General features: G+C 34.8%; 2 protein-coding genes across 4 annotated transcripts; both read right to left on the bottom strand.

Moving 5' to 3' along the window:
- Positions 1 to 13,587: 13,587 nt before the first annotated feature.
- On the bottom strand, positions 13,588 to 14,262 carry LOC145674117 (GTPase NRas-like). The gene has a single exon (XM_081743942.1). The coding sequence runs from the start codon at positions 14,260 to 14,262 to the stop codon at positions 13,588 to 13,590; it is 675 nt and encodes a 224-aa protein (XP_081600068.1).
- A 13,756-nt stretch (positions 14,263 to 28,018) lies between these two features.
- LOC145674631 (uncharacterized) lies at positions 28,019 to 71,331 on the bottom strand. Of its 3 annotated transcripts, none has more exons than XM_081744846.1 (6): positions 71,148 to 71,331; positions 61,441 to 61,575; positions 48,347 to 48,447; positions 37,210 to 37,324; positions 36,624 to 36,706; positions 28,019 to 28,518 (listed from the first exon to the last, which is right to left on the bottom strand). In XM_081744846.1, the coding sequence occupies exons 1-6, from the start codon at positions 71,268 to 71,270 to the stop codon at positions 28,377 to 28,379; spliced, it is 699 nt and encodes a 232-aa protein (XP_081600972.1). In that variant the 5' UTR covers positions 71,271 to 71,331; the 3' UTR covers positions 28,019 to 28,376. The 3 variants fall into 3 exon arrangements, with proteins under 3 accessions (XP_081600972.1, XP_081600974.1, XP_081600973.1); XM_081744848.1 differs by lacking the exon at positions 71,148 to 71,331 and adding an exon at positions 70,813 to 71,025; XM_081744847.1 differs by lacking the exon at positions 71,148 to 71,331 and adding an exon at positions 70,607 to 70,799.
- Between the last annotated feature and the right edge of the window lie 758 nt (positions 71,332 to 72,089).

Raw genomic sequence — 72,089 nt, 5'->3', positions numbered from 1 at the left:
GTGTATCTTTTCATAAAGTGTGTGACGGTTTTCTTCATAATTTCTGTCAAGTAATTCCTTTCCCATCTCTCCTTCAGAATTTCTTTATTCAAACTGTAAAGTATTTTGAGTAAATTATTTCGACAATAAAATTTATGGCACCTAAGTGATGATATGAAATGTCGATGTTATTTGAAAGTTGATGTATATTATAATTATATGTTAACGTATAAGTATGTAAAATATGTATGTACAGTCACAAACATTAATAAATGGAGGCTGAAGCCATTATTTCTTATGGCTCCAACATCCATTTTTTAATGTTCCTGACTGTACCAAGCTCTCCCAAGTGATCTTTCTGTTAAGAAAACTGAAAGATACAATTCCCCATGAATATATAAGAAATTCATATTTTGCATTTTTTCATAGTATAATTGGATATGGTATTTCTTTGGGGGTAACAGTAGTCAAGGACATGATGTCCTAGTTTTGCAAAAGAAAGCTATCAGGATTCTTGTTGGAACACAGGATAAAGAACTCTGTAAATCACTATTTAACAGGCTTAAGATAATGACTGTAGTTAATCTTTCTATTTACCAAGTGTTACTTTATATTGAGCAAAACCTTGTTAATATGACAATTATTGACGAAGTACATACATATAATATTAGATGATGTAAGAAAATTGATGTACTCTTTACTAGATTATCGAAAAAAATCTTAGAATCTTTGTTTTACGTCCCACGCTTATGCCGATTAGGCTAAAGGAGACGGTGATTATGAGAAATGAATGAAATGGTGGAATGAAGAAAGTGGGAGGAAACGGGACAACCCCGAGAAAACCCACGAGTACGGTGTTTGTCTACCACAAAGTCCACACGGCGCGAGGTGGGATCGAACCAGGGACCCCAAGCACCGGAGGTGAACGCTCTACCGCTGAGCCACTGCGATCCCCCACAGAGATTATCGAAGATCAAAAATAACTATTTAGTTTTAGGACCAAAGCTGTGTAATAAACTAACAACCTCTATACAACAGATGCCGTTAAAGATTTATAAAAGAAAGCTTAGAAGAAAATTGGTTAATAGCAAATCCATTTTATTCGATTGAACAGTTCAGTGAATGTGAAGAAACTTCGTCGTAATTTCCAGAGTTATTCAATTTCAAATATTATTATACTATTAACCAGCAACTTATTGTATATTATGAATACTTTTTCTTATCTTTTGTTTTATACAGACCTATATATCTATATGCATATCTCATTTGGACGTTGTCTATTGTTCTTAAAGCTTAATGACAATAAAATATTCTATTCTATTCTATCTTTCTTCTGACCTGATTTACTGGAGAAGAGCGGAGCAGAAACATCTTGACATATGTCGTTGCTTCTATTCCTATTTCCATGTTCCTTCCCCAACGATCTGGGCAGTTATTTACAATTAAATGCTCGGCATTTTGCTGCTTCTATTCTCGCTGAACCACACCGAGAGAACAAGACAGCATTCATAAAAGATAGTGGTGACAGGCCAACAACAAGTAGTAGATTGTATCACACATAAACTAATCGTACACTATGAACACATGTTTAATTTCATTTCCCTACCTCGTACCCTCTTCTCATTTGTTAAGGGGGCACGGGAGCTTAGTGGTAGAGCGCTTGCGTTTGGTGCGTGGGGTCCCTGGTTCGATCCGAGCAATTAAATTTGTGGTGGATGACAACGTGTCCGTGAATTTTCTCGGGATCCACCTGTTTCCTCCCACTTTCTCATTCCAACAATACTTCCAGCATCGTTCCCTTCCCGTAATCATCGTCTCTCGAACAGGCATAATCGTCGGACGTTAAACTGAAAGATTTAGTTTTCACCTAATTTTACTTTCATTAATCTGTTTTCTCCATCGTGTGTCTGATCGTAAAAGAGAGACTCCACATCAAGCATCGAGTAGTTGGAAATGACTTCTCTAAAGTGTAAAAAATTTGGAAAAAATAAGCTTATTTAGGAATCAAAATTTAAATATTAAACTAATATTCATTTGTATTCTCTTTTAACGACTGAAGAGTTAAAATTTTCTTCAAAATGGAAATAAATGGAGCTCTATTGTAGTGTTAAGGTTATGCCCAATGGCATTTGATTACCGTAGCTACAATGTTACACAATTTATTGTTAAGAAGGTTTAAAGACAGTTCTTTTTTTATTAGTTACTTTTAGCCTGTTTTCACTGATTTACTCATACCCTCCCCCTGCCCCACACATTTCAGCTGCTGCGTTATATATATATATATATAGATATAGATATAGATATAGATAGATAGATAGATATGGAGAATTTTCTCATCGCCATTATAGAAGATTTTACCCTGGAAAATAATTTTCTCACACTGAGTTGAAGAGGAGAGCGTGCGAAAAATTATTTTATATGGTTCGTAACTTTAATCAGGGTGGTTGAGACGGAAAGGGCGAAAGTTTTTTTTTTTTTTTTAATACTACTTCTATACTTTAAAGGTAGAATGATATTATTGCATATAATTCGTAATGAAAGTAGGGAGTATAGAATAGTTTTATAAGTGTCAACTAGAAACAGGCCCAACTTCCGTTTCATTTCCGGGTGGGGGTGGAACCCGGAAGGAGGCGCGTCACGAAGATTGCAACGACACATTATCCAAAACTTTCACTAGGCAGCTAGCTAGAAAAAAAAATCAATGACCATTGTCCAGATATCGGAAATTGGGGATCGAGAAAGGAGGGGCTGGGTCGCGTGACCAACCACGACGAGTAAAATATATAAATTAGTCTCTAACGAAATGCTTGTTCAAAGGCTGTGGAAAAAAAAGTTTTATTTTTTTTTTTAAACAAAGATTCTGAGTGTGTTCGCCATTTATTGCAGATAATGTATAGTAATATTGGATTGTCTCATGTTAAACAACATGGCTGTCTTCAACCCCGGCTACAGAAGGGTGGGGATAAATAGGTATTAAGAAGCACTGTAGTCCACATTTTTAGTTAGCGGACCAAATATGGAGAAATGTCTCAATTTTATCAGACCTGCTTCCCCCTTCAAAAAATCCTGGATCCGCCCCTGTATCGGCTGTTGCCAATTAACTGCTAATAGTCATAGTGTACTTTTTGAAATGTCTTCAAACGTTCTTTCGGTAAGGAACAGTTTTCCATAGTCTTTTTTTTTTTTTTTTGGCTCTTGTGTCCTTTTGCTGTGTGCCCTGGAGCAACTGTTTGAGTCCCACAGTTAGTAGATAGGCCACTGCTGTGGATACCAAATTAAAGATATCAGTGCTCAAAATTTAAATGTGCACGAACCGGAAAGCTTGATTTATTCTTTGATATGATACTATATATTTGTACAGTATGTGATTACTACAGTGACGAGATTCACAACCCCGAACTATATTTCGATTTGTTCCTGTAAATTTCGAGTTCGGAATGAAATCTTTTGTTAATGTTCCATGTTACACTATGCCTTGAAAAAATTGATGATGTTAATAGAATAAAAGTGAAAGAGTTAGTGGAATGATATAATAGAAGGACACGGAATAGCCACAAAAACGTCCACGAAGATGTGACGAAACAGAGGAGGAATTGGGCGCCTTCCGAAGGGGAACTTCAGAAAACTAAATTTATATTATAGGGAGTCCTAATCGCAAAATTTGCCCCGTGCGAAAAAAAAAAAAAAAAAGAAATGTCTCGTTTAGTCGCTGCCACGAAAGTCCACCATTGTAGGCTAAGTTGTTTGAGTGAGATCAAGAACTGTATAGTCGCCTTTGCATGCTTCTCTTTGTTTTTATTATCACGCGTAGCTAGTAGTTACCTACGATAAAAATTCTATGATGGGTATTTTCTACTGGAATTTAACTTTCAATAAGATATTTTTTCAAGCTTAAATAAGATACTATGATTTTTATACTATATAGTATTATAGCCTAAATGAAATATTGACTTTAATTTTATGAAGGCTTTTCCACGCCTGACAACAGAGAATTACAAAGTGTCAAAGGAGGCAAAAACTACAAGTAGGAAATTCTTTAGTTTCTCCAATACAAATAAATCATGGCATTTGTAATTTATTGTCTCAATGACGGAAATGACTTGTGAGTAGCCAGACCTTTCTCACCTTTGATATTGCTGTTTCTGGGTTCCGGATAGAGTTCAACACCCATATTACCATAACCGTAACATTAAAACTGAAACACATTTTGCAATAATATATATATATATATATTAGAAAATGTGTTTCAGTTTTAATTTTACTTCTGTAAGCCAGTGGTTGAAATCGCAGGCAGCAGGTTTCTATCGCGAAAGTATTGAAACATTTGTGCCATGGTATGATAAGTACATTAATTTGCATGTCTATTATGAGGAAAATTAGCTTAATAGTGTGGCTTTCAATAGTATAAATTACAATTTGTTTATTCTGTTACTTCATATTTTATTTCAAAACGTCTAGTACTTTCTGAACAGCCATCGTAGAACTTTGGAGTTGACGTTGTAACTTCTCATCTGCGTGACTGACTTTGGAGTAAATGCTCACTATATGCATTGAAGTTTAGCAAAAGGAAATGAGTTTCTTGCAGTAATTTCTTCTGACAGATGTTTCTAATTTTCAGGAATATATGGATCAGCCAGTAGTCAAAACGTCTCAGAGTTTAACATTGTAACGTAGCTGTAGGGGCGTGGTGACTCTGTAATATGGTATTTACATGTGCTGCGAGGGGTTCCTAGTTTGATCAATGACCACGCAAGTTTGTTTTGGAGTATCTTCAATGCTTTTTTCGAAGCTCTCCCATATTTTTGTTGTACAAAATCATTCCGTGATCACTGACTTTCATTAATATTAGTGTTCTTTAGCTCAAAGGACATAGCCGAGAAAGCAAAAATGGAAATTTCATATGACTTCATTTGTAACTCAGCTAACCCGACAGACATATGTAACAAAGGTTTTTATTTTTCGTAGTTCTACTAGGTGAATTGAAAGGTTAATATTGTGCCTTTAAATATAGCCAATGGCCGAGTTTCTTTCAAAATTTTCTTTCTAACTGCTATTGTTAACATTAATAATACAAAGTGCCAGGATTGGCTTTTTAAAACCAATGTTCAACGAACTTAACAAGTTCGTTACTGAATCGTATGCGTCTCTGTGCGTATTTGTGTGTGTGTGTAGGTATGTTATTTTCGATATTTTTTTTTTTTTTAATTTTGAATCATCCATTCGATAGAACATCAAAAAATATCTTAGAAAGTGGCGGAATTTTTCGCGTCAGTCTTAACGTTCCCGAGATATTGGCCACAAAAAAGGCCGATTTCGGAATATTTAAGGAACCATATGTCGGGAGCGATAACGGATAGAGAGATTATATTGGTGTTGATCAATACCTAAGACAGTGGTGAACATTTTGGTACCAAATAGTAATCGGTGGCCAGTGGTTACCAGTTAATATTGGTAGCAAAATGTCTACCATCCTCTTAGGTATTGATTAACACCAACATCATCTCTCTATGACTTACCGTTCCTGATATATTAGTCAAAAAATAGTTCCAATTTCGGGAGATTTAAGGAACCGTAAGTCATAGAGAGATGATATTTTGCGAATGTTTGCGAGAAACAGAACAAGGTGGGGATAAACATTTTACTTTTACATCTAGGAACAATCACTCCCGCTCGATTTCTACATTCTTCCTAAGTTTCTTCTGGCAATGTTGTAGGAGCATTTTCAACTGGTCTCTAAATGAAATTAATAATTAGTTTAAACAAAAATAAATAAATTGAAGAGCAAGAATACGATAAACCGTGTGATTTAATGAAATTTCTGTATATCTCAAATTATCTAGAGGAGTGTTTGACAGTACTTTGTCCGAGGACCCGGAGAAAATTTTGTCGTGAGAGATTGAGAGAGGGTATCTTTTTCGTAACATTTTGTTATCATAATTCTCACAGCTGGGATATTTGTAATGTGCATCAGCTAAGCTTAAATCAATAGATTGTGTTCAATGTTATTGAAGAATTCTGCGAATTGAGACTATTTGTTAAGTACCCCATATAATATTATAGTAATTAAAGTGGGCTAGTTACTTGGAAACTAGGAAATGTGTCAATTAATATTGTTTCTCCGGACGACTGTTGCTGCTGTCGGGATTATGTTTCATCGGAGGAGAAAATTTTGCACAAACTATGAAAAATGATTCACAGTCCTCTGTCGGTAAAACCATGAACTGTAAATAGGAAGTATCAACTGCCACCGTAAGGTAGAACATCGAACTGTATTTTGGCTGTAATCTTGACGGTTAATATGTTCTAATTACCCGGAGAGTTTGTTGTTGTAGAGATATGGAAAGCAGTGACTGTAAAGCCGACAAAATTTGAAAGATATCACCTACAAAAATGTCCGTTAAATTTAAATCTGTTTCGTAGAATAGTACTCAGTATAATGGGACTTTGATCCTATAGTTGAAATTGAAGTGTGAAACATTTTAAAGTCATAAAAAATTAAAAAGGGGAGAAGGCGGTTTCAGCCTCTAATCCAGGTTACTTTGCACTGGTCCAAAGTAACCACCTAGACAGACAATTCCTATTCCTGTCACTTCATGTATTTTAATTTTGGGTAAATTTCCTATTTAGGTAGATGTTGGAATGCATTTCTTGTTGGAAAATAAATTAAGAACAGTAGGGGATCCAGAAAAGTAGTTTGAGAGGAACTTGACTCAGAAAGCATAGTTATTTTCTTCAGAAATCACTAGACTTCGGGTTGGGGGGACTTGAAGCTTATACCCATAAGAAAGACTAACATTATATTAAAAAAAAAAAAAAAAAATCGAAATCCCTCTATTTGGGTGGGCTTCTGCCTGAAAGCCCCAAAAGCCATTAAATATTCCACTGATTACGTTGGGAATGATATTCTTGGACATAAAGAGCAACCAAGGAAAATCAGTTCAAGGTGATTTTTTTCCTGTTCCTAAGTTGGTATTATTGTGGAGCATATGCAAAACTATCAGAATGTGGTTCCTGTGCCGCTACCTGAAAATACATAATGTTCTTTAAAAGTATCGATAATTCAAACTAAGTACTGATACCAGTACTATCATTCTAACATCGATATTTGTAGACTGTATGTAGTTTTGTGTAGGAAGGGAAATGAAATTGAAAGGGAAACATTGCACATAAACATTATATTCATATGGTGAACATACTTTTTTGTATGTGGTGCAAGAATCCTCCCCTATGGGGTTATTTTACACCAAAGTTTATATTTCAATAACTATGGTCATACTGAATGTTTGCTAATGCACTTGCACGTTTTCCTTATACATCTAGCTATTATATGTTTACAATACAGTGTTATAAACCGTTACGTTTGTAAGTTACATGCGATTTCTTTAAAATTCCTTTAATCTGGTGCAAGGAATATGATGCGATCATTTAAACACCAACATAGTGGTTATGTAACTGGGAATACACTAATATTGATTTATATATATACCAGTTAACTTAGTGTTCAGGATTCTAAAACCATTATTGTGATTTCTGTAAACATGGATGGCTGCTCAAAGCTGTACGGTGTTGGCAAGTCAGCAAAACGCAGGGAAGTAAGGAATGACTATAATAGTAAGTGAAATCTAACCAATGCTTCTAAACTATCTTCTGTTCTCCAGTTGGGGAAAAAGATTACTACTCGAAAGATCAATATATTTTGATATTCACAAGAACTGTAAAAAATCACAAAATATATTTGAAACTTACAATTTAACCAAAATTGAGTTCTTTTTTTCTGTATGTGTTAAATATTAGAATTCTTTCTGTGTCATTCTGAAAGTTGAGAAATATTTCTCATATTGAAGCTGTAAATATTGATAATATAACACTAAAAAATATTATTATGCTGAGGAAGAAACATGACTCTTTGAAATGTCATATCAATCCTCCAGTAATGTTATGTTTTACTGATCTATTCCTCTATGTAACTACGATTCATTGATATAGTTTCTTTAATAAGTAGGAGTTTACACGTAATTTAACAAAGTTATTAGAGTATCGTTGTGTATTTCTTAACACTTAATTAACTTAAGAGTTTTTGTTGTTGTTCACTATTAATAATGGTCACATATATGTACATGTACTTAGAAAAATATACTTGTAATATTGTTTATAAGATTTAGGACTTTCGCCCAACATAGGATTGCAGTCTGAAGTCATTACCTGAAAAAAGGTATTCTTAAAAAAAAAAAACTCATTTTAAAGTTTCAACAATAAACGAAAAGAATAAGATAGGAAATTATAAAACAAAATTGCCAACATAGGCTGAAAGATCCATCACATTAGGTGAATATTGAATTTATAACATTAGACCTAATTGGTGTAGCTTTTTTTTTTTTTTTTTTTTTGCACATCTGAATTTATGAAAATACTACATTGTCATAAAAACGCATTTAGTGTTGTGAAGTTGTAATTTTTGGTTTTATTTTAATGATAATTGAAAGATATTTATTAAAATCATGTTTGATTTCACGGAGGGCTGCGAAGAATAAACCATCGCTAGAAGAGGTCCGCAACATCAGTAAGATAGGTAATATCTGATCTAGATCCTTTCTGATATGTTACAAACTGGGGATCCAACAATGTAAGTGCTTTTCTAAAAAAGAAAATTCTTTTCTGTATGAGTGGTTGGGAAAAGAGTGAAGGCAAAGGAATCGTAAATTTATTCCCTTATTTTATTGATATGCAAATTCATTTAAATCTCTGTATTTCCGACTCATTGAACTAATTTGAAGTAAATTAAATCTACTGTACTCTTTAGTCTCCAGAAATCATCTATTTATTATAATGACACTGTGCAGTGACTTCATTTATGCAGTTATGTATCTTTTGTACTTCTGAGAAAACTTAAAATATTCATAAGTATGCTACATCAGTAGGACGTATTTATATCAGGTATTCTAGGTGGGTAAGACGGTAGACACATCGCCTTCGTAATCAAGGTATCCCGTGCTGGAGTCCAGATGGAAAAAAGAAACTTCTCTCCGTTGCGAGTCTAGTAATGGTTCGGAGCTAAATGTAATTAGGGTTGCCAAATTCGTCACATAGAAGAACGAAGAACTTACGATTTCAGCAAAAAAAAAAAAAAGTTCTATAGTTTTAAAAACACATATGGTTCACATAGCAACGCGTAACGCAAAATAATATTGCAATGTACCACATGTTTCTTTGTACAAAGAATGTCATATGCTCCTATTTGTAAACATCACCACGTGTACTTACATCGGAGTACTACACACCACGTAGGATTTTTACAAGAAGCAGATGACTGACCACCAGCATATCCTGCAAGACATAACGATAGAACAGCAGCAGCGCCACCGCCGCTCTGGGACGCCTATATATTGGACACCAACCAGCGGAGAGGCACCAGTTTTTTTGTTTCCTCGTCTTGTTTGCTTGGGCACTAGAAATAACCTACCCTCAGAGCCTTTAGACTCCTTCGGTGCTCTGTGGTTTCTAACTCTCTCTTTTTGCTTCGGAACATTGGGCTTTCGTACGCCATTCCGTTTAACCTGCTTTGGGGTTCTGTGGACATCCTGTCCACGACTGCACGATCTTCGGTTACCTAGTTTCTACCTTACAATTAGAGAAAAGTGAGCCATAGTATTCCTTTAAATAATGTTGTTATTTGGAGGATGATGTAAAGTAAACCGGTAGTGGAAGTTGATTTCGGATTCTGATTTTATTAAAACCTAGCAGAAATTTTACAATATTGAATGGAAATGGGCAGTTTCAATAAAGAATTAACTGCTACACATAAAACATAATAAAAAGTACACTAAAATCCCAGCGGGAGATTGTGTAACTCGGATTCTACGTGAAGTCACACATCCTAGTCCCTTATAACCTCGCTGCCGAAAGAAGCACCAAAATCAAAACCAACGAACCTAGTATATTCCATAAATTTTTGTTGCATTTTAACTGTATTTTAATGAACAGTATATATAACAGTCCCATTTTTTTTTTCAGAACATATTTACAGAATTCGCAAGACTTGAAGTTTTACTTTTATTAGTTCACAGTAGCTTCTGGTCATCACATCAGTATACCACGATTGATAGAAACTACAATATGTTCGGGACAATGTCGATAGATCATCAAATGAAATTATTCTTAATTATTAGGGTGGGATACGACTAAATAAGAGGCAAAAACGCTTGCTTCGTTAAAAGTGTGTAAAAAGTCAGGTCCTCTAATTTACGATGGGCGTCCAATAAGTTATCTACCTGGACAGGAAGGGAGGGGAAAAGCATAATGACTCCTGACACGCACGCCAAGACCAATGTGGGGAAGCTCACTGATCAATTTGAGGTCAGTGGGAGCAACGCAGGGCCGTGAGCAGAGTGTGTTATGAATGCAGCTGTCCCAAGATTTGTTCGACTTATTTAACGACCAGGAAAATTCCCGGCTCAACTTGTGACGGAGCACGAAAGCTGGATCCACCATTAGTATCCTGAGAGCAAGCACGAATCCATGCAGTAGAAACACCACGATTCCCCACCCCCAAAACAAATTCTGCACGCAGCCTTCTGCAGGGAAGATCATGGCGACCATCTTCTGGGATTCTGAGGGATTTTTGCTGGTGTAGTACATGGCTCACAAGACGACAAAGACGGATAGTGTCTATGCAGCCTCTTGTATCGCTTAAGAGATGCCATTGCAGAAAATTGGTCAACGGGATCTTGTTGCTCCACGACCTCCCGCTAGTGCACACGGCCGGGAAGGTTCAGGCTGCCATCGCTGACTGTGGTTTCCAAGGGTTAAATCATCCTCCCTATTGTTCAAAAATGATCCCTGGTGGCTATTTCCTCTTCCGAGACCTAAAGAAACACCTGAGGGGACAACGCTTTTTGTTGGACAACGAGGCCCAACAGGCTGTTTCCCACTGGTTTGCAAACCATTACAAAGATTATTTGTTCTCTGGAATTTCTTCGCTGCTCATAAAGTGGCGCCAGTGCATAGACCTTCATGGAGACTACATAAAAGCAGTGATGACCAGGTGAGCCTATCTCTATTAATCCCTGTCTAGATAGATAAATTATTGGACGCCCTTCGTAAGAAAATGTAATCACAAAATTATATAAAATACATTTTAAAATGTCCAATACAATGATTCTTTGTTTAGCCAAAAGAAAGCAAGAAATCGTTTTACGGGAATAATGAAAACGTATAACGTGCCAGAATAACGTAAAACTTACAGGATAAACGTAAAATCTTGCAGTCCTATTTAAGCTGTAGTCTCGGTCCTCGTAACCTTGTTGTTACAAAGGACGATAAGCCAAATTAGTTATTTCTGTCCATTCATGATTTAAACAGAAAAGAAATTTATTTGAACAAAAATAAGCTAGGATAAAACAAGATAGAAACAGTTTTCTTTTTTTTAAAGAGAGGTCATTGTCAACAGTGCAAAATGGCCTAATGACTATATATAACTTTTTTAAATAAATAAATGAAGGACAACGCTAAATGCGATATTTTTTAGAAAAACTTTGAAATATATAAAAATATAAGTGGACGAAAGTTGACAATTTGTTACTCTTTAAGTTCCTAGCTAAGCAATTTGTTTTTATTTTAATGAATAAAGCAACAAGCATTAAGAGACAATCTGGCAGGTAGTATTGACCAAGTATCACTAAATGCAATAATATCTACTTCGATATTTCATGTTATAGGCCAAATATTTGGGTAAAGTTTATCACAATTGTCGGGCTTTTATATCTTTGCATTACATAAAAAGCATACAAAACAACAATTAATTTATCAGTACATATAACTGCCCTTTCTCCAAAATCATTATGCTTTTTCTCATGGTTGAAGTGTTTATATGGTGCAGGTATAGTTTTGAAGCAACACATTTTGGATGATTTAAGGTAAAATTGAATATTTTCACGAAAAGACATGATTATAAGAAACAAATTTCTGCAGGCGACAGAATTAAATACAAAGTAATGCAGGTGTATTTTAGGTTTACAAGCATAGGATTACTTGTGTAAAATCATTACAATTGATTTACGAAGGATAAAATAAGGGAATATGAAAGATTACTATTGAATGTTATTTTCCACTGCCGGCATATTTCTGCATAATATACAGCACCTGTATTATATGTTTACAAATGAAGCGTTACTAGTATGAAACCATGACAAGTGCTATTGAAACTTCTATCATTGCCAAAACCTATTTCTTTTTCACTATGCTAGCTCACGCGCATACCCACCACCGCTAACGCGCCTGCCCCTTACAGACGCACTCTCGATCGGCCCTCCAGTTTTGCCCTTCTCTGACTCGGTTAGGTAGCATTCCTGTTTTTTAGTATTCACTTACCACAGGTTTCGTGTTTTCTCCAATGTAGATTTTATGGTACACATCCGGAAGCCGTATTTATACGCAAATCCTAAAAGAATTGTAATATTTTAACAATTACTTCTGGTGGCCCCCTTGAATTTAATTTATGCAAAGTGAAATATTTTCATGTTACTCAGTGGAAACCTTTAGGGAGCAATAAGAAGGATATTTGTGAAAGATTTATAATTTTTCAACAAGTGTTCTAGTGGTGCACCTAAAGCAAACCTGTGCGATTTATATAAAATAAGTAAAAGTCAGTAAGCTTGGTGAAGAGCTCTTAAGGTTTAGAATAAATGTAATTATTTATTTTCTAGATTCACAACAAAATTTTATTTCACCTGCGCTTTGATGAAACGAGCGATACTGAATAATCAACGCAACTTACTACATTTTTGATCTTTTAATACATAAAGAAAGAAAGAACATTTGTAATTTTATCGTGACATAAACATGGACCATTTTTCCTTTATTATATTTCAGTATAACCAGAATTCAAAAGCAAGAGCAGGTTTCACATATGCTCGAGGAACAATCTGTCACAGACAGGAATAATAACATACAACATTCTAATATGTGTGGAACCTTAACCTACTTTGACACTTTAATAGTGTTTTTAAACCAGTTTTACAAATATAAAATTAATTTGATAAAAGTCTACATTTAAAGATGCAAGACTGTCTTGGACGTGTACTTCTTTGTGGAACTCAGTGAAGTCAAGGCCACAAGCATAATTTCGTTGTATTCTTTTTATTCGTCCAATCGTATCAATAATAGTCCAAATTAAATTGTCTGTAATTCCTTCCCAAAGATTTATAAGACTTGAAACAACAATAATAGAACAGATTATAAGGAATATCACTAATAAACAAATAAGTTTCTCGTTTGCCTTCAAGGAAATAATGACTTTCAACTAGTATTTTAAGTGTTATTCTAATTTCAGCTAAAATTTTGAAACTACATTGAACAAACTTATTTACTAGAATACTATCGATTGATACTTAAACATATTTGCTCTCACAGTTATAAATACAATACGGAAAGAAAAAAGGTAGTCACCAACACACTATTAGTAATTAGGTTGAGTTCAGTTCAGTTCTGTGCAAGCCAAGCCACTTGTGAGATGAATGTACTGATCACATCATCTGACGGAACAATTTTAAATAGCATGTCTAATGAATGAACATTTCAAAAAAAAAAAAAAAAAAAATTAAGTTAGCCGTTTCAAAGAATGACACAACATCCCCTAGTTTCCGTGATTTTAGAACTAGGTTCATCAGGTGAGCTTTCAACGAAGGTTCCTGAAGTTGAGTCGAACTCAACGCCTTGAGTGCCATCATCTGAAACTTCAAGCTGAACTGCTAATCTGCGGTAAGCAATTTCTTCTATCAGAGATAGAAATGCATTATCAACAAACTCCTTCGTTTTGGCTGATGTTTCAATATATGGAATCCTCCACTTCGCAGCCATTTCCATGCCTTCTAAGTACCGTACTTTCCGATCTGCAACGTCCTTCTTGTTACCCACAAGAATAACAGGAGCGTAATCTCCGCCCTTCAAGTGCCAAATTTGATTTAGGAACCCATCAACTGCTTCAAGAGAAGCCCTGTCTGTCAGAGAGAACACACATAAGAAACCATCACCATGTTTAATGAAGAAGTCACGGTTATCTATGACCTTATTATTCGTTGCATCCAGAATGTAAGCTGCTTGTTTCACACCATTAACCATTACATCTTTCTGATGACAGTCAGGTATTGGCTCATAGAACTCCTGAAATTTTCCATATACTACCTGCATAACAATAGATGTGTTACCAACTAACGGGTTTCCCAAGATTACTACTTTGTAGTTCTGCTTCGGGTTTATATTATTAATTTTCTTACGGTTCAGCCACATGTTTTAGGTGTTACGTTGGTAACAAACTACTTGTAGAAAAAGCTTCTCCAAATAATGGATGATTTAAAGATTAAAACAATTGACTTCACAATTTACTTGCGCAAAGATTGAGTCACAGTATATTTCCAACTCAAGCAGCGTTGCCAGAATCCAGGGTCGGATCTAGACATTTCTTAAGTGTAAGCAAACAATATTTTGGCGCCCCCACCTAAATGATAATAAAAGAGTAGAAACTTGTAATGGACAGAAATTCTTCAAATAATTGTTACAGTTGTAATTTTCTTCAATATATGTAGTGTCCCTGTGAATATTAACGAAAAATGGCGAAATTAGAACTAACTGACTTGTGTATGAATAGTGAACAAAGTTCAAATTTTAATCATTATTTTTTTTATTAAATGAGCACTACACACAACTAAGATATATACCTAAAATTTATTTTGACAAGTACAATTGAAACATAAAAGTCGAAACAGAATAAAACTAATGAGCTGCAAGCCTAACATTTAACACAGGTTTGATTTTGACAGAGGTAAGCTATTATGCTTCATTAAAAGCATATTTACATAGTATTTTCTAGCGATACGATTATTGTAGTGAGCTTAATTTCTCATTTTCTTTGTTACTGAAAAGTCCATGTTATAAATACACTTTTCTGGCTTTCAATTTAGCAAAATTTATTATTATTGCATCTGTATCCATTTCATTGAGTATGTCATTTTCAATAACCATCAAAGCTAGTCCATTTAATCGTTCTTGAGATATAACTGATCTCAAATAACAACCATATACAAAATATATATAAATAAAAGTTCTGAGCACCGGACCCAGGGTGGTACACAAAATACAAATTTCGAAACCCCAGCAAGATCGATCGTGTTTTTCTTTTTCTTTTTTTTTTTTTGTGGGTGACAAACTTGAGTAACTTTGGGTAGGGGGAATGCATATAACACATACACACAGAAGAAAAAAGTTCTGTGCAGTGGACCCCAAGGTATGGGTTCATTTGTATTTTGTTACACAGAATCCAAATTTCAAAACCCCAGCATGATTCAAAAAATTCTTTACCCGCCCATGCATAATTCTTTTCAGGGCTTCTTACGCCTATAAAACAATTCAGTCCTTTCATGTGTCTTTCCAACGTAGACATTCGAAGACAAGCAATAAATAACACAATGTAAACAGAAGTAGTCGCACACCCAAGATTTCTATTTTGGGTCCGAAGATTTTTCGGAGTAGCCTACAAAATGCAAATAATTTTGTGTATTTCCCAATTAAATTTTGCTATTTTTTTTTTAAATAAAAGTTCTGGGGGATCCATACTCTCGGACCACCTCCGTCGGTGCATCTCTGAACACACAAGTTACTAATAATCAAAACTCTACTTTGCATTACGAATATTTCCGAATGTTTAAAAATATCGTTTCGTCTAGATTCAATTCAAGAGAATGGATTGATAATAATTGTTACACTGTTATAATACAACGATCACATGTATAGGCAGCTGTAATTGACAATAAGAGTTCTGAAAAAAAAAAAGTGTTACTTATAATCCTAATCACCTTTCGATTGCAGCATCCGTTTCGAGTTACATAGGCATATACTACGTGAAAATTAATTATATTCAAACAAATTTTGAAATACGTTTAATTTAACTGAGATCCGTAATGGAAGAGTCTGTATCCATTCCATTTTAATTTAGCAATTTAATTACTGTAATAAAGTAAAATAAAAATACAGTTTCAAGGGTTTGTTGACTTGCAGATGCTAGGTTAGCAGTAACTGGTATTGAGAACTCCTCCACCTCAACATTTGTATAATTATCACTTTCAAAATTTTGCCCAAAAACCCAAAGAAACTTTTTAGAGCCTTCCCTTGAATCTCACCTTCTTTCAAGTTCCGTAGCTTTTTTTTTCTCGATAAAATGCTCCACTTGGTTTCTTATCGTCGGCCATTATTATTACAATGAAACCAAAGTTCTACTGACAGGTGAAAACAAAGATCGTTATATATTAGGATAGAAACGAAATGTCGAAGAATGACAAATGGACTTATAGACATTAACAAAGTGAGCATTAAGCAGTAGGCAGCAATTGTGAGCCATGATATTAGGAACTTAAGTAAAATTTCCCTCAAAAATGATTTCAAAAATTTCATTTGTACTGCCGATCTTTTCTTAGTGTTCGCCCACTCCCTGGGCCAATGGACAACAAAAGAGTAGTCGCTTGCACTTCAATAATATGCATTTCATTTACGCTGATCATTAACCGTTAACATTGAGCTGAAGCACTGTGCAGGGACACTGTTTATGAGAAGGCGGAGCAACCTTGAAGACATTTCTTTCTACTGTGATGATGCAGCCCAAACCATGAGACGTGCAGTCGATTTCCTTTTGTTTGTTGATCCATACCCACTTCAAAGACATATTTGGCAATGATATTTTCCAGCAAGGTCGTGGAAAGGTTGTTGGGAGAGGAATGAAGGGCCTGCTAAATTTATATTTTGTGCATATGGAGCGATTGTGGAAAGAATGCCATTGTCTATAGTTCTATTGGCGTAGTGCTTAATATAACATTTATTGAAAAGCTACTTTTTTTCACCCTAGGAAGAATGTAAAACGAAAGTAGTTCAAACGCGTCTAACCCGTGTAGTCAGCAGCAAAAAGTGCACTTTTCTGTCAGAAAGGATGAAAGACTATTCTCCCTTTATGCATGTGCATATAGTCTCATACAACAAGGTTATGAACCCTACGGTTGCGTCTATTCGTTGAACAAGTAGGAAGTGAACGACACAAGTCACTTTATGTAGTTATTTATAGCAATATCTTTACTTAAATAATTTAATAGTGTGTGTAATCCAATTTTATATATGGCCAAACGGCAAAACAGAAAGAAAATATTTTCGGTTTATATTAGACCCCAATCCCAATTGAGATGTTAGCATATCACATTAATTATAATAGTGTACCAAGGAGGAGTGGGGAGGAATACGAATTTTTGCAAAAAAGAAAAAAAAAGAGTATCTCACCAGCCGCTCAACTTAGAAGGCTGAAATTAAAAAAAAAACATAAAAATAAGCAGACAGCCGGGCAATTTTAGCGTTTATAATAATTCCCTTCATATTCTAGACCATTCTAATATTCAGTTTTTTACACACACACTCCTGGATAAAAAAGGAATCCAATTCTATCTTCAAATCCAATCCCATCGGTCAGTATCATATGTTTATTGCGTCAATTTAAAAAAAAAGTTCGCTGATATATTCGTTTCCTTTCAAAATACGAAGTAAACACATGCTCATGTCTGGTTTTGTAGAACACATGATTTCATTGTTTTGGAGTTTCGATCAAGGCAATTAACAAAATAGGCATGCTTAATCCTTCTCTTCTGGGTGCCACAGTTCCTTCCAAGAAATAATTAAGCGTGTAAGGTTTTTAATATATATATATATATATATATATATATATATATATATATATATATATATATATATATATATATATATATATATATAGCAAATAGATACGTATAAATGAAGGTTGAGAGGAAGGACACCATTAAACCAGTTATCACTAATAGTCGAGTTGCAGAATATGTTGCTTTATGAATACATCACCTTTTATTTATAACATTCCCCTAAGTAAAAGTTCCTGGCATGCGTATTGATTCCCTTTTCAGTGGGAGGCTGCGCTTTTAGTATATGACGAGTTGGTAGTGGATTCATAAGTAAAAATAATCGGAAACGATTGGTATTAGTGTCGAATTCATAGTTTGAGGGTCACTGAGATGAATATTAACTCTCCCGAAGCTGTTCAAGTCTAAGCTTAGCCCCCATCCACACGGTGGGGATGAAAATTAAAGTGTTGAAACTCACTAAGATTAGTGCCAGTAGCGTAGCTGGAGTTCTTTTTTCAGGGGTGCAATGAAGGGACCAAGAAGATTTTCAGGGGGCCACCTCGAATGAATGAAAATTTTTATTCATATATCAGTGACGGCTAATGTTAGTGTTGCATCGTTGCGCAACGACCAAAGTATTTCAAGAAAAAAAAAATATTATTATCAATATAGTAAAGAACAGAAAAATACTTTTTAATACTCGCATATATACACTTTAAATAACATATTTTTTTACTTCTGTAACTGCCCGTTCCTTTAATCCATTTTAAAAAGCTAAAAACAATCCGTCACAGAGTCTCTAATTTATATTGTGTTGCAGCGAGCATACAACGACCAAATTCCTTCAGCGCGGCAATTAGAGCAAATGTTAAGTCTCCTTTCCCCTATCTCAGAAGTTAAAGGGACTGGTCGTTGCAGTGCTTCTGCAACACAGCACGGTTTCCAGTGAACGAGAAGGTTTTTCGCGCTAAATAAGATTTCTGAATTTTATTTCACTAGCAATTAACAAGTGGATATTTTTTATGCATTCATATTTTTAAATTACAGGACCATACTAAAGCAAATCAATATAATGACAATTAAAAAAAAAAGAGATTGCAGAATTACAAAATAAGAAAGAAAATATCTAGTAGAGCAGAAAACAAATGAAAGTAGACCCGCACTTACAAGTTAATTCTTAGCTTATATTGATAATGAAGGCTTCTTCCACAGTAATTTGCGATTCAAATATTAATAAGTCAGTATGTAGAGTCGCTCCCCCTTCCTCTGTGGATAGCCTAGTATTTTAGTATATACATATTTCTTTTATAAAATAAGTACATTTTATACTCTTGATAATTTCCACATAAAACTGTATGATGGGGAACGTAACATTGAATTTGGGACTAGTTAGCAATGCTCAGGGGCGTAAGTAGTACTACCCGACGTTGGCCAGAATGACTCACCTCTCAAAGGTCAATGACCTTGGCCCGGGGTCAATGACCTAGGGGTACCTAGGAAAACCCCCTCTAAATTTTGGCAGTGGTACCTTGGCCCACCCCTTAAATTTTGGCAGGGGTACATAGGACCACCACCCTTAAATTTTGGAAATTGCCAATTTTAAAAATTGGGTATGGTAGCCTAGGACCATGGTATGTACTTCTAGTAGTATTTGGGGTCTATGTCTTTCCCTTTCATGGGTAAAAAATTGCCAAAAAGTCAAATTTCGGAGGTTTTTGACCTAATTTATCCCCTTTGATGAGGTGTTATTACCTTATATAGTTATATGGGCGTATACAGGGGTCCATTAGCTTTCATAACATATGGGTATATTGATGCACTCCTTTAAAAATTTGGGAGGGGTACCTTGGCCCACCACCTAAATTTTGGAAATTGCCCAAATTAAATATTTGGTATCATAGTACTGGATCCTGATATGTATACTGGATCCTGATAAATTTGGGTGATCCATCACGTTTCCTTTTAGGGGTACAAAATTGCCAAAATATAAACGTAAGCAATACGTTGTACCACGTGTTTGGTTTTTGACCTAATTTATCTCCTTGGATGAGGTCCTATTACCTTATATAGTTATATGTTCATGTATAGGGGGTCCGTTCCCTATCATAAGACATAAGTACATTGGTGCACACCTTTCAATTTTTGGGAGAGGTACTACCTTGGCCCGCCCCTTAAATTTTGGAATTTTTTAAATTTAAGCATTCGGTATTATAGTACAGGACCTCAATATGTATCATGATAAATTTGGATGGTCCACCTCGTTCCTTTTCATGGGTTAAAAAATTGCCAATTTTACGTGTAACCACGTGTTTGGTTTTTGGTCCATTTTATCCCCTTAGGTGAGGTCCTATTACCTTATATGGTTATATGGTCATGTATAGGTGTTCATTCCCTATCATAAGACATGGGTATATTGGTGCACTTCTTTAAATTTTTTGGGAGAGGTACCTTGGCCCACCCCTTAAATTTTTGGAAAAAAATTCGATTTAAGCATTCGGTATTAAAGTACAGGACCTCAATATGTATCATGATAAATTTGGATGGTCCACATCGTTCACTTTCATGGGTAAAAAGATTGCCAAAATATAAACATAAGCAATATGTTGTACCACGTGTTTGGTTTTGACCTAAGTTATCCCCTTTGATGAGATCCTATTATCTTATATGATTATATGGTCATGTATATAGGTTCATTTCCTATCATAAGACATGAGTATATTGATGCACACTTTAAAATTTGGGAGGGGTATCTTGCCTTATCCACTCAGTTTTAGAAATTGTTTAATATAAGCATTTGGTATCATAGTACAGGTCTTCAATATGTACCACTATAAATTTGGATGGTCCACATCATTCCCTTTCATGGGTAAAGAACTACCAAAAAATCAAATTTCGGAGGTTATTGACTCATTTGATAAGGATTTAGCATGTTATATGGGTATGTACAGAGGTTTATTACCTTTATATGTTTATGTGCCCTTTTAAATTTGGGAATTATAAAATAACAAAATTCGGTAAACGTTTTTCTAGGACCCATTGTAAATGTTGGTGTTCCTCTTATAGCCAAATACTCAAATTTTGAAGTTTATTGACCTATATTTTTTGATACAGCTATATAATTGAATGAGTACAGGGTTTATTACTTTTTCGTAAGACACAGGTGTATTTGTGTACCAATCTTAAATTTTGGGAGAGGTACATTTCTTATTGTTATATCAATAATTCGTAATTGTTCTTAGAATTGGGTGGTATCTCTTTCTTTGTCAAATATTAGTATGATCACGTGATCTGTTATTGACCTATGATGAGATTAGGTGTTCAGGACATTGGTACATTTAAACTTTGTAGGATAATTTGAGAATTGTCAAATGAAATTACGTCATTGGTTTTGGTTATTCCAGCCTATGGACCAAATATAAACGTAAGCAACACGATGTACCATGTGATTGACCTTGACGAGGTAATGTACAGGGATTCATTTACTTTTCAAAATTCGTGGAAGTTATCAAATAACATGTTTCTAGACAACAGTTGGTTCTGCTAAGATAAACAATTGACCGAATTGAGACCTAACTACAACATGTAATTATATGATTAATTCTAAGACTTAAGTATATCGAGAGAAGTATTCTTTAAATTTGGGAATTGTGATAAACAGAATTTTAACATAAGGCGCGAAATTTGAAACAATACATTGAACTTTAGTTAAGCTTATAGTCTATCATTGGTGGAGGTTGATTTGACCTTGAGCTTTAGAAATCTGATAGCTACCTTATTGAATCTTACGACTTAGGTGTATAGACGAAAGGCAATACATGCTACAACACTGGCAAAGTTATCGTTGATGCAATTTGATTGGTTGATCACTATCTTTCGTGCAATCTGATTGGCTGATCACTATCTTTCGTGCAATCTGATTGGTTGATGATTTTCAAATCATTGCTGCATTCAGTTTTGTTTTGTTTAACATTTAAAAATCTTGGTTTCGCTCAACATTGTGTACTCATTGATGAATATGATCAAAACCGTTTATTTGTTAATCGAATAGTAAAAAGCCGGATAAAGTTTGACGGTTAACCGTGAAAGGTGAAATTATTTGTTGAAATTTTTCGTTTGAAAATTTTTTGTTTGAAACTTTGGTTTGAAATTTTTTCGTTTGAAATTTTTCGTTTGAAAATTTTTGTTTCGAAATTTTTGTTTGAAAAACTTTTTGTTTGAAATTTTTATTTCAAAATTTTTTGTTTGAAAATTTTTTGTTTGAAATTTTTTATTTGTAATTTTTTTGTTTCAAAATTTTGAATTTTTTTTGTTTGAAATTTTAGTTTAAAAATGTTCGAATTTTTTTTTCTGTTTAAAAATTTTTGTAACATTTTATTTTACTTTGAATCATTATACTTTTGAAATAATGGCATATCTATGCTTTTATTTTTACACCTATCACACCGTTTCAGATTCATACGAGTGGCCATAAGCTTGGCAATGAAGATTGTTGATATTTTGACCCTCCGCTCTTTTTCACAAGCTTATCGTAGATTACCGAGACTTGATTTCTATTCTTTCATTTAACACCAACTTTCATACGATATGCAAGTTGACCCCCCCCCTTTCTATTTAAAAAAATTGAGTTGGACCCAGTCCAGGACCCTGCGGGGTACTCTGCTAAAATTTATTTTGCTTTCATATGTTGTACTTCTGAAATGATGAAAGACATGTTTTTCTGTTTTCCTATCTGTCTCACCGTTTCAAATTTTTTGGGGTTGCAACGGACTTTATGGACACGCTTAAAGATTTTAATAACAATGAGTAAAGTGCTGCCCCCAAGCGGAATACGTGAGACCTCCCCAATTTTGGTAACCGGTTTTGATTTTACCTTGATCCAAGCTTTCAGGAAATATATACATCACCCCCACTTTGTGGGTTCACGTTCAAGTACATCCCGTGTGAGTAACTTGTCTCTGTAGAGTACCTTGCTTCGCATTCGCTAGAAAATATTGCAATTTTTGCCAAAGCGTACTTTACAAGAAATACTATGTCCGAGACTTTATTTTCCTGAATATATTCATGGAAAGCACTTTCATTTAGGCAGAATTTAAGCGGATGCAAAGACAAGCTTCAAAATGTAAGGAAGTGGAAGAAATTTGAAAGTTGCTGCCAACTGCAATGAGGTTGTTACAGTTTTAAAATCGATTTACATTGGAAAAAAGCTCATGAATACAGAATTTTAAAAAATGACTATACAAATCGCGTATTATTATTATTATTATCAGTAGTAGTAGTAGTAGTATTAACTAATTGAAGATAGCAGAGAAACATAGGTAGAAATTTTGGAGTTGACCAGCGCCTATTTTTAGATGTATCCTCACGATGAAAAGTGCTTTGGCACCTACCGACAGAGTATGTGAACACTCTTACATATAGCAAAGCAGAATGCTTAAGAATTTGTTATAGAGTTGTTAATTTGACTAGAGAAGTAAGCAGTAGGTCTATCTTTTTAAAACTCATATTCTAGTTTTTCACTTTAGCTTACATTATCAAAGGATAGGGGTAAAAAGTAACATGTCCACGATAACCGATAGTAGTGTCAATTTCATACTTTTCTTGGTCGCTAAATTGATTTCTGACAGTTTCGATGACGAAACACTCAAGTACACACGTTGACGGGGATTACCAGCTTTAGATGAACAAAAAATGACTGCTCGAGACTAGCTTTACGCTGTGGCGCCCTCTAGCCTCCCCTTTTGATTGTTTGTGCACATACATTTCACTGTCTATTTTCTGTGAGCAGTTATTGTGGAAATATCATGTGTGTGGGGAAAGCCGTCATTGCGTGTGAATTTGTTCGTATTTTTTAATGATTGTACTATACGTTTGTACATATAATTCTCATCAAAATGGAGTATGAGGAAAGACAAAAACGTGTTTTAGAATTGTTTTAGAAAATGTTGAAAAATGGTACTCGAGGTGATGAGCATTGGAAGCTTGTACGGCAATCCCAGTCACTGTGTGTGGTTTCATTCATAGAACTCCATACAGCTGTTACAATTTCAACTCATCAGGTAATAAGTTAATAAAGTAATAAAGTTTCCGGCTTACTTACAATATAAATTAAGAAACTGTTATATTTCCTTAAGAAATAAATATATCTGTAGCAAAAATAGCTAAATAAAACACGTTTAAAGAAGTTATGGCCAGTTATTCTTAGGTTGAGGGAATCCCTCTACCGCGTGTGGATTTGATGCAAACATGCCGCGTGTGTGTGTTTGTTTCCCCTTTTCTGGTGAGAAGGAAGTTGGGGCATTAAGCCAGGTTGTCATTTTACAAGAATCTTGTAACTGTCATAAAAAAGCATCTTGCAACCCTACTATATTTCTCCATGTAACCATAGGATTTTTTTTTCATCTTTTAAGGAGTCAACCCATGTGCAACTTTCCGGGTCGTCTTGCTTGCTACCTGCTATCGACCTCCCGCTGACATAATGAGAAAACCAGTTTTGCCGCTTCCAAACGACGGACTTTTTTGGAACTGAAGAGGAAGCGCACCAAAATACACGTTTTTAATGAGGAGGTTCACTATTTCACTATTTGTTTTAAGAAAGGATTCTGCCTCTTCCGAGAAAAAATAAGTGCTGTTTGTTGTAATAAGAGTCTGTAAAACTTTGGACTGCTATATGTACTGATAAAGTGCTGTAAAACTTTGAACTGCTGTGCGTACTGAAAAAGTACAAAATTTGGAATGTTGTATGTAGTGATAAAGTGCTGTACAGCAGTGTGGTAATTGAAGGGGGAGAAAGGGGGAAATTCCCAGGCACTTCTGAACATTTCCCCGGAACCTCGTTCCCTTGTGCTTTCTAGGGGGGAACTTGGTAATGACCCCAACCTTCATGTGTAATTACAAAAATTAAATTTATATACAAATAAAAATCATCAGTTTTTCAAATTACTAATAAGGAATCTGTGTGGAAATAGAATCTACTCCGAGAAATTTTAGTACAGTGCAGTGGCGTATTTAGGGGGAGGGTTATCGGGCTCAATCTCCTCTCGAAATAAATTTGATGTTTTTTCGCATTCCACGTAGGACTACAACATTAATCCTTTTCACCGTTTCTAAGAATTTCATTGCCTTTCCTTTTTCTTATGCTCGTTGCTCACAAATAACACTGCATTTGTCTAATTTCATTCCATGTAAGAATTGTGTTGTTTTTTTTCTATCTTTCGTCCATTCCACTCTTCTGTTTCTTTTTCTTGGTTGTTACTTTCTTTCGTTTCTCCTATCATAGTTTCGACCGTTGTTGGTTGTGATTTGAGTCGGCTGTCGTCAGTAACATCAAAACTATGAGACGCTGATAAGCCAAACTGATGTTCCAGACCAACTTGCACGAATATCAGCATAACGGGACTTTAGTTATTATAGCAAAGGAATACTTACATCGTTTAGTTATAAAGAAAAGTAAATGTTCAATTAAAGAAAATCAAGAGAGGGGAAATACGTAGCCCGGGAAATTAGGTACTTCAAGAAGATGCTTCCTTTTTATTCTATGAATAGAATAAAATGTTTGATTGTTAAATTTTTGTGTGTGTTATATCACATAAGATTCACCAGTCTACAATTCTTGCCATTAAAACTGCTATTAGTATATTTCAGCTTCAACTTGTCTCAACATTTTCTTTCAGGTAAAAACTTACACAGATAAAACTGAATATTTCCATTTTTTCTAAATTGAAATCAGTTAAGTTGAAATGAGATTATAAATCTTCAACGTGTGTTTGTAGGAGTATCATTTCTGATTTCCATGGGAGGTAAGATCCTCTCCCGACATACGAGTTTCACGTTTTTTCCTAGTACAGAATTAGTAGACAATTGATTAAAATATTAATTCTCAAACTCAGGTGGGCAATTGCCTCTTAATTCTCCGTATCGTGCATAGCCCTCCCCGAAAGAAAATCCTAAATGCGCCATTGGTACAGTGAGTCATCCGAAATGCTGAAAAGTAACATCTCTTGAAAAGTGAAAAGATTGAGATGTGTTTCAGTCTCTCAGGTTTAGTTCTATGTTTCGTTGGAAGCGTGAACAATGGATATAAAACAGTTTTCAACAAACATCTGTCCTACCTTTTTTTGTTAATACATCTGTTTTAGACTAGAAGGTTAACTATTTTGAATGAATATTCGCAATAATTGACAGAGGATACCCAAGATCCTTTATACACTGTGAACTAAGACATTATAACCTATTCCCCATTGTACAGAGTTATTTTCCTGCGAGTACAAGTTTCTTTTGGAATGTGTTGAGAAATTAACACAGTCTGCAAGACAGTGGCGTATTTTGTGGACTACCGGGCCTACCGACAACAGCCCTAGAATATTACAAAATAAAGTTATAATATGAACTAAATATATTCATAATTTCATACTTTAGTATCTTCTTTCAATGATAAAAGTTTCTGAGAATGTGAATGTATTTAGAAAGATCCACTGAATTCTTTGCACGCAGTCTGTCTCGCGAACTTAAGAGTCTTGAATATGACAACGCAGCAGAAATGACTCTCTAGCTACTACAGTAAGAACCGTATCAGAGCATTCCCCTGCGCTCCACCTCCGCCCGCAGCGTCAGTTGCCTCTAGAGAAATCGGTTTCTTGGGCGTGAGTGAAGAGTGATAGGAAATTAGACGAGTAATGACTGTGGGATTTGGGAGTCCCTGTGAATTGTCTTTTACATTACGAGCCTCGTTAAGTAGCGATTTGCGTTAGTGCAACGAAAATTTTGTGTTTTACAGTAGTTTGCGTAGCTCTCACAGACCGAGGCTCCTTCTTTCCTAATCGCCTAATTCAGCGTTCATTATTACTCGGACAGCTTCCATTTGCTCTGGTGAGTAGGGTTACCTTCTATCCAATGCGAAATGTAGTGATACTTCATGCAACAAATAAAGTTAGAAATGTACGATCGTTTTTCCGTAATACTAATAAGATAATATAAGTCTTGCTAGTGCAGAGAAAATGATATTTATCTACTTGATAAAAGGATGGTGTAAAGTTTTTTTTCTTAGTTTGAAGATTGTATAATAAAGTGGAAAAAAGTATAATAATAATAATAATAATAATCTACAGGTATTATAAAGGTTAGTGGTAGCCCAAGCCATCAAACCAGTATACGCCACTGCTGCAAGAATACTTTCTTAGTACAAGTATATTTTTGGCCCACACTAACTTCCCCCCCCCCCCACCTTGAAGTGCTTCAATTCCACACTGCTGTACAGAATGTACTTACCAAATGGAATACATGCCAAGCTTCTTTTTCATTAAAATAAGATATTAACAAACAGGTATGTTTCTATAGGTATATTCTTTGAACATTATCTATTATTTGAATTTATTTTTTAGTTGTATTCAGTATTTATCTCCATTATTTTGAATTATTTTAGTGCATAAATTTTAAATTTTAAGTGCCTATTTGCCTTTCTATTTTCCAGGATTTCAATGCCTAAACATCAGTCTATAGTTATAATTAATAGGTTGACAGGTAAGATAATTCTTTTACGACTCCATAGAGCAAAGTATGAACTAATTTTATTTATTGGTCGATACTTCTGAAATCCACACACTTCGTTAAGTCAAGTCGCATATTCAAGTGGTGAAATGTACCTTTTTAAGGTTATCAATAATAAAAAAAAACTAAAGTGAATAAGCTCTATTTGTTGAGGGATGGACAAATCAGAAACAAATTTACAACTCAATTTTCTATTAATAGTATTTGAAAGTACTTTCTAGTGTAATTAACATTTAAAAAAGCGATGAAGGTTTGAATTGAGTACGAAAAAATAAAAATTATAAAAATTATCGTTTTATCAGATTACAAAATCAGTGTCCTTTTACACCACTATAGTATTAATGTGTAGAGACATCTTCACACATGTTTTTCCACTAGTAAATTCATAATAACTTAACCAATTTCAGTATGTTTTTATTATTTACTAAGAAATATTTCAGTGAGAGCTACTATCAAGTTAGTCCATTCACTTCAATGGTATTTGTCAAATAATAATACACACTTTCATTGCTAAACAGATAATAATTAGAAAACTTCAGTTGACATGGACAGGCTCACAACTTGTAAGAATATAATACTTGCTTAAGTATTTTGAACGCCTGACAAAAATGCAATAAGAGTCTATGTATAGATTTTAAAAAAAAACGTCGAAAAATAAATACTGAAAACAAATATAGAATAAGTAAATTAAACAAACATGGATTTTTATTAATTTTTATTATTAACTATAAAAATTTTCATTAATTTCTAAATATGTACATTTTATATACTGTAAACAATTTCATTTTATTACTCTCATATTTAGATAAAAATTCCGAAATAAAAATTTAAAAGTTCTATAACCTACTGTTCACGGTAAAAAAAACTAATTTGACAAAATTTTATATTTAAAATTTGTATACAAGTAACAATGAACAAGTTTATAACTCAAAAATATCTCCACAAAATTTTTTAATGTAAACAACTGACTTAAATAGATTTTTCAAAAACTGAGTATTCATTAAATCACCAAATTTCAACTGTCAAAATATATTAACGTAAGCACAATTATTACAATAACTAGCCAAAATTGCATAAAAATCTAAATCTTGATTCAAAAATCTATACTTCTAATGTCAAACAAAAATATTAACAAAGCCGGAAGACAGCTGGAAGATTGCTTGATGTGGCCTTCGACTAAAACAAACAGTCGTAAGATGTAGATGGCCTAGAGTCAACATCAGATTGGCTTTCACTTGTGTACAGCCTTTCAATGGTTCTCCCATTACGCAAATAAATAAAGTTCATCTCATTTTCTTCTCTGGTGAGGCTTCTAGGGCTTTAAAAAATACATTATCTCATTAATAAACAATACTAACAATATTCTTCAGATACATATTAGAGTAATACTTTTAAAACTACAATAATAATTACAACACTTTTAGTACCTAAATATTAGGAGGCACGGTAAAATACTGGTGCCCTTCTGGTCACAAAAATCTAGACTAAATTTACAAGATTAAGTACGAAAAAATGACACTAGATCCTTACGAATTCCCTTAGGTCTGACTTCTACTCCCCCCATTTTTGCCACTGATAGAGTTGAGAACTGTACGAGAATTACTCCCATATGCATATCGCAATTTTGCTTCTTATACGATCAAAATGTTGCTACCGGAAAATAGGGGACAGATCAAAATGATGGACCCGATTTCAGAAGTTTATTCTGTCAAATCTAATAACCATATATTATTGTAAGACATATGCTAAGAAATATAAACTGTCAAGTTTTCTTCAAATATATCACAAGTGTTTTATGTGAGCACCTCGCGTAACACAGCACACAGTAAATTTATCTAAAAAAAAAAAAAAACATATATACTATAGGGGATAAGAAATGAGTGTACCAGGTTTTATTTTGATCTATTCTGTCTATCAATATAAACCTTGGTACACACATTTCTTATCCCCTATAGTATTTTTCGAGATAAATTTGGATTGTGTGCTTTTACCCGGGGTCACTCCAGAGTGGGCCAAATTTGATGGGAAAGGATTTTTGGAGGGAATTTTCCCGACATTCTCCCAATTTTTCCTGTACGCTACGGTCCCCAATAAATAGCATCTGTGGAAAGCTTGATTCATGCTGGAGTGAATGAACTATAAACCACGACTTTTCAATGAAGAGTGTTGATGCAACTATTTCACTGCGAGTCTACGATTTTCTACAAACTAACAGGGTTAATGGGCCCCAGGGACTTACTCCAGTGTTATGGCACCTAATTTTTTTGTGCTTGAACATATCTTTATGTTTATCAAATGGACTAGGTTTAATTGGGATGTCCGGATGACAGGTTCATGTCCGTTCCTTGTTGGTATTAGACAGTAAAGTACTTTCGATCTCACTTATTTAAAGAAATAAAACTGATCTTCTGGGGAAAAGGAGTATCCCTACGAAATTTGGCTTCAAATAGTTTCTTGAGTCCTTATTTAAAAACAGAGGTAACGAACGTATCACAATAATTTTTATAGATTCGAAATTTTAATAATTTCTACACATCAGTTGTCGCATATCAACGAACTTAAATAGTTCGTTACTGAATTCTCTATGTCTGTCTGTCTGTATTTCCGTCTGTCTGTTATTTGCGATTTTTTTCAATTTTGAACTCTGCATTCGATAGAGCATCAAAAACTATCAGAGAAAGTGATTAAATTTTTCGCGACACTCTTACTGTTCCCGAGATATTGGCCAAAAAATGGCCGATTTCCAGAGATTTAAGGGCCATATCTCGGGAACCGTAAGACATAGAGACATCATATTGGTGTTGATCAATATCTAAATGGATGGTAAATATTTTGGTACCAAATGGTAACCAGTGGCCACTGCCCAACTGGATACTGGTTTGGCCAATGGCCAGTTGGCCAGTGGCTACCAATTATTATCGGTACCAAAATATTTACCATACTCTTAGGAATTGACTAACACCAAATCATCTCTCTATGGTTTACCGTTCCCGTGATATTGACCAAAAATGGCCAATTTCTAGATATTTAACGAGCCATAGCTCGAGAACCATAAGTTGTAGACAGATTATATTGGTGCTGATCAATACCTAAGAGGATGGTAAATATTTTGGTACCAAATAGTAACCGGTGGCTTCTGTCCAACTGGGCACTGGTTTGGCCAATAACCAGCTTTGCAGTGGCCACCAATTGTTATCGATACCAAAATGTTTACCATACTTTTACATCTCTCTATGATTTACCGTTCCCGTGATATTGGCCAAACATGGCCAATTTCTAGATATTTAACGAGCCATAACTCGGGAACCATAAGTTGTAAAGAGATTATATTGATGTTGATCAATACCTAGCTAAGAGGATGATAAAATTTTGATACCAAATAATAACCGGTGGCCACTGGTTTGGCCAGTGGCCAGTTGCATAGTGGTCATCAATTTATATCGGTACCAAAATGTTTATCATTGTATTAGGGATTGATTAACACCAATATCATCTCTCTATGACTTTCCGTTTCCGTGACATTGGCCAAAAGATAGTTCCGATTTCGGAAGATTTAAGGAACCAAATCTCGGGAACCATAAGTCACACAGAGATCATATTGGTGTTGATCAATACTTAAGAGGATGGTGAACATTTTGGTACCAAATATTAACCGGTGGCGACTGACTAACTGTCTACTGGCAAACTGGCCACCGTTCCCCAGATATTGACCAAAAAAGTTCAAATTTCTACATATTTAAGCAGCCATATCTCGAGAACTGTAAGTGATAGAGAAATGATATTTTGCTAATTTTTGCGAGAAAGAGAAAGTGCGGATAAAAATATTTACTTTTACATCTAGAAACAATGACAGTTATCCTTCTCGCTCCATTCTTTTTAAGTTCGTTCTGGTAATCCTCTTGGAGCATTCTCAACTGGTTTAGTTTGAATACTAATTACAGAGTTACTTGTGGTACGACTTCTCACGAATTACTTGATACTACTTACAAAAGTACAGTACAACAGAAAATGAGTTACAAAAGTCTTTAGGTGATTTGCTGAAAGAATTGCCGTTTCAAGAGTCCCAGTGAACAAAAAAAAAAAAAAAAAAAAAAAAAAAAAAAAAAGCATGTGCAGCAAATTATACTAACATATATCAGTACTTCAAGTTTTATTTTACCTTCTGTTCTAACTTTACTGTATTATGAAGATTGTAGTACTGATACTGCAGATAAATGTAATTTTACTTTGTTCTTCAGATATCAACCCTTTTAGAAACGATGATTGCTTTTCCTCTTACTAGTTAGTCTTCTATGCAAAAAATGCATAGGATGAAACATATGTTACTATAAAATAGTGGCGTGCTTTCAAATAATCTTGCTTTTATTCTGCTCGTTTCGGTACTATTTTGATAAATTTCTCCTTGGTTTTGATTTTAAGGAAGTTAACTGGACAGGTTAATGTAGTGGATACACTTGAATTGGTAGTGAGATAATTTTTAAAAAATGCGTAAAACAGATGCTTACTAATTGTAATCTATTTGTAATTATGTTATTGCTCTAGGTCTATTCCATCTCTTTTTCTTTCTTTAAATCATTGTAGATCAAAAATATAAATCATGTATTTTTGCGGCTTAAAATTACCGTACTTTCCTGTATGATAATGTTTTGATTTACAACGAAATTAGGGTATGCATACAGAAATATTATCGTTCAATCTACCCTTGCCTTTGGTAAAATGTTCTTGATCAAAAGGAAATTTGTAAGGATCTAGAGTCATTTTTTGGGCGTAGTTTTTGAAAGTCAGTCTAGGGTTTTGTGAACAGAAGTGTACAAGGGTTCTATGCTTCGATCCGACCCCATATGAGTTTGGGTTGAGCAACATTAATGTTCGTTAGATTTATCAGGGTTCTCTCCAGTGGCGTAGCACAATTTTGCGGGGCCCCCCGCAAAGTATAGAGAGGGGGCCCTACTTGTAAAGCCGACAGAAGTAAGGTTGAAGTTCTTCTTCTTTAAAACTTTATTCATCGCAAGACTTCGGGGCTCCTTATACCTCGGGGCCCCCCGCACTGCGGGGGTTGCGGGGGCAGCTGCTACGCCACTGGTTCTCTCGTTTTCCTTCACATTTTCATTCCGCCAACATTTTTCCACAATCATTTACTTTAGTGAGATATTTGTGTCTTTTAGCCTAATGGAGAAAACGTGGGACCTGAAACTAGAAATAACATTACGTTCTCTTTCACCATCATAACGTACTAGAACTGGCCGTGGAAAATGCATACCTTCCCCGCACGTTATTTTCAACGAACTTAAAAAGATCGTTACTGAATTATCTATGTCTGTATATATATATATATATATATATATATATATATATATATATATATATATATATATATATATGTGTGTGTGTGTGTGTGTGTGTGTGTCTGTTATTTGCGACTTTTTTTTTAATTTTTAGCCCTCCAATGTATCAAGCATCAAAACTATCTGAAAGAAGTGATGGAATTTTCGCGTCACTCTTACCGTTCCCGAGATATAGGACAAAATTGGCCGATTTTGGGAGATTGAAGGGACCATATCTCGAGAACCGTAAGTCATAGAGAGTTCATATTGGTGTTGATCAATACCTAAGACGATGGTGAACATTTTGATATAAAATAGTAATCGGTGGTCACCGGCCAACTGGCCACCGTTCCCAAGATATTGGCCCAAAAACTTCTGTTTTCGGGAGATATAAGAAGCCATATCTCGGGAACCGTACGTCATAGAGATATGACATTTTACGAATTTTTCAATTTTGTGCCCTCCATTTTGAGCATGTGTCTTCGCAAAACAACATATCGTACAACGTTTTAATTGAGATCTTAAACAAAACATGTGAATAAAATTTAGTACTCAAGGAAAATATAAATAGATAGATATATCACAAGAATTGTTTAATGAGTATAATAATAAAGTGCATAGATAATAATAAAGTATATTGGTATAAAGACTGTAGAAGTTAATAAGAAAAGTTACTGTATTTTTTTAAGTTCGTTCTAGCAATGCCCTTGCAGTATTCTCAACTGATTTAATCTTTCTTCCCTAAGGTTGTTTCTCCGAGCGAATATGGCCAGACGGTTGCCGTTCATGCTCCACAAATTATAAGTTCACTTGTTCAAACCTTATTATTAGCCATCCTGATTGATATTTTACTGAGTTATTTCCCGATCGCACATAGCGAATGATTAAATGAAAATGAAATCTTTCAGTTCAACGTCTCACGTTATGCTCTTTAGACTAGGGGAGACGATGATTAAAGCAACTGAATGATGATGGAAGAATTGGTGAAATGGCAAAGTGTGAGGAAACGGGAGTGCCCTGAATAAACTCACGGATGCGGATGTTGTCCACCACGAACTTACTTGGCAGGGATGATTGAATGGTATGTTTTATATGTAGTCTCTGGTTAGTTCCTTTCCAAACTCTTTTCACGTGCTTCATTGTAATCTAACTTTTACAGCTCTAACTGGAACTCGAAGCTCGAAGCAACTGAATTGGATCTGCCTGTATCATGCACTTTCTATAATTCGGCACATATAGGAGTGGTGTAATCAGCACCAGAAACTTTATTCTCCAGATTTCATGAGATTCTCATTTCTTACAGAGGCTGTTTGAACCTCTGAGCCACATTGAAACGAGAGCAATACGATAAAATATGTTGTTCCTATCAGAGATCGAACCCGGGTTGGCCAGTTAGTAAATTGTCGACTTATAAACTACGAAATTGCGGCTCATCCAAAACACATATAACACTTATCATTTCTTTGAGCTTACTAGTCAATATAAACAAGCTTTTCTCTCTTAAAGAAAATCATATCCTATTTTATTTATACGAATCTACTAATAATATCTACTCCACTTTTGCTGAATGTGCTCAAAAGGTAAATTGCTTTGAATGCCATGCACTATGTGGGTTAGTGTGCATGTAACATTCACAAGGTTTAATAATGCTACATTTATCTATGTTGGAAATTACTAGTTCCAAATATGAGTCTTTGAGGTTGTGCTGTCAAAGTAAATATTCAACTCCATAATCACGAATTATAAGAATACCTTTTCAGGACCAACGGTTTAAACCTCCGTAGGACGGCTCCTAATTAACCTAGAGAAATGACTTAGGTGTCTATCTTTTTATGAAGAATAATACTTTTGAAAGGTGTATATTTAATCCACATCAGGGTCCCGCAGCGGAAAGGTAGGGACAATACTTGGATGCTGTTAGTTTCCCCTACCCCCAGGGTTTTGGAGGGGGAAAAACTTGCCCTTAATTGCCACAGAGATATGAGCCATATTTCATTGAATAGCTTATGGAACACAGTTTCCAACAAGGCAACTTTTCTGCCTCCCATGCTCAACCCCTAAAAGAAGAAGAAGGAAATCAAAAAGTCGAAAAAATACATTTTTCGAAGTTTGTGGGGCTATGGTAGCACTTTATTTGTCGTAGGCAAGAGGGTCACAAAAAGTTACTTTGTTGGAATCTCTGTCTCATGAGCTTTTTAATCAGGTATGGCTCATATCTATGTGACAATTAGGGGCGTCGCAAGGGCTGCCAACGTCAGAGTAGACTACAGTCCATCGAAAAATATACAGGATGGTTCACGTACGTAAGATGTTCCGAATTTTTTGCTCCGTTGCTATACTTCATTTAGTTTTTGTACAATGGCCACCAACGTCTGGCGTATATGTGAGAACTTTTCTCCTTGTGTAAGACAAATAACAGTGTTGCCATAGTCCCACAAACTTCGAAAAAATGTGATTTTTAATTTTTTAAATTTTCTTCTTATTCTTCTTTTATGGGTTGGGCACAACTTGAGCACGAGGGCACAAAATTTACTTCGTTGAAATTTGTGTCTTATAAGATATCCAATGAGGTATGGATTGTATCTCTGTGACAAGTAGGGCCGTCGCAAAGGCTGCCAACGTCAGGATAGACCAAAATATATTTCGAAAAATATGTACAGGTTGATTCTCATAAGAAACACGTTCGAAACTTGGTACAGAACTTTCGCCCTTCATTTTCTTTTACATGATTGTGTCTAGTGTTTGGAAAACATGTGAAAATAGTTTTTCTGCGTTCTACAAGTAACAGTGTTGGTAGCCTTTTAGAAATTTTCAAAAAGAAAAAAAATCTTTTTTTTTTCTTGTACGGGTCTGGCACGAGGGGCACGAAAGTTAGTTTGTTAGAATCTGCGTTCCATAAGGTTTACAAAGAAATATCGTTCTTCTTTCTGTGACAATTAGAAGGGGTAGGCTACTAGAGGCGACAAGGTAAAAGTCTACGATTCTCTTGAAATCCCTGTCCGTCCTGAAAAGGTATTAAGTGTCCTATTTCTCGATATGTTCCATCTTTGTTAACATATTTTGCAAGTTTTTACATGTAAAGAAATTTAGTTGTATTCTATAAGGTAAAAAGCTAAATTGTAAAGTTTATTATTAACAAACTCACTCTACACAATATAGTGAAGGAAAGACGGTAAGAAGATGTCGAACATGGAGGATGCTTGCTTCTTGCTTTTAGTTTAGCATCTGAAATACTATTCTTTTAATAAGTACGAATACAAATGTGAAATTGTATATTTTAAACCTTTTACTACTGATAGTACCGTTATTATTATTAGCATCATTTGGAACAAAGTGTTTTGTTATAGTCTACAATTGAGAAAACTTTTTATGATCTTATTCTTTAGTTACTAATCTACACGGAAATCAAAAGCAGCTCCGGCTGTACCATATGTGCAACACGTGCATTTCCACGGGGTGGCAAGTTTCGAGGGGTGGCAAAATCTGTCATTATTATTTAAAATAAATATTTTTTGTTGGACACAGATTTCATGATGATGGTAGTTAAATTTACTAAGGTGACCTTATATTTGAATATTACATTTATATATCATGTTTAGGTTGTATTAGTTTACGGTCACATGGACAGCGCTAAAGCAAATGGTCAAACAATCCCCAGGTGTTGTTCATAATGGTGTAGCATACTTAAAATCGCGGCTTTTAAGATTTGTTCTTTCTGGAGAAAGGCGGCGGCAAATTATACCATTGAACGGGGCGGTAAATTACCTCCGGGCCGGCCCTGACTAAAAGCCGTGCCTTCAAGGTTTTAGGAAATCATTAGTTTAGTTTGTTTTGACTAACAGTGCTGCTACCTTTTCACTGTGCGTAAACCTAATGCCACTTGACATGCACTTGACCTTTTCACATACTACTAATATTAAAATAGAACTCTAAATTAAGGAATTCGATTCCCGGCGGGAGCTTATGTGGTTCGGATTCCACGTTAATCAGTAGGTCCACGTCTCATATAGCCTCGCTGCTGAACGGGACGTTAAACTCAAAATCAACTCAACTCTAAATTAAGGAAAAAGACAATTGCAGAAAGAAATTATTATAATACCTGGATGCGATGGAGATAATGGATCTTTGGTCTTCTTGCTGCCCATTCGAGTTCATCATAAGTAAATCACAAAAATACACCGGCTGAAAGATAAAAAAAAATAATGTTATGTAGTATCTAAAACAAAATTGTTAAAGAGCAATGTTAGAAAAATAAGTAAACAAATAGACATACATGTAGTATGAAACCCTTCACACAGGCATACATGCATAAAACTGATTAATAAAGCAATATCAAGTAAAAAATAGAATTTGAACACTAAATGTGGAAAAATTTTTCAAGTTTGAATCAAGTAATAACGTTTCTATGAAATTATTTACTGTGGAATTCTGTCCAATTCCAGTGAAATTTTGGTTCAATCAGAATACCCATTGATCAAATTTAAACTTTATGAAAATTAGTACAATGTAGATTTGTTCAAAATGAAAATTTGGTTCGATAAAAATTCTATTTGGAAGAGTTTTATTGATATAATTTACTTTTTTGTTGACTAATAGACAAAACTCCTACCAAAAATAAGAAAAGAAAATGATACCCGAACCAATTAACATGACAATTATGTTCGCAATTTTACACATAGTATTACCTCATGGCCAGCTGATTCATTCCAAATTGCCATTGTAGACTCATGGTCAGCTAATTCCTGATTCATTCCTAATTGCTGTAATGACACTGATGGCTCTTCCATAATCTCTGTGTCACTGAAAATAGTATATCTTACATCAGTAGAATTTACAAATGTAATTTCTAATTCCACAGAGAACAAGAAATTAAAAAAAAAATGAAACAACACTTGAAGTAAAATATTTGTCGTAAGTAAAAAGGAATAAATGGTGAGTGAAGAAAGTTTCACATTACAAATGTTCATGATACACATATCAACTCATAACGTAGAAATAAGTTTAAGATGGGCAAACACACCACTCGTATAGGAAGTAATGCAAATGGCATAGAATTGAGGAGCGTTCTTTCAAAACTCGATAGAGCATAATTTTTGAGAAACAGAGGTATATGTAGGATATGTGTGCTTTTTATGCAAATAACCGAGTTGTGAAATCAAAATTGGCGAATCTCGATACGTGCCGTGTGTATAGCATGGTGCAGCGTGGGCGTGTTGTCAGAACTCGATAGAGCGCATGCACAGCGATTTCTCAGAACTCGATACAACACATGGCAGAAACACCGACACGATAACAAGGTCTCGCTCCACGTCTACGTCTGTGTCACTTGTGTTACATAGAATGAACCAGTCTCTCCCAAGCACAACCAAATCATAGATGAATGTACACACTTTGATGCAAGATAGAACATAAAGCAAGAGATTGATTTGAAGAAGAAGAATGTATATAGGGCTAACTACAGACTGCATAAACGTCGTGCAAAAAAGTTTTATAATGAAAGAAGAAATTCCTGACGTAATTAAAATCCGTTTCGATATGCAGCAAAATCAGCCACTACCTAAATTATCCGTAGGTGAGGTGTAGTATTCCAGGCAAGTTTGGTTCTATAACTTCTGCATTATGATTCACTCTAAACCTCAAATGAAAGAGAATATACATTTCTACACCTGGTTGGAAACCGAATAATCTAAGGGATGCAATCAAGTGGCATCTGTTTTGTTGAAATTTCTGTTAGAGCTTGAAAGAAAAATGGAAATATGTTCATCCACTATTCATCTTTTCTCAAATTCATGTCCAGATCAAAATAAGAACAACGTAGTACATTGCCTTTTTGGAAAGAAGTACAAAATTTACATCTATACGTCATTTCTTTCCTATCAGAGGACACATCTACATGGCTCCTGATCATGTGTTTGGTAGAGTTGAGAAGGAAGGACAGAAGAAAGGAAGTTATTTTGTCACCCAATGAATACTACCGAATCCTGTAACCCCATGGAGTTGTCAAAGTTCTCAACAGGAACTGGCAAATCAAAACACTGAAGAAGATTTTGAAAACAAAGTTGCCAGTTCACATAGGGATGCAAGTATCATATCGTACAGGAACTCCTCTACAGAAGTATATAGTGTTTCTGTAAGTGTGCAGAACACTTACACTAGGTTACTTGCCAAGGTTTCTGTTACAAATCCGGAATTAATACATGCCACAAAGAAATGCTGCGATTCTCATGCCTACAGAAAATGAACATGGTGTCCAGTGAGAACAAGAAGGACCTAAAAAAACTCATGCACTTTTTCGAAACGCCAGAAGAAGCAAAAGTATTTTATGAAGATGTTCTCAGATACTGCTAACTATAATGTATGCTTCATTACGTACTATTGTAATTACTTTGTATTCTTACATTTTGGTGTTACTTTTTGAGATTCGTGTATATTATCTACTTTTATGACTATTATTTTTTCATTCATGTAACAATGACGATATAACCCATTACACTGTATACAAAACTGAGTCAGTAAAACAAAATACTGTTAAAAACTAAATAAAGAATACATCATGATGAAATAAAAATAGTCACAAAAATAACAAAAACGATAATACTAGCAGCAAATTCAAGTTCAGTCACATTCCTTTGTTTCCCGTCCATTTCTCTATCGAGTTTTGAAAAAAAAAAAAAAAACTACATTTTTTTAAGTGGCGAATTCTGTGATAAATATGTATATCCTCTTGGAGGTTCATGCTATCTGAACTTGTCGCAGAATAATAATTAGTGTTACCTGAAATTACGTTTCAGTAATGAAAGGTTTTGTACAATAATAATAACAAAAATGCAATTCCTGTAAAAAAGATGTTTCGTGCTTTATTGAGCTTTGAAAAGACGCTCGTAATTCTAATTGTTTTTGCTTGTTTGTTTGTTTGTTTGTGGATTGGCTTGTCGCACAATAAAATTCACTGGCAAGCATTTGTCTCTTTTTTCCGGAGATGAACTTTTCATTTTCTTGAATAGATATAAGTATAGTATATTTCTTTAAAATTGGCAGTTCAAGGTGACGGATGTAACTCATACGACACACAAATCTCTTGATTTATTTTCGATATTTGCTTAATTACTACAAATAGCAGTCAAGCCATTGCAATCCTGCTGTATTGGAAGACTATTCATCTTTACTAAAATCAACGACAAAATACATCTCACTATTTCAAAATAATCAACTTTGTCATTAATTTTGAGTAGTCTTACTAATGAACAGCCTTGAATTTAATTATACAGAGTGTTGAGTTCAATTTATGTAGAGCATTTGGTCCTAATTAAATACAATTGCTGGCATACTGGTTTTACCTGTAAAACGATGACTACAATACTTGCTAAACATTCAGCTGCTAAGAATTTAAACTTATTTTTTCAATAAAGATATTTCTATGCATCATTCTTTTCTAAACTCTCAGGGCCTTATGCAGAGTCGTTTTGACGAATGTTTAGTGTCATACTAAAGGCCCGACTACTGCAGGAAACATGTTAGTCAAACTCTTTAGTATGGCACTAATCACGCCTCAAAACGACTCTGCATAAGGCCGTTAAAGTATTTAACTTAATGTCGCCATGATTATGTCCTTGAAGCTAAAGGAGAAACGTGATTAACGAAAGTGAATGGTTATGGAAGATTTTCTGGAATGAGAATGACTGAGAAAACGAGAGAACCCACAGAAAACTCGTGGACATGATATTATTGGCCACCATATCAAATGGCTTGGGATAAAAACAAGGATTCCTTATATCAAGAGTGAGCACTCTACTACTTTTGCACGACTTTTTATTAACTAATAGAACTTTCTGTAATACTTGCAATATGGCCATCTTTGCTGACCTTATAGCTTGCGCGTGCATTTGGTGCAATAGTTGTCAGTGGTAGAGCATGGAAATTTGAACGCATTATGATGGTTCGTATTTCATTTTACACTGTAGGCTTACGTCTCATACAGCCTTCGGTGCTTGAAGGGACAATAAATCTCTGCGAATATCAACAACAACAACAACAATACTAGCAATAATAAAAATATGCAGATTTAAACGATCTATTGCAGATACGAAAGCATCCAGTATGTAATCTACCTAAACAGGAACGGAGGGGTGGACGATAATGATGTCTGATACTCAGACCAAGGCCAATGTGGGGAACTTCGCTGCTTTATTTGACTTCAGTCGGGGCAACGCAGTGATTGTAAACAGAGTGTTTGTGTTATGCCGAGTAGCGAATGTTTGTGTGACGCTTTGAACAATGGACAAATTCCTGGCTCAACTGGCGACAGGGAACGAAACCTCGACCCACCATTGAGATGCTGAGAACAAGCAGGAGTCCATGAGGTGGAAACACTGCAGGGACGTTTTTCGTCGGGCAACGAGGTCCAACAGAATATTTCCCAGTGGTTTGCAGGTCATGACAAAGACTATTTTTGATCTGGGATTTCTTCGCTGCCCACAAAGTGGCGACGGCACATAGACCTCCATGGGGACTACATAAAAAAACAGTGATAACAAGGTGAACCTATCTGAATTCCTTCCTTGGACGCTCCTCGTATGTACATGTAGCAGTTTACATATAAATCAAGTAATAAAATAACGAGTAAAATACTCCTAATTGTAAAAGTGGTTCCTTGTTATACTTTTTATATTTATTTATTTATTTTTGTCTAAGATTGACCTTTAATTGCTATTAAAACAGTATTTATTATGTTTACCGTAGAATAATTTAGAAATTCTATTAAGCCTAGAAATTCTATTAAGCCACATAGTACTTCACATACTCATACTGCAGGTCAAGTTCTTTCATCATGCCAAATTTGATCCCGATCGGATCATTTACATACACATGAGATTTTGTTCTCGAAAATATGACGCAAAATTTGACCGCCTGTAACTCTTGAACCCAAATCCTGCACAATATAATATGTCAAACATTTATATAGTAGATCAAGGTCTACGCCAGTTTTGATTCCGATGAAATGTGTTCTACTGAACTCGTAAGATATATATAATCCTTGATTTTTCACATAAAAAGGACATGAACAGAAAAATATAATAATGTAGCCTATATGCATCCTCAACTATTTACGTTATAGCTCATTGTGCAACTAGACAACATATTGTAGATTATACATGTATGATATTATAGATATAATTATTGTAAAACTAATTTTTACATAATTAAACTCATTCTCTTCAGATTTAGATTGCCAAAAGACGAAGATTTCTTTCAGCTTTCTTTGTTAGTGCCAAGTGTGGTGGTAGGTTTCGAGGAAAATAAAAAGTTAAGAAAAAGATGTATTGTGTATATTATGCTAAATGCTGTTTCGTTCAAGGATGTTATACAATAGATAATATGCCCACACATCAAAATCATGTAGTTATATGTCACAGTTTTAATACGCCCACTCCAAAAGGCTCTGTTGGTTAAATTTAAAACAATGTTCCGTAACTTAAAGCTAAAAATTACACAAACAAGAGGCGTTAGAGAAAGAATATTGTTGCTTACAAAACATGGAGCTTGCAAAATATTTGAACTTCAGTGTCTGTTGTGCGATGAAATTAAAAACGTTTTTGCATTATTTTAAACGTGGAAGTAAGGTGGCAATCCAGACTGTTGAATTTAAAATAGCTTCTCCATTCCCTGAGAATTTACGGAATTTGTTTATCTTTTCCTTTTATGCTTCAAAACCAGCAAGCATCAGAATGTTCTTCACTCCGTTGGTTAATAAATAAATAAATAAATAAATAAATAAATAGAAGGCAAAGGAACTCCTTAAGATCACAGAGAATGCAGCTAATTTAAATTCAACAGTCTGGTTTATTACCTCATTTCTTCGATAAAAACAGTACAAAAACGTTTTTAATTTTATCGCATAAAGCATACAGAAATTCAATGAGTTTATTAAAAGGTGTAGTATCTCCTTATTTTTTATTTTATTTTCTTTTTTTTTTAATAATTTGAGTTTAAGTAAGCTCTGATGGTATGAGAACAGAATTAATATACTGAGTTCTCAACCACGAATCAGTTAACTAAAGACGTAACAAAGCAGGTCACGATTGTGACAAGAAATTTCACTAACCCTTCAAGTGATTTACTGGAGTATTAATTTCAGTATGTTTTACTGTTAACGAATACTATTAGTGGTTTCTTCTAAGAGTCGAAACTTTACAATTATATAAATCCACGAATCACTTTAAATATTCCTTAATTATCACGTACTGATGAAGACGTCCAATAGTCATTGAAACGTATACAAATAAAGTAACAATACTAGTGTTTAGATGCAGTTCAAGGTTAGTATACTAGGCCTATTAGATTCAACTTATTTCACGTACCAGACGCTTCAAAGCTGCAGTTATTATATTCTTCTTAAACAATTACAGTGTTATCATTAGAGAATGGAATTTTTTACGAAATTTCATATTCTTTATTTTTTACCGGACAGCGATAAAACTTGAGATTTATACGTTGCGATAAAGATAGACACTATTGAGCATGAGAAAACTTTTCATATTTCCTATTTGAAAAAAGCTTCATACTTACCAAGCTCTTCATATGTTGTTTGTATTTTAATGCTTTATGGTGATATTGTCTTAAATATAAAAATATTCATGGAAACCAACATTTTTTTTTATTATTTATTTCTCTGTGTATTTCTGGAGCAAAATGCTGAGAAAGCATGTTGCCATAGTCTATAAATTTATCTTTATCTTCAGCGATTGTCGAGGATGACTAGTTCTGAAACTCTTGAGAAAGTTTGGGAGGGAGGGGATAGCGAATGGAATTTCTCTATCAGTTGCTGTGCGTCATTTTTTGTTGTGATGTGTGACTGTTGTGAGCAGGACATGGAGAACTGTGGGCTAGAAATAAGTGATACGAAGAAGCTGAAAACGGGAATTCGATATTGGTACTCTGAATTTAAAAGTTACCGTACAAATTGGAAATTGTGTTCTAATAGATCACTTGGACACTAATTTTAGTACTTGCGTAAAAATTCTAAAGTGCTGAATATCTTAATTGGGAATTTCACTTATTTATTTTTGCAACTACAGATCCAACTCAGAACGCGATTGTAGATATTTTGAACAGGAATATTTCAAAATGTGAATTACTTCAAAAAAAAAAAAAAAAAAAAAAAAAGCTGTTTACTACGGTAATATTAATTTGTATTTCTGGATTATATTGGTGACTGTGCCTTAAACCAATTCCGGTTAGAATCTGCAACTCAACCTCTACTTCACGGGACTGGGTACCGCTTCCTGCCTTACTACTAGAAAGAGGCGATATTGATATTTGGATTTCTAGATTTTAATACTTTCTACAAATTAATTTCATTCTTTTAAAATTTTTATGGTTATGATGAATTGAAAGAAGCTCGCCAGCACAATTTAGTCACCTTTGCATAAACGCTAGGTTATTTTCTAATGCTGCATAGATTTCATTGCAGTCGCACCTGCAGAATTTTGTGGACTCCCTTTTTGGTCGAATTGAGGTGGTTATTAGAGCTACAGATGGTATTATTCGGTATTACTGAGACTTCTTCAGAGGATGGCTAATCTTTTTATACGATGAGCTTAGTCAACAGCCATTGTCTCATTGGCATCTGACATAATAACTAATTGCACGAATTGCCTTCTTAAACTGAGTCAGTTGCCTGTTTAAAGTGGTTAATCTCAAATTAGATATAGATTATTTTTCGAACATTGTTGTAGCAGTTTACACTTTCAGTTATTTTTATGCAGCTGTCGACAAGTACAAAATTCCAGGTGCATCAGCATACTAAATCTGCGTTGTATGTCAAGAACGCTCAAAGAACAAAATCATATATGCCAGCAGATGTTAATATCAAGAATGTAGCAAGATATAAGCACACTCAGCTATAACTCCATATAATGTGGAGCGAAACCTCCTTTCATGCAAAACTACCTTGACAGACAGAACGTTTCAACAGTATTCGGGCAACACGGACACACTTGGCGTTATTTACTGCCACAAACAGGAGTTCTACGTATATACTAAGAAAGTAATTTTGTGACGAAAGTAGTTTATTCCATTTGCATTAAAAACATGAAAAAAAAAAACTTGGAAATAAATTTTCAAATTTCTTAATATTTTGGCATTTTTAATTTCAAATATTTCTCAAATTTTCTTCATAAAAATTCGTTCTCTAATTATCACTAATATATCAACCTACTACGTCCAACTTAGAATATCTTTCACAAAATTACTTGCATATTATTGGATTTTATACTCTCACTTTATACAGATCACTAAAAGTGCACTTTTTAAGATTCGTATCAAATCTATGAAGCACTATTTATATATAGTCTTGATTTTTGCTTAGATTTTAACTTTTAGTACCTAAATGCATTGTATAGCAAATAATTACGATTATATATCTTACTTTACCACATCTCAATTTTATTATTTGCTCTACATTCAGGTTGCTCATTCTCCACTTATTTATTTTCAATAAATATTTTCTCGAACACTTCATACTCGAAAGCCAGTTTGTGTGCTTATTCGAAGGACTTAATGATTCTTTTTTGCATTTATACAGCACAACCAAACAAAATATTATTTTATAGTATTCTATCCTGAATTCTGATATTGGTAGCACTGAAAGCTAGTGTGACAGCAGTAGTAGCATGTATTTGCTTGCGAGTTACCTACCTTTTCTAACACATTCTTGCTAATTTCGATCCTATTTGTTGCAACTACACCTGATTCTAACTATGTTCTTCGTCTGATCAGTTTTATGTTTTGCTGTCTTTCAGTTTCGAAGTAACGAAATCAACATGCAAAGTGTTAAGGGGTATGCACTCCCATTAAAAAAAATAATAAAAAAATCGTAAAAGTTCGTCAAAAATCATGTTCATCACATACCTGAGAATGTATGTAAATTGGGCCAAAGTAAAATAAATGAAATGAAATCTTTGAGTTTTACGTCCCACGGCTATGCCGGTTAGGCTAAAGGAGACGGGGATTATGAGAGATGAGTGAAATGGTGGAATGAAGAAAGTGGGAGGAAACGGGAGAACCCCGAGAAAACCCACGAGCACGGTGTTTGTCCACCACAAAGTTCACTTGGCGGGGGCTGGGATCGAACCCGGGACCCCAAGCACCAGAGGTGAACGCTCTACCACTGAGCCGCCGCGCCCTGGGCCAAAGTACTAACTATATATTAAGAATATCTTGAGGCTGAGTCTCTGAAATTTATTATTTTCTGACAAAGGCAATGCGAAATCGCCGAAACTCTAGCATCAGTAATTCTTAACAATAGTTAACACTTGGGTCAAATTTCATTTATCTCAGGGAGATACACAAAGTGATTTAGCTACAAAGAGATGAATAAACAGAACTACGGACCATTTGATAGAATTTGGATGAAATAAGAATGCACACTGTAAAACAGATAAACTTTGGACATTACATGACATATTCAAATTTCCCTGTCTTTCACCCTTGTATTAGCCTGCATAGTTTCTTCTATTTGTGGGCAAATATACAACCACAGAGCGTGTTAAGTTCTTGTTGGATACTGTATTAAGCATTAACATTGTTGAGTCATGACTGTATTACTCCATTATTTTTTACAAAAGGATTATTAAAGATACAATATTTCTGTCGCAATCTACACACTAAACTTGTTTCTTCCTTATTACTCAAGAAGAATATATTGTAATTACATGTGGAAAGTTTCAGATTGGTGTTATGGTGATGAAGAAATGAAAAAGCTTTTATTATTCTTAGACAAAAGTGGGATAACTATGGACATAGCCAAAAACAGAGCAAAAGTACCTGGTACCCGAAATTACAAGATTTATGTGCCTGAAAATTTGGAGAAAGCTTCTAAGTTGCTAAGGCGCAAAAGAATAATGATTTAATCAGGAAGAAGTGTCACCGAAGCATATTTGGCCACTTTTGATAGCTCAAGATAATTCAGAACAAGAGATTGAAGAAGGTAATTCTGATGATATCGAAGAAGAATTGTTTAAGAGAATGATGTTCCAGATGAAGTTAGAACTTTCATACTTGCCAAATTTCATGGAAAGAAGAAAGTTTACAATTATTCCTGCCAGGTTAGAGCACACCTTAGTGAAGACAAATTTCTAATATCTCTATATTGTGTGTAGTAGGACTCAAGTGTGCCAGTAGGGAGGAAAATATATTTGTGAAGAATGAGAAAGAAATCTGTGAAGTGTCAATGGATGAAATAATTATTGTTTTACAAGTTCCAAAAGTGGTTGACACTAAAATCAGATGCAAATATAATTTTCCGTCTCCTCTGGATGTTGATAAATACTAGATAGACCGATCACAATTGGGAGAAAAGAGACAGAGTTGTCATTTGAATGTAAGTATTTAGAATTACCATTTCTATGGCTAAAATTGGTCAATTCATTTTGTTGGAGAACCATCTGTTGCATGTACAGAAAATATTTTATTTACCATTAATGCTGATAGGTTAGTAAGTGAATAAAGCTATGTTGAAATTTTTATTTAAACCATTAAATTACAAGTATTTTCACCACTTCTACAAATGCACATAAAACTAACTTCTGCTTCTGAAATATTTACAAGATGAATACACCAAAACACTGGCGTGTTAACTTGATTGCTATAGTTCAATGTATCCAGAAATATATACTAAACACTGCTCTTTAAGTATATATATATATATATATATATATATATATATACAGTATGGCGCTAAATTCGTTGTACAAAAGCAGAGGAGTGATTCCTGAGAGTAAAACAATCAAAAAAAAAGTTCCAATAAACATAGGGTGAAAACCCCATCGTTTACGTGTTATAAGCTGCCGAAATCATGAAGAAATGAATTTCAAGGTTCATAGCTCCAAAACTATGGGACCTACCTTGGTCGGGTCAAGACTTCACTTAGGAACTAGTATGTGCCCTATCCAAAAATGCGTGTTTCAGAATCCTGAGGTGCTCCCACAACAACTTTTATAGAGGGAGTTTGACTACGAGCCTATGATATAAAGTACTTTCCAACTACCTCCATAAAATTGTTGCGTGAGTACTTTAGGATTCTAAAACATGTGTTTTTGGATAGGGCACATACTAGTTCCTAAGTGAAGTCTTGACCCGACCAAGGTAGGTCCCATAGTTTTAGAGCTATGAATCTTGAAATTCATTTTTTTCATGATTTCGGCAGCCTATAACACGTAAACGATGGGGTTTTCACCCTATGTTTATTGGAACTGTTTTTGTTTGTTTTACTGTCAGGAATCACTCCTCTGCTTTTGTACAACGAATTTAGCGCCATACTGTATATATATATATATAAACACACGGAAAGAACTACATTCAGGTAGTTAGTGTACGACATGACCAACTACACTGCCATCTATTGGACAAACAAAAATTTTGCTATGACGTAGGTAGAAACAAAAGAAGATAATAACGCTATAAAATAAAGTAGAAAACATTAAATGCAAATCATTAAAACGATTATCAAACACAGTAGTTATTTACTAAAACTTAATAAACGTCTAAAACTGCCTTGTTTTAAGTTTAACATTGAACAGTGACAATTCATTCGTTTCTGCTTATTTTCATTGACTGTTTGTCATATTATGTCATAAATGTATTGATGACATTGAAATGAAATTTTCAGACCAAGAGTTTACTTTTACCACTTGTTATGGTGATGCCATTTATGTTTAAAAGTTGCTCACTTTTACGATATGATGAAGAAAGAAGTATTAAATGACGAATAAACAAAATATAAATAAAATAAATTAAAATTTTCGTCCTAAAATTTAAAATTACCTGTCTACTTCTATTACACTCGGGGCTTCCTCAATGACACTTGGTGCCTCTTCGATGACAGAGGTATCATCATCATCCACGCATGGTCTCTGTACACATGTCTGATGAAATAAAAAAGAATAGTCACTTATATGCATTTTGTTTACTTATTATAAATACTAAAAGATGTTTCTGTTGGGAAGGGTCCTTAGTTGTAAACCAAAGTTTGATGAGTTTATAGCAGACAACAAATTGTTCACAGTTTTACAATAGGGCTCTTCATTTTCTCAATTCTTTTATAATCGATTAGCTTTCGATTGGGTCGATATAATCAATTAGCTTTTTCATTGATCATCTGTTTCTTTTTTTTTTTTTTTTTCTCTATGAGACCTATTATAAAGATTTATTTTGTTTCTACTTTGCCTGGTGTGTTATCCCATTTTGAGAATAGCACGCGAAAAAAAAAGTTCAAATGGGGAGTTACAAGATCATTAGTTATGAGCAAATTTACTTCTTTTAAAAAATCCAGATATATATAGAGAGACACCGCCGAATATTTAGGTTTCTTCTATAAATGTTTTTAAGATAGTATGAAAATTGATTCTATATAATAATCTTTTAAAGGTAAAGTTTAGGAAAGGAATAACATTATAACATTTATTGTAAATACAAGTAAAATTGGATTTGTTATTACATGCGTGGAAAAGCTATGTAAGTTTTTGTGACTATAATGACAAAGGCATGAAAAGATGTCGTAATTTAATAAAAAAAAAATAAAAAAAATGGATAATAATACTACTCATGTAATCTTAACTACATTTCTGATAGTAAGGCCACGTACACTTTAAAATATATCTTTCAAATGTTCCATGATTGTTAATCAGTTACTCATTTTCAGAAGTGCATATTTTGATATTTTCTTATTAAAGTTCGTGTCACCTGAATTGGCGTATGGCATCAGCCAATAAGCTCGAGGTGCACTGATTCCAAACCTTCAGTGAGGAATTAAATCTTTTGTTATTGATTTTGTTCATATTTATAGTCATTTTTGAATGATTAGATACCTCACTGAAGGTTTGGCAATAGCACAACGCAAGCTTATTGGTTGACACCATACGCCAATTCGAGTGAAGCGGACTATAGTTTACGATCTGATTATTTACATGACAGAAATTAAATTTAATATTTTCACTTATGGAATGAGAAATAAAACGAAATTTCTTGTTCTACGTCCCAATCCTTCAGAGCAAATAAGACGGATATTTGATTCAGGTAAATGATGACGAAATAGTAGGTAAAATGAGAAAGTGGATGGAAATGAAATATACTCGAGAAAGATCATGGTGACGATGTTGTCCACTACAAACTCACCTGGTTTGGGATCGAACCAGAGACCCCTAAATCTAGAATTGAGCGTTCTACCACAGGGCCAATATGACTCTTTTCTACCTGTGTCACCTACACGCACACAAATACACACAAACTAAAATATCCGATTACTATCAAAATACCGTATCAAAATTCAGCATTCGAAATTTCAACGCTAAGTGACCAATTTTGGGGCTAACATTCGGATAAAATATTTGAAAATAATTCAAAATAACGTGTCAGGTTCTTTCTACCTTGAAGCTAGAGACATTACTACTTGTTTCTCCTATTTTCAGTATGCTATGCAAGAATAGAAAGTAAAAAAAAAAAAAAAAAAAGAAAAAGAAAAAAAGAAAAGAAAGAAAGAAAGAAAGAAAAGTGCCTCTTTCAACCTTTAAACTACGGAGGGATTTAAATGTCGCAGCCCCCTTTTATTCGTAAGGGTTTACAAAGAACTCCTTCTACGTCGTGTTAGCAGCATTCAGAGATCTCTGACGCACGACTAAAACAGGATTGCCAGTGTTACAAAAGTTATTGTAGTACCATTTCGAAATCGAAATATCCGTAGTTAAGACCAGAAACAGGGTATTTTGAAAACAAAATATCCCGTAGTTTATAGTGTTAAAGCAGTGTTGGGAGATAAACAAAACATCATTGCGGAGTCGAACTCGTTCCGGTGTAATCCTCGTGGAAGCCATGACTATTAGAAGATAACACTGCTGTACAAACTCGACCTGACTCACCCTCTTTTCACCCTTTGTTCTCACTGCTTCTTTAGGTTCTCTCTTCGAGAGAGAGAGAGAGAGAGAGAGAGGGAGAGAAGGAGAGAGAGAGATACAGACAGACAGAGGAAATGCAATGATGTCATACGTTGGCCAATTGGAGACGAGTTCTTCAGTCTAAAGGATTTACTAGCTATATGTAAATAGTGATCGTAGCGCTACATGCTTATACAGTCTAATCCCTATTATCTATGTTAAGAATGTAATAACACAAACATAATATCCGTTTAATAAACTACTTTGAATGTGACATGCATAATTTTCTTTATTTTTTTTCTTAAAAGTATGCTGCTTAGTCAATAAGAGGACGAAATCACCAAGCCTTTTAAATTCGTTTCAACTCTCCTTTCCTAATCTTATCTGTTTCATTCCATTCTAACAAATTACTAAAGTTTATAGAAGATATTAAATTATTATCATGTGAAGACACATTATTAATCGAATAATAGCCCATCTTTAGAAACTTGACAACATTATATATAAAGGTAACAAAGAAAAGTCTGTCGCTTTTTTACCTATCACCTTCGAACATTGATATCTCACCTAAGATGTAACCGGAAGATCAAAAATAGTCCCCATCAGCATCGACAATCTTCTGCCAACGTTTTGGAAGGCCATGGATTCCATGGCAGTATAACTTGTTGCGCCGTGAAGCGAAGAAGGTATCAAGTGCATTTTGTTCCTCTATTAGGGATTTAAATTGGCGTCCTCTAAGGTGATTGTCCAAGGAATGGAACAGGCGATAATCGGACGGTGAAATGTCCGGGAAGCATGGCGGATTCAATAGTGTTTCAAACCCAAGGCTGTCCCGGGTCATCCTAGCCACGTGGGGCTTACCGTTGTCCTGTAACAGGAGGACCCCTTTGCTCCAGTTTTGAGTTTTTCTTGAACACGGCTCAACTGCTGACAGTACACAGTTCCATTGATGTTCTGACCAACTGGTAGCGATTCCCGATGCACAATGCCGCGAGCAGTCAACCAAACACACAAGAGGACCTTTTTCTGATTTAGTGCTGGTTTCGGCTGTTTTGAAACTGGTTCATGGGATGCTAACCAATGGTGAAAGCGCCGTGGAGCTTCACGTAGGAAACACTTCTCATCACATGTCAACATCCTTTCCAGAAATGGCTCCTTCCTCAGACGAGACAGCAAAAAAACACAGATGTTTGCTCGTGTTGCCTCCTGGCCCGGAGTCAAATCCTGTGAGACCCATCGACCCAACTTATAGTGCTTCCCAAGTTGATGAAGGTGCTGCAGAATGATTTGTCCATTCACACTGAATTGTAGTCCCAGTTCCTCACATGTCTGGCCACTGCTCGCCTCAATTGCTGCCTGAAGATCTTCATTTTATACATGTGTTGTTCTTCCGGCACGTGGTGCGTCTTCTGGTGTTTTGTCACCGTCCTTAAACTTGTTAAAGCACCTCTGCACTGTCCTGGTAGTCTCAACACCTTCACCAAAGACCTTGCATATGTTTCGCTCCACTGCAGCAGTGTTTGACTCCAGTTTGAATTCATAGAGCATACACACCCTTATGACGCTGCGTAGAGGTCCCATGTTCACTATGTTGTTACACAAGTTCACGATGTAACTGAACTGCCAAAACCAGGTAATATGTTGGATATACCCACACCAAAAACTGACCTTCGTCTTATCTCCTTTGCATTCACATCACGGTGTGAAGGCCAATTGAACACAGACCTTCACAAAAAGCGGCAGAACTTACTTGGTTACCTTTATAAACAATTTCCTATTCTATAAATAGTGGTAGTTCAAGTGGCAATAATTATGCATACAGTGATTGTTGAAAGTTTCATAATTATATATATATATATATATATATATATATATATATATATATATATATATATATATATATATATATATATATATCAGGATCGACACAAAATCCAATTTGTTAGACTTGTTCTGTAAAATAAACATGATTGCTCGTATAGGATATTAAAACATGCGTATAGTCCTCTTTTCACTGAAGCAGATTTATTGAATATGTTTGCGTCCAATGAAATGCCGACTCTTGACCTTGATAAGAGCTTTATAATTTCCAGGCATTTGTTTGATTAATTTATCTAACATTTGTGAATCTATGCAACTTCTATAGCTGTGAAGAGCCTTCCAATGATCCTCAGTATTCGTTTGTTTCTCTTGCCCTTTCAAGCTCATCTTACAAGTGCTCGATGGGAAACAAATCCGGTGACTGTGGCGACTATTCCATTTGTTAGTGATGTGAGTGTGTTCTTTCTATTGCAGATAATTTCTGGATACCGTTGGAAGAATGTTTTGGATGGTAATCTTGTTGTAGCACAAAGTTGCTGCCTCAAATTTGCGTTCCTGATGGAATTCTATGCCTCATTTAACATTGTGAAACACGTTTTTGTCCATTAGTTTGTCAATTTGAACTATAGCATAAACTTGATAAAGCGTACCCAAACAATGACGCTACTTTCTACGTACCTTTCCGTTAGTATTACATGGTCGGGATGAAAGACCTCTTCGGAAAGACGACGCACAAAATTCTAGCATTAGAAGGTGAATAGTTGGAATTTAGATTTGTCGGTCTAGAGTGTCCTTTTCTATTGTTTATCGTTCCAGTTTTTATTTTATTTTCCTTCTTTTTATTGGAGGGAGAGGGCAAGAATATTTTTTGTAATGTTTTCTGCTTGAAAAAATAGTTTCTTCACAGTAATTCTATTCTCAAGATCATAGATCTGAAGTTGCTGGCCAATGTCCTATTTCATGCAGAATGGACTTGGCTCTTCCATAGTTCTCTTGGTTCTCCTGAAGCGGTTAACGTCTATTCCATTTGGTTGTTTCTCCAGTAAACTTGTTGTTAAGAAAAGTTGTTACTTTTTGGACAATTGGTGTCTTTCCGTGTAATATTTACAATATTTTGTGACTATCTTTCAAGAGTCAGACACTGTTCCGCCCGACCACTGAGAGATTATTCGCAGAGAATAACTGTCTTCTCTCAGTGTAATCACTTGAACACGACCCACTATTAGTTAACAGTTTTTCTTCCACACCTGTTCAGCTGGTTGAAAACAGTAAGATCGCGTCACAGATTTGTATCCAATTTTGCTCATATTTCGTCACGATTGAATAGCGTATACATAACTGTTCGTTGATCTAAAGAGATAACTGTTCGTTGATCTAAGGAGAGAACGGTGTACAAGAGTTCATACACACACCTACAGGTGACGTTGAAACACTGCATCACTAAACATATGGTGATATTAGTTATCTGTTCATTAGTTATATGTTTATTGCCAAGCAATTTTCCTCAATAAACTTGTCTCGATAACAACAAGATCATGGACTTTTGTATTCTTATATGAGCAACGTTGTTTATTTCAAAATACATGATAATAAACATGGAGACAGTTTGTTTTATTTGGAAAATTCTGAAAATTAAATAGTGTGCTCAAAGTTTTGACAATGACTGTACTTCTATAAATATAAGGTAAATATAATATTTTTTAAATTATTAAAATAGAACACATTGAGTGATACATTTTTAATGGTTTTCAAACTAAAGTGCGTTTGTTTGTTCTTGTCACGTTTCCGGCCTAAAGGATGAACCTATCTGCTACACGTTGTCGCCACGTCACGGTTAAGTTGCGAGTTACAATAAGCTAGGAAACAGCAAAACGCCACACCACTCACAAGTTACTGTAACATACTTGTTCACGTGTGGCAGCTAAGCACTTCAAATACCCGCCAAATAGCAATGACCTCATTTGATGGGCTGGATGACAACTAACGTCACCTACACGACAAAGCCAATAAGACGTCTATTGGATTAAAACGTTCACGTGAGTGCTAGCAGAAAATACTTTAAATTCCAACCAAGTGCACTGGCGGGAAGTGTGTCAAGATAAAACAAACTTACTCTAACCGCAAAAAGAGATATGATTAAGAGAAGAAGATAATCGAAGATATCAAGTAAAAAAAAGAAACAGGTATAAATATAGAAAGCACACTAGCAAAAATTTGACAGTGAATATTAAGTCGGTGCAATTTTAATGTCTGATTCCTCGTATGGTGACAAATCACGTTCTGTAAAGCACCCAATATATGGAACCAAGCGTAAAGCTTTACAATCTCCATACATGTTCAGATAACAAACTGATATACTTAGCCAGGCAAGAGGAAGTGTGTTGTTGACCAAGGTCAAGAGAAAATGCACAATGAAGAACAGATAATTGCAAGAAACTTTCTTTTGCGATTTCAAACTAGACATTCTGCAGATATAACCGAAAAAAATACCAATAGCGCATTTGAGCTAGGAGTGATGAATGCATGTGACATACGCTGTTAATTTGTGAAATTCCGCGCTGCTAGAACAAGAGTAAATGATTTTATCCGCAGCCACCGACCAACAGCATATTCTAATAGCTCCTCATGGAGTGGGTCGAGGAAAAAGTTTTTGTACATGTGTAGACAGTTAGACATACACCATACCATTGTCATTTGCAATCGGTAAGGTGATTTTTTTTTTTTTTTTTTTTTTACCAATGAGTAGGGCCTACTACATGAACTTATACCGGCAACAAGGGTGAGCTTCTGGAGGTATACAGCTTTCTGAGTGTACGAAGTAACTGGAAAGGTTTCTTGCATCGGAATGTAACTTGTGATGATAAAAAAAAAAAAATACCATAACAATCGTAAATTTTCAGGACAGTAGTGGTTGGATCATCATCTAATCCAAGACGGTTCTCTAATTAATCCAGCAGCTAGGAAAGTCCTGTTGGGAGTTTGAGAGTCAGAAGGTTTGTTTGTTTTACCGAGTTCTACTATCTTTAGTGTTTTAAAAAAAATTGGTCACATGTTTTGAATCATGGTCATTATTGCGCAGTGGACGCCATCTTGAATATTCCTTTCGTATTCACTACATTTTTCTTAAATACATCTAGCTCAAGCAGTAATTGTCGCAAAGTTATCAGTTATACCTCGTTCGATTTGCAATAGTATAGGCTTTTAGGTGACGTTATTCACTTGTCAGTAATACACACAAGAGGGAAGTAAAGGAGGGAAATTTTGAAAATTTCACTCAAAATTTTCCCTTTTACCGATTTTTTGCTATTGTCTAGGCGAGTAAGAGAAATTACATAATGCAATGCAATGTGATAAATATATGCCGAAAGTTTTGTCTTGATTAATTCACTAGGAGAGGAGTAATAAAATATTTTGTATTTTATGATTTTTGCCACTCTAACAATCTTTGGATTTAATGGAAGTACTTTTGTCACATAGAAAGACCTCCAGCTTAGACTGTAATTGCCGCAGAGATACAAATAATATCAAGATCTACTTTTAATGATATAGGCCTTTAGGTGGCTTGCCAGAAGTGCGTATGGGAAGGATCAAAAAATGTGGAAAGTACGCTTAAAAGTTTCTATTTTTCTCTGTAGCACAGTAAATACAAGAGGAAATTTCTTGGTGCGTAGGTTGGCAGCACTGTTGGAGTCTTGACTATGACCAAAAGTCGAGGTTAACGTCGAAGCCGTCAATAAAGCGAAGATTAATGATTTAAAGGTAAGTGATTCCAGATTTTCTTCCTTATAAAGTACTGGTTGTTACTCTTAATCTATAGAATATAACACATTGACCGAAGTCCAAAATTTACGAAAGATAGCTTAAATACGGTTTATATCTCAAAGTGCTTTGCCTTTGTTTACAAGGCACGGTGTACGCCTCAGGTTGATATGCGAATAGTGTTGCAAACTGGAATAAAATATATGAATATGAGTAGCAATGATAAGAGTGGAACCGTCAAGGGCTATGCTGCAGTTATGATTATGTACTACGTCAAGATCAAATGCTAGCAAACAGGACTACTATTAGGGCTAAAGGACACCGTGTTCTCATACCTCCATCAATAAAACCCAACATTCCTGTTCGAGGTGCTATGGACAATTTCGACAGAGAAGCTACATTTTCAGGAATGCATGGAACACACGACACAGTACTTGTCTTGTTTCAAGACCATCATCTGAGTGATAAACTTACCGTCTCGTTAGAAGAACCTGATAGTCCAGAGAGATACCTGGGAACGTTTGGTATTGATGTCACTTCACGAACTCTCACTAAAGATATAGATGCCCAAAAACTATTGTACTACACAAAGCCAAAAACAAGGTGCAGTATCCTCAGTACTTTCGTTCCTAGCAATGACCTAATTACAGCAAATGAAATAAAACAGCCAGGCAGAAATTCAGATCTCATATGGTTTCTTTCAAGATTTTTTAAAAAATCCAACGTACCCCAATTAGATTTCCCTCAGGAAGTTGAGATTCCCTCTAGAAACGTTTTTATGAGTGCACTGTCTGAACATCCATCTCACAGGACCATTACGGGATATACTCCAATACTACCCTATCCTGTAACTCAGTATGACTTTATTTATACAACAATGTGTAATTTCCAACATATTTTGCACCAGTTAAATGTCGAAGAAAGTTCACTGTGGTGTGACGAAGGCGTATATCATATAGCTAAAGAAATTCAGCTTCTTCAACCCGAAAAGTTTTCCAACATATTTCTTGGCCTTGGAGGATTTCATCTTCAGAAAGTCGTGCTTGCATGTGTTGGTCTATACCTCAAGAGCAGTGGAGCTTTGGAAATTCTTGTTTAGATTGAAACCATGGGTCCACACACTGCTGAAAGCGCTTTAAAAGGAAACCATTATAGCAGGGGAGTTAGAGCAATAGGAATGCTTTGTGAAGTAATGGAAACAGTGGAGTGGAAGGCGTTCATGGAACAGATTAACATAACTAAATACTCCGAATTGTTCTCAATAGTAAAACGCATACAGTTATCAGTGTATGAAGAACAAAGTATATCTAAAGAAACTAAATGTGCTATCGAAAACCTGAGTATCATCAGAATGGACTTTTGAAAAATTTACAGAAAGTGGAGCACAAAAAAGTGAAATGTTTGCTTATTGGGATCAGTTTGTCTACACACTTGCTCCTCTTCTCCGAGACTTAATTCGAGCGGACAGAGAAAAAAACTGGGACTTGCATGTGTGCAGCCTAAGAGAGTGTTTGCCACTTTTCTTCTCATTTGACAGAACAAATTATGCACAGTGGTGTACTCTATATTACCACGATTGCTTAAAACTAGAACAAGAACATCCTCTGATCTATAATGAGTTTAAGAACGGTCATTTCACAGTTCAACATAGTAACAATAGATTTAGCAGCGTTGCATTGGATCAAGCACTAGAGCAACACTACAATAAGCCAGCCAAGGGATCTGGAGACATAATCGGAGTAACCAGAAGACATGACAAAACACGATCTTACCAAACATGAGAAAGAAAATATAACATACTTTCTGAGACGGTTTGTGGCCTTAATGAAGATGATGAATATGCTCTTCATCATGAGTTTTCGAAGTCTTTAACAATTCAAGAGCAGCAAAATATTTCAGAGATGATAACTCTTGTGCTTGAAAGAAATCCCTTTTCGAAAGTTGATAGTTGTGAAATTTCTAACATTATAAGTGGAACAAAAATTGATCAAGTAATAGATGAGTACTTACTCTCTATACAAGGAAAAGGAGATACTAGCTACAAAAACTTCGTTCAAGAAAGGCTTATTGACAAATCCAAAGGTATTCTAGATCCCATACTTAAACAATTTCCAAAGACAAAGAAACACATATCTGCAACCGAGACGGCACTCCAAGAAACAAATAATGCTATTCGGTTCATAGAAATAGCATGTTCAAGAAATTTCGTTATTGAGACAGTACTAAAATACGAGCTTACATCTACATCATATTATCTAACAGATGATGGGTTCTTAAAGAAAGCAGATAAAGCACAACTCAGCAAAAAACTTGAAAAACACTTTTCAAATAATAATGATATAGTTAGTCATCTACCAACGCAGGAAACGAGAGCAGCAATGGTGATTGACTTTATGGTGTACGCGCGAAAAGTCTGTCAAACGAGTTATGTGTAAGACGTTTGGAGACTGACTATTTGTGGAAAATATTTTTAAAACTCTCCGAAGGTTGTTTGCGCACTGACATAGTGTTTGCCTTGTATCAAGATAAAAGTATCAAAAACTGGGAGCGACTGAGGCGACAAAAAATTGTTGATCCTATTGATGTGATTCCTAGTAACCCAAATGCACCCCTTCCTGTCAATATGATGGATACTTTTGGGGCTTCAAGCCAGAACAAAGCACGTTTGCAAGAACTCTTCATTGAGTGGATTGTCGATCAAGGAAATTCTATAAAATCTTTGTATTTGGGAGGAGGTCACAAACATAACCCAAAGCTATGCCTGAAATTAACCAAAGGATCTGTTAGTTTGGTACCAGATGTTTACTGTGAATGTGAGGAAGCTGATAATAGAATCATGAAAAGCATCCAACACATGGTCGAAACTGATTCCATTGAAAGAGTTATGATTGCCTCAGTAGATACAGATGTTATGATTTCCGCACTATATCATTTCAAAAAGAGTTATAAAAAATGTGGCCTGAAAGAACTGTGAGTTGTCAAAGACACACGACATCTATGAGGTACATACCACTTCACAAAATGACGGAGAACATGGACGACACACTTTTATATGTTCTTCCTGCTGTTCACAGTTTAACTGGTTGCGATACCACAAGTAAGGTTAGGACAAAGCTTATGGCACTTAAAACAGCAATGACATCAGGAACAATGTTGAACAATTTTGGGTTTGCTTCCTTGGATGAAGGAATGATACAAAATGCCGAGCTTTTTATCGCAAAAGTACTTGGTTCATCAAAAACAAACTGTGATATGGTACGATTTGAACAACACCACAAAGCAAAAGATATCAACTTTTCTCAACTAATCCACTATCATCAACGATAGTCTTTCATATACAGCGTGCATATCTTCAGTGCTACCTATGGATGACTGTGCTGGATGAAGCCCAACCACTGAATCCACTAGAGTATGGTTACATAGAAGAAGCAGGATATCTTAAGCCAATAATAACGACTGGATATTTCAGACCGCCTGAATTTGTCTCTCCTTGTATGTCCAAGACATGTACAAAAGTTAATGTTTGTCCTTGCAGAGTGAAACAAATACCGTGTTGTCCATTATGTAAATGTAAAATGAAGAATATGTGTGTAAATGTGGGATGAAAGTGTCAGTTTATCAGACATTTGTGGACTGTTATGCAATAATAATAATAAACTGCTGTTTGAAAATATCACTTGATATCAAATTTGGAACACATTTCTTAATTACGAAACACGAAATGTTACGATTTTTAAAAATCTATATCTTCACTTGTGAATTAAATATTGGGTATTAATGTTTAGTGAATTTCTAGTAGTTCCACTTCTATCTTTGAGTGTTTCCACTTCATTAAAGGAAAATATTTTGTGTGAATTTTATATTTATTTCCCTTATACTTCCTTGTCATAAGTTATAATGGCACATATGTTAGATTAATCCACACCATTTATTACTCTAATCAAACAAATTATAAAACGAAAAATTATTTGTACCTCTGCGGCAATTACAGTCTGAGCTGGAGGTCTTTCTGTGTGACAAAAGTACTTTCATTAAATCCAAAGATTGTTAGAGTGACAAAAATCATAAAATACAAAATATTTTATTACTCCTCTGCTAGTGAATCAATCAAGACAAAACTTTCAGCATATATTTATCACATTGCAGAAACTGTATGTAATTTTTCTTACTCGACTAGCACTTATCAATGCCATATAACAATAGCAAAAAATCGGTAAAAGGGAAAATATTGAGTGAAATTTTCAAAATTTCCCTCCTTTACTTCCCTCTTGTGTGTATTACTGACAAGTGAATAACGTCACCTAAAAGCCTATACTATTGCAAATCGAACGAGGTATAAATGATAACTTTGCGACAATTACAGCTTGAGCTAGATGTATTTAAGAAAAATGTAGTGAACACGAAAGGAATATTCAAGATGGCGGCCATTGCGCAATAATGACCATGATTCAGAACATGTGACCAATTTTTTTTTAAAACACTAAAGATAGTAGAACTCGGTAAAACAAACAAACCTTCTGGCTCTCAAACTCCCAACAGGACCCTCCTAGCTGCTAGACTAAATCTACCTCTGGTAAAATGCATTGTTCTCTAATGGGAGTGATGTAGCATGTCCTTCTATGTCAAGGCAAACTCATCACTGCGTACCGGCTCAGAGCTGAGACTCAAAATGTACAGCGGGGGCTCAGTGGTACAGCGTTCACCTCTGGTGTTTGGGGTCCCGGGTTCGATCCTAGCCCCGCCAAGGGAACTTAGTCGTGGACAAGCACCGTGTGCGTGGGTTTCCTCGGGGCTCTCCCGTTTCCTCCCACTTTCTTCATTCCACCATTTTATTCATTACTCATCATCACCGTCTCCTTTAGCCTAACCGGCATATCCGTGGGACGTAAAATTCAAAAATTTCATTTCATTTCATTTCATTTGGAAATGCACAGCAAGCAACTTGTCCGCAAGCATCCACTAATAATCAACATAGATAGTGTCCTAGTGTTGCACGATAATTTAGGCCCACATGCCACTCAACAGACGATGCAAACACCCTTCCTCAGCCAGCGTATTTTCATAATACCTTCTTATCAACTACCATCTCTTCCGCCTTTTTGATCACTTGGCAGGGAAAAACTTGTTTCTTGACCGGGTGAAGCAACGTGGTGCTGGAGAACTTGTCTTGCCACCGATTCCAAACTTATTTTTCTCATGGAATAGAATAGATTTTTTTCTTTTTGCTGCAGCCGGAAATAACTTTGATTAATCAGGTAGTTCATTCCTTGACCTTTCTAAATAGCACACGTAAACCTGAACATTTCAATCGTACTAGCTCAATATGTTTCCCAGAAACTCATGTCTATATAAGAAATTATTTTATCATGTATTGAAGCTATTATAGCAGTACCAGTTTCAAGGACTAACCTCCTTCTCAACATCCGTGTCGGAGTTCAATGCCATCTGGTTTCCTTGGACTTCTGCCCAAAACTTGTAAAATTGGTCGACCTTATGAACACAGGTTTTGCAAATGGACTTACTATGATGGTCGGACTGAGAAATCTGAAAAAAAAGAAAGAAATTCAACATGGCTAAAAGTTAATGATTTATTGTTATGCCCTATGCTATTAGTATGGCATAAAATCACGGATTGTCAGGATGTAAAAATGGGGGATGAAGATACTCCCTATGTAATTTAAGTAGGCATTTTTTTTGGACATAAAATCTGATATTTTAGATAATCGGAATAAACACTTTGAAATACAATGACCCATGTAATTTAAATGACACACCTTCTACGTCCCATAATTTAGACACTTTTGTAGGACTACAATGATGAAATTCGGCACGTTTGTAGATTTCTGAGGCTAATCCACGATTCACGATAAAGTTATGTTCTTAAAAATGTGGTGTTTAGTTCATGTTGACAGTAGTTGTATATTTAGAACAAATTAACTTTACTAGAGAAATTAAAATAATTTGAAAAGCCGGAAGCCAACGGTTGATTTGTAACGAGCTTGATTTGTATCATTAGATGTCCCAAGTTCAAGTTCAAAAATGTAACAGTTAATAATCTTTAACTTTTACGCCCCACGATTATGCCGGCTAGGCTAAAGGAGAAGGTGATGAGAAATGAATGAAATTGTGGAATGAAGAAAGTGGGGGAACCCCGAGAAAACACACGCACACAGTGTTTATCCACCACAAAGTTCATCGAACCCAGGACCCCATGCACCAGAGATGAACGCTCTACCACTAAGCCACCGCTGCCTTCTACAGAGGTTCAAGTTCTGCTTCCTGAGTAGAGATTTGTCCATATGACGTTCCTGTTTGTTGTGTTGTTTCCGTTATAAATAATTATATAATCTGTTTGCTATATTTTTAGTACTGTTTATAATAATAATCATTATTATTGTTATTGCTCTTTTTACTTTGTGTACAAGTGTGCAAGTGTCAGTGATGCGTTTAGGAGTAGAAATACATTATAGTACTTCTGCTTAGTAAATTATATTGTTTTTAGTGTACATTGTTTATTGTTCATGCTAAATTTTCAAATGTTGTGTATTTTCCTGATTTTGTGATTATATTTTTTATACTTCTGGTTTAGAATAATTTCAAGATGTTTTCTCCTCTCACTCAAGTACTAAATGTCATAGTCTGGAAAATAGGTGCAATAATCTTCGTTGCGAATTAATTTTGATCGATTGATTTTAGGAACAAATGAGCAAAATGAATGGGGTGCAACAACAATCGGTGAGCTTGCATCTTTCTAAAATTTTATCGTATATTTTTATATGATAGGGTAGTATCTTCACTATTCGATTAAAAATATATATATATATTAATATAACTTTCGACTTCGTTCTTTTTTGTTTTTTCAAGCCTGGAGGCATTGTAGAACACGTTACGTATGGTTTCACGCCTTCCTGCGTTGAGATATAGGAGTGATGACGTCATAGCTTAAAAAAAATAATTTTTGGTTAGACCTACTTTTATAATTTTTTCGCGGACTTACTTTTTAACTTAGAAGAATGAAATTTTACACACACATTCAGTGTACCCATTAGTATTTTTCAGACTTGTTTCATATTTTTAATTAACACAGGAAGGTTCGGAGGGGCAAGAAGTTAAAAAAGGAATATTTGTAACAAAAATCCCTTTTTTCGCTATTTTCCCGCCTCAGTTACCTGATGGAGACATGTGAGTAGTACCGTTTGAAATGTGGTCCTATTCTAAAGAGAATGAGGTATGAATTATGATTCTAGGATAACTAGGGATGTCTCAGGAAATTTTTAACTAAGATCCTGTTTATGCAGGAATCTGGGATATTGTGGAGATATTCTTAGCAAATTGGTAAATTTTTCCCGCCCTTACTTTTCAAGATAGAAGTCATAAATTTTGCACACACATTCAGTATACTTCTTAGTATTTTTTAGTTAATTTTGAGATGTGTGCGTTAACACGGGGGGTCCAGAGAGTGCACACTTAGAAAAAAGCGACTTTTCACCAAAAATCCCTATTTCCCTCAAAAGTTCAACGTTTGGAAACATAATAGGCTCAAGTGAGTGGTCCCGTTTGAAAAGCTGAAGAGAATGAGGTACAAAATACGATCTTAGAATAAAAAGAGATGTCTCAGGAAGTTTATATATATCACATCCGGGTCTTTTGGAGTCATCTGGGGCATTATGGGGATGTTCTTAATTCACAAGTAAATATTTTCTTCACCCTTACTATTCAAGATAGAAGCTTGAAATTTTGTACGCACATTTAGTACACTTCTTAGTATTTTTCAGTTAATTTTGAGATATGTGCTTTAACATAGGGGGGTGGGGGTCTATAGAGGCTCTAAATTAAAAAAAAAATAATAAAAAATTTTTTTCTCAAAACTTCCCGCCTCAGGGGCATGATAGAGATATGTGAATAGTATCGTTTAATAGGCTGTTCTATTTTAAATAGAATGAGGTACGAACCATGATCCTAGGATAAATAGAGATGATGCTTTATCTGTTTGACTGAAAGTCTATAATTTACTTTAAAAATGCCAAAATTTAAAAGGAGTATTCCATGCGATGCACAATTAACAAGAGGAATTTATTCTACAGCGGATAAGCCAACTTAGGCGTTAGAAAGGATGACTATGCAGCTATGTATATCTGATCATTTTATTTGCTCAAAATATGTTAGGTTCTGTCCATAGAAAACAACAGAAAATTTTAGAGTCTGTTTATATCCAACAATAGGAATTTTGCTTGCACAATTGTTAGCTAAAAAAAAAAAAAAGAAAAAAGAAAAGAAAATAAACATTTGAAAACTTTACAGCTAGTCATTTTCTACTCAGCTCTTTAGATCAGGTTAACCCTACTTATTTACATTCAATTATTAAAACAGAAAATTAGCAATCAGGCTCTGTTGACTTATCGAAATGTAAAACTTGCTCATTTGGGTGTGTCTAGAGCACCTAAAGTTACAAATTCTTTTCGAGCACTCATATTTAATGTTCATAGTTTAGGGTATCCCCACCATTAGTTTATATGAGAATTGCTTTCCTCAACTTTCACAAATTATGAGGAGCGCTTATTAGAAACAAGAACTCACTAGTGTCAGTGCCGCTCGTCCGGCTAATACATTTTCACCAGTTTAGCAAATTGATCATCAAGATTTGATTGGATTAGGAAATAGGGATTATTTGTAAAGTGATTCCAAACTAATAGAAATTATGTAGCACAAATTTCTCTTGAAAATACAACAAAAGATAATGAGACTAGTAAACATGTTAGGAGATTATAGGGCAAGTTAATAGTAATTCGAATTACGATCAATTTGGATATTCAGAGAATTGAAAGTTAAGTTCAGGAATTTTAACTATCATTCTGTTAAAAATTTCTTAATTCCTGGACATTACTTGTACTTTTGAGATTTCGGCTGTCTCCTGAAGTCTCTGTCACGAAGAATAAAAGCGGAAGAAGACAAATGCAAGCCTCAGGGAACAAAATAGAAGGAACTTATCTTGCGAAGAGCAGTGCTGGAGCACACTTTGTAAAATTCAATGCTCATACATCAAATGGTTGTGATGAAGTCGATTTGTAAGCTCTTTTGTTCTTTAGTGGAAGATTCCCAGCTCATGCTGGTATGTTTATTTTTATGTTAACGGCGTGCGAGTTTTGTAATTACTTCTTTCGATTCATCACTTCTGATTCATCCGATTCATCACTATCCCTTGTCTAAATTTAATTTTGATTTTCTTTCAACTCAGCTATATTGCAACTTACATCAGTATCATTTGCGTGTGATCGTTGAATTTGATAAAATCTATTTCAGCACCATTCTTCCCTTGGTAAGTCCGTTCAATTTTATTTTTTGATGCTTTTATTCCTTGTAAGCAAGACCCCAGGTGAGAGTCGAAAGCTCGAAGTACAAGTAATATACATGAATTACAGAAATCTGTAAGTGGAATGATAATTTGGATACTATTTCCATCCATTTAGTGTAACTAGCAATAAATCAGTCATGCTAACTAGTGACTTTGATCGTCCTTTATCTAGTCACTTGTTAGGAGTTATGGGTATTGAAAAACCTGTACAAAGAGATGTATTAGCAGAAGAATCGGATCATAGTGGTGTGACTTTTAATAATTATGGATTATCACAAAGAGATTTTCTTAAATTTACCTTGCTACAGTAGGCTAAATCTTGAGCATCGAGCTGGATCTTTATAATTGATAGATGGGTCTGACAGCTTTGAAATGTATGAAGTTATGCTAGAATTGAGTGATGTGTTAGTTAACCTTTTTTTTTTTCAACTAGGATAGTTATATATTCAATTTGAACTGACACTAAAGGTCTTTTGCATGATGAATTGATGTCTCATGTCACGGAGGGCACTATTCCGAATCACTTTAAAGGTGGAATTCTATATAATTTAGAAATAGGAGCTAATGTACTATTATTGTTATTGCTAAGTATTCTGCCTATTGGCAAGTGATGGGACTAATGAGTTCTTTTACGTTTTGAACTGGAAATGTTTCTACCACATTTCTAGATTTCAACTTTCTCTATTAAATCCGAATATTTTCGTCTATTTTTCAAATCATCGATCAGTCCTGATCTTCTTACTCCTCGTTTTCTTTCCATCTTTCCGTCTATGGTGGTATGAAAAAGAGAATTTCTTCCCAAGATATGTCCAACCCAATTAGCGGTCGTAAGAAGGATGCTCCCTAAAAGCGCCCTCTTCTCTCCTACCCGTTTTAAAACAACCTCGTATATTACTCTCTCCGTATGCACTACAGAAGTCATTATTTTAAACAGCGTAAATATTTGTTGTTCCCTCCCCTCTAACCAGCTTGCTCTTTTAACAGTGTTGTCGAACCTCACTTTCACCCGCACAAGCAAACATGACACATATCTTACATGGCTCGATTGACACCCGTGAACGCATACAATGATGAGTAGAGAAAATTAAACCAGTCCAGTGATGTTGCAACATAGGGATCAGCTGCAGTAGAAAAGATAGATCTTGCCTAAGTGTTTCCAGCTTCTGCTTTGAAAGAATGTATAATCGCATCACAGTAGTAAGACACAGTAATTTTCTGTTTTAATTTCTAGCAGACTGAAGATTGTGTCTTCCCATTTCAATACGATAGTGTTTTCCACTATCCAACCCTGCTTTTGATTTGTGATTTTAGATCTAATTCAGAAACATAGTTTAAAAGGTTCCCTGATGACTACACGGTTAGCATACCAGTGACATCAGAGGTACAGATTCGGTTTCCAGAGATCTCACATTCAGTTGTAGACCTAAACCTAACGGAGTTTCAGTGTCGCTAAGGGACATTAAATTGAAACAAACAAATATATTAAAAAAAAAATGTAACTAAGAGCCCTACTTCTGCAAAACAGGAGTGCTCATATCAGTTATTCATTATCAATATAATAATGTTAATTTCAATATTTTCAGGATGTTGCTTGGTTAGATTTGGGCTTAGTGTCCCTTACAGCAAGACTATACGATACGTGGACCTACACCTTAACATGCAATCCGAACCAGATAAGCTCCACAGAGAATTGAAACCGGGTCGCTACCGCTAATACTGAATAAGCTAACCGTATTGTCACGAGTGAACTAGTTTAAAAGCTTAATAATAATAATAATAATAATAATAATAATAATAATAATAATAATAATAATAATAATAATAATAATAATAATAACAATAATAATAATAATAATAATAATAATAATAATAATAATAATAATAATAATAATTTTTACTTTTTCATTCCTAGTTTATATCAGAGAGAAATTTATATGCTGTTTCTAAGCTACACTTTGAACTAAAGAACAAAAAGCTTGCTTAAATAACAGTTTTATATGCCATTACTACAAGCAGCGCAATAAATACACAATGAAACCTGTTTAATTGTTACCTCAGTAAGATTTAAAGTTCATCCACCCTTTTCCATCAAGATCGTTTGTTCATTTTTAGTTTAACGTCCCATGACTATGCTCTGAGTGTAAGCGAGACGAAGGTGATGATAATGAACTAAATGGTGGAATGAAGAAAGTGGAACACCGGACGAAACGGCAAACTCTGAAAAAAAAATACCTACACCCGGGTTTTCCAAGACAAAATCCATTTGGCGCGAACTAGCAGCGAACCAGGGACCCAACCACACAAAAGGTGAGCGCTCTAATATTGAGCGACAGTGACGCGTTCTTGAAGATCGTGTGTTCGTTGCAAGATTCATTGTAAGTACATAACAAGACTAAAAACTCTCCCGTCAATTACTTATACATATGACATAAATGTCACTTCCTTCTAATTTCATACTTCAGCGCCATAATTTTGGTTCAATATTTGATACTTCATTTTCTATTAGTTCTATGGACACTTTTCTTCCAATTCATCAATCATTGAAAAACTACTTTATAATGATATCAAACAAACTGGTAAGAAAAGCTGATGATGGAAACACTGTTTCAACGCAACGATGTGTTTTCTTCTGCTTGGTTAGAACGGACCGAGAGTCTTGGTTTATACGTTGACCCGCCGTATACAGCTATTGTTAATTGGATGGATTGAAGTTCATTCCCTTTCAGCACTGAAACTATTTGAGACGCGGATGTGAAGGTTAAAGTGAGATTCGAACGCACAGGGAATAGAAAGTGGGTTTTTAGTGCCGAAGTCGCTTACACTAACCATAGAGACACGAAGAAGCTCCTTAGTGTTGTCTGTGTAATGTGATTGTCTCATCTCCGAATGAGCTTCCTTATGCGTACTATTACATTTAATGACAACTGTAAATCTTTATTGTTAAGTGAATTTCTTAAATATATTCAGATTAAGAATAGGAGTACCAAGTGGAAACTACAATTCATATAGTGACTTTTTGTTAAAACGACTTTGAGAATGGTATTTTATAAGCAATATTTGATTTCTAGCTGACGGTTTATTTCAAATGCCATAACCATTATGATGATTATCTCAATATTTTCTGGGTAAAATTCGACTCAAACTACCTAAAGAAAAATGTAATTAACGTTTAGTAAATAGCTTGCACGAGGCGAGTGTACTTTGTTTCTTGTACGAATTATGCCCTGCCTCACTTACTAGGTTCCTAGATCTAAGTTTTATAGTGCAAGTGCGCGATAAAGCGGGACGACACTTGACTCAGCAGCCAATCACCTGCAAAGGCCACTGCGCTACTACGGCTGGATCTACGCTGATCGTGTGACTATCCAAACAGGCTTTCTTCCATTATTTTCTCAGAAGGGTAAGCGGGGAGATTAAACTGTAAAGGTCTTTAATGGAACATTACTTATTCAAGGACGTGGCATCTTTTAAGACATACACAATTGCGATTTAATTTATGTTATCTTCAGGTAGGAGTCAAATCTTCTGGGAATTTTTGTATGAAAATTTCTTTGGAATGCTTGAAATTCTAATTTTCATCTCCTGATAGCCAGTATCTAGAGCCCAAGTCCGAATGTTCATTTACATTATACACAGCAAGGTATGTGGCCAATTTTTCGCAGATGATGGCCTCGGATTAGACTCACATAAACCTGTTTCCGGCGTTGTATTACTACTTCGTTATTTTAATACACCTTATATAGAATTACTATTATTTCAGTTCTGCCTTTCACTCTTAACTGTTAAACATATATTTATTTTAATATTTTCTTTCCTCTTCACTAGATACACAGCTATATGTATTGTATTATCTCGCAAAATTCCATCCAACTGTTAAGTGATTCAAACTACACAATTCAAAATTTGCCAAAACGATCACTCCTTACCTTCTTATATTTCAAACCAGCACTATAAGTAATATTCTGTAAATAAATTTCTAGACAAGGGATTAGGGACGCAACCCTATCAAATACATATATCTGAAACATCAAACATTACAAAATGCATACGAAAATATTTATATCCTGTTGTTGTCACACAAGATACTTATAATCATGAAATATGAACTTATCTTAGCAGGAAATGCACTCGTACTGCCTTACCGAGTAATTATTAAGGGAGGAGTTGCCTTAATGTGTGTAGATTGAGTTTAGGAGGGCTGAGTATACAGAGTGCATAAAATAAATTAACTTGAAACCAGAAACCAACATGTCCTAGGTATCCACTGAAAAGAACGAATGCTATCTAATCGAGTCAGAGCAGAAACAAAGAGAGGGGGTGCGTCCACAGGGAGCAGGTACGTCAAACATAGTGAGTATACACATAAACGAAGATAGTTGAAAAACATCTTATATGGCATAAAACACATGCCTTGTGTGTGGCACAGCTTCCCGACATTTCTATGATGACTTTGTACATTGCCTTTACATAGCATTTCAACATTATCACGTGTGTATTTTTTTATTACGTGGTAAAGGGCACACTTTCCATTTCGTATATCTACTTTGTTATACGTTACAAGTGAGATCATGATATATTTTGATTACTTGTACAATAGGGATAATTTTGGATTTTGGGAACCAAAATCAGGTAGAAAAAGTAATTTCTACAGGGGAAATAAGTTAATCTTAAGAAAATATAATTACTAAGTGAAGTAAGTACTAAGGTAACCTAACCTAACCTGAACAAACAAGAAGTACATAAAATATAGGAAAAAAACCGATCTCTACAAACCGTAAAGGTAAGTACTAACCTAACCTAACCTGAACAAAAGAAGAATACATAAAATATAGCGAAAAAGTACGAATTTCAATTAAAAACATTCTCGCTCCACAAATTCAAACATATGACGTACAATCCTATAGCAAAATCAAGTAACATGTTTCTTCCGTGGATTTTACAAATTTATTCCCCCATAAAATGTGATAGCACCAACAATTTGGAACCTTTTCACCACATTTGGTTAAGATGTAACATCCCTTATTTTCCGGGGAAAACTTTACAATGTCCCCTCCAGTGGGTATCCTTACTCATAAACTAGAAATTACAATATATTAATTTTAAAAAAATGGGTCGAAACTTCGGTAACCCTAAGCTAATCCGACCCTACCCTATCCAGCATATCCCTACCGTACTGTAGTTTATATTATCCTATTTTACTGTACCCTTTTAAAATGGCCCTACCTATCAATGCTCAGCTAGAGCACGTATTGTAAAGTTTACCCATTTTCGCTCTACATCTCTGTATTTCCCTCCAGCACTGAAGCATACACGTCCTAGGTTATTGCCTGTTTACACAATACTGCAGGAATAATCGAACTCATATAGTCCAAAATTTAACTTCGTTTTTCTCTTAATTAGACCATTCTACAGTCATGTTCTTTTTTTACCTTTTTTGTTATTTATCTTAGATCTTTCTCTTGTTCATAAATTACACCTTTAGCAGTTTCACGATGTACATTTATACAGTACAGTCTTGAGTAGGGCACAATATTCATATATCGGCTGAAGTTAAGTTTAAATAGGCCTACTTTACGTTCAATAATCAAATAGGTAAATCACAAATTTAAGACAATATTAATATGCTTTGCTAACCATCACGATATTAAATTACTTATATTATTTTTTACAAATAAAATTTGGTCAGCCTTATAACAAAAAATATAATAATATATAGCTAGTATAATATAGTAAAAAATATATAGCTAGTACTAATATGGCTTACTTTAACTCCTAAACATTTTCTAATTTTGAGACTCAACATAGATGTTGTTGCTACTGAGCTAAATAGATCCACATAATTTAATGTCTGATTTAAGCACAGACGGCATGATTTTGTTGAAGCCATTTTATTTTATGCTTATTTTATTCAAATCTTACGAGCAGATTTAATATCCTCTCTCATACGTTTGTTTCGTCTTCCAACTGATCGTTCGGTTTCGTTCTCATTCGTGATATTTCGGCCAGTGGTAACAGTTCACCCAATATCATTTATTTGAGTTTGATTATCCACATATACAATAGTGACAATATAATATAATTTTGCGACTCAGTTAATGGGTCAACTTTTTAAAATCATTTTACTTTAATCAGGATTCTTACTTATTTGTTATTTAAGTTAAACTAAATATCTTAAGTTATTTACAATAAGAGATTTTGAAAGTCAAATTTCCTCATCATTGCTAGAATAAAATCTTTTATTCAAATCAAATTGGCCACATACCAATATACAAAATTGAATGTGCTTACAACCGTACGTAAAATAACTTTTTGATTTAAGATAATTATTTGTTTTTAAATTCTACTGATTAAGAAAACAATGAGTTTTCCAAAAACATACCACATTAAGGTATTAATTAAGGTACTGGTTAAGAATAGTTTATTATCAGTGGCGTATTTACGATTTTGTTTTGGGGTCTTTGCTATCTATAGTCCTGGAAATGTGAAAATTCTGCAAGATATTTCATTTATTTTAATATAGTATATAAAATTTCGGAGTCTTAATCCCGGAAGGCCCCCTTAAATACGCCACTGTCCATCATAAAAGTGTTAATTTTAAAATTAAAATCAACGAGTGCATCTTAGGTAGAATTGTGTAGGATAGTGCATTCCACTACCAGAGGAATTTTTCAGAATATATGAACCAGTATATCATGTTTACAAGTGT

Source organism: Thermobia domestica, chromosome 17, assembly GCF_964235325.1.
Source record: "Thermobia domestica chromosome 17, izTheDome1.hap1.1, whole genome shotgun sequence".
In the NCBI taxonomy this organism is placed as follows: domain Eukaryota; kingdom Metazoa; phylum Arthropoda; class Insecta; order Zygentoma; family Lepismatidae; genus Thermobia; species Thermobia domestica.
The sequence above is the reverse complement of the archived record's forward strand: the minus strand, read 5'-3'. Positions and strand labels throughout refer to the sequence as shown.

Excerpts from the sequence above, each read along its gene's own strand:
- LOC145674117 (XM_081743942.1), bottom strand. The coding sequence starts at position 14,262 with ATGTGGCTGAACCGTAAGAAAATTAATAATATAAACCCGAAGCAGAAC.
- LOC145674631 (XM_081744846.1), bottom strand. The coding sequence starts at position 71,270 with ATGGCTTCAACAAAATCATGCCGTCTGTGCTTAAATCAGACATTAAAT. Across the intron at positions 48,448-61,440 it reads ACACGGATGTTGAGAAGGAG|ACATGTGTACAGAGACCATG; the intron begins GTTAGTCCTTGA and ends TTATTTCATCAG. Across the intron at positions 36,707-37,209 it reads ATGAATCAGCTGGCCATGAG|CCGGTGTATTTTTGTGATTT; the intron begins GTAATACTATGT and ends TTTATCTTTCAG.